Genomic DNA, 72,089 nt, shown 5'->3' on the forward strand with positions numbered 1-72,089 from the left:
TTCTGATTTTCTTAATTTCATCAGGTTGAATTACTTAGATAGCTTTATTGAAATTGATTATCTTCCTTAAATATGAGCTTTACTGTGATACCGCCTAGGTCAAGTTGCCGTGTAGCTGCTATATTATTATTTTCTACATTTTACAACAACGCAAAATGTTACACTAGCAGTACGTTTTTACACGTTACATGTTACATGCTATGGTTTATTAAACTGCATCTTGCACTTATACTTCCGCCATAAGGTCTGTAGTACGCTGCAAGTAGAATGAAATGTGATAACACGGAGTATACCAACTGCACAACCGAGAGCACGTATCTTCAGAAGCCTGCTACATGCGCTGGCCATTTGTTTTTATGGGACACAGCTTCGTGGTGTCTTATACATGTCGCAGCATCCCTCAATCTTTTTGAACAATTTTCCCATTTCAGACCAACCAACGTTATTATAACGGCGGCCGCATTTTGATGTGGGCTAAATGCGAAAACACTCGTGTACTTGGATTTGGGGGCACGTTAAAGAACCCCAGGTGGTCGAAATTTCCGGAGTCCTCCACTACGATGTGCCTCATAATCAGAAAGTCATTTTGGCACGTCAAACCTCATAATTTAATTTTTAAAAGTTATTGTGAAGCTTGGCGAATTTTACTCAATATATAAATTCCTTCTTTAAAGGGCTGACTTTGTTCGAGAGCCTTGTTGCGAGCAACAAAACCGTTTCGTAGAATAGCTAGTACTTTGGGGAGGTAATGCCAACAATTTTCATGCACGTCGATGCTAACTGTGGATCGTTTCATTTTCACTGCACTGAGCCACAGAACGCATTCAGACACGGCCACGAATATTGAAAATAGCGCAAGGTCAACCGTGACAGTGTCTAGCCATCTGACCATCTAGCCATCTAGTCTAACCGTCTGACCATCTCAAGCAAGATCACGATTCGGCAGTACGCTGCGTGCTCTCGTATGCTATATCCATCAATGAGATATGCGTTTTCTATTCGTGTAAATAGAAGATAAGTGCGGATACTCACAGGAATTTCTTCTCGGTGGCTGGTGCTGTCGCACTGAAAGCCAATGTGTCCGGAAAGGCGGTTATATAATGGGAAAGTGCTGTTTTGAGTGCTGTTTACAAGGATCAAGTTTTCGTTGTTTGCTTGTACTCTCGTGACGTATGAATTATGACATATGAAATGATATAACCTTCTATTGTCTTGTCAATCATTGCTAGTGGACACAAGACGACTCAATACAAAGATATTCTGAAGCCCGTGGAGCCTGAGCGAAATATTTTAAGTACGTTTAAGAAGGTTCGAAATCGCAGATGTTTCGTGATATTAAGCACAGCCATCGCGCACAGACTGTTTCATGGCTTCACCAATGGAGTGTTTGGATAGAGCGCTCCGCTTGTCAAGCCAGATACTTAAGAGACATATGGGAGGCGTCGGCGCAGAGGTGGAGAGAAAGTGGACATAAACTATGCAAGAAATAACAAGCCAGTGATTGCAGCGTTCTGACAAACTCTGAATTCTGAAAAGTCCTGTCACACGAGCTTACCAAACGAACCTTTTTGTTAGATAAGGAACGAATTTGACGCGTTTGGGTACGACGGCATTCTTCCAAGTCTTCCGTGGACCTCTTGAACCAATCGTCAAATATATTTATCGGTAAATGGGTTACCAACGGGTGCGATTTACTCTGATTTGAATTCAATAGTGATGCAAGCAGGGATCTCGAGGGGAGGACAACATGGCGGCTTCAATGTAGGGGGGTGGTCTAGTGCACCAAAAAAAAAAAAGTGGCAAGTGCTTCACGCGCGGGGATAGAGCAGGCCCACAAGGCGGCGCTGTCCGCAGCATGAACGCTCACAATGTCGTTGAAGGGAAAGAACCTGACCGTCAGCGTGAATTACACATCACGCGGATCAAAGCAAAAGCATATGGCAGGGAGACGTGGAGGTGCCCGTAAGAATTTATACTTCTATGAACGCACCTTAGTACATCGTAAGTAAACGGTGAGGCACGGTACTGAAGTACCTGCCGCTTGCGCTTCCCATGTGGAGCAAGATGCACTAGTCAAATGCGGATATAGGGATGGTAAGTGCTTGCGAGAAACATTGTTACGCAAAAATGAACGTGACTAACTTCATACCTGGATAAGTCAAGATTACACCGGAACAACGTAAAAATACTTTGTAAGCATGTGTGCGAAATATATCGAGCAATATTTCAGCCAGTGTATCTGCGCTAACATTACGGGAAGATAAAAATGTGTGAACGTTGTCAAGATTAGCATAATAAACATAATCTATGCCTCGAAATGCCCATAATGAAGCAAATCATTGTGGGCCATATTTTAAAGAATCGTCGCAGTCTGTCACAGCACCTCTCGCCAACTCTGTCTTATTGCTTCCAGCCAATCTCCTCATCGCTTTCCCCTTATCGTATATGAGACTGATCAAGCCCTTTAGAACAGCAGCAGCGAATCTTATAGTCGGCCTGTCACGCACAACTTTGTCGCAACTCGTACAAGAGGCTAGACGCACAGATGGTGGCTTGGAAATATAGATCAACACTGTTGTAAAAATTTAGGTGCTTAACGTAGCGTTGCAGTATCATAGAGGCTTGAAACTCAGGCAAGGGTCAGAAAGGGGGCGTATGTATTTTCAAGACGTCGAACGCATGTTCAAATATGGCTACTTTCTGACAGGTTATTGCAAGCTGTGTTTTTCAGTGCTTAGCCTGCTCTCTAATATAGAACTTCTTTTATTCAGAAAGCAAATATAAACTCGAAAGAAGGAGCAAGTAGAAGCTTGAAATATTGAGCGACAGATGTTCTTTTGCTTGCTGTGTCGAACGTTTCGTTTTTCTGGGCTGTAAAAAAAAAAAGACTTAGTTGAGCCATGCTAAGCACATTGATATTGGGCGAAGAAGCAATGTTCTCTACAAGAATGCATAGCAGTTCTGCAAGATTAGATGAGTTATAAAAATATTTGCGGCTTAGAAGATTACATGCGCAATCAGGAATATTCTGCAGCGCGTTCTACAGTAGCCTATTTTCTGATGCGCTCGTTTTGTGCCTTTCCAGCAAATAAGCAAAACATTGTAAGGTCACCTACCTGTCCAAAACGAGCAACCCAGGTCGCCAGTGGGACTCTAAATTACAATGTCTCCAAGACAAACCAAGGGTCAGATTCTTAAAACGATGATTAAGTTATTATGGAAGCTACCATTGCATTTGTACAAGCCGCGTCCTTTCTGAAATCTTTCATTCCGAGAGACACTTAGTGGAGGCTTCCTTGATGCTCCCTTATTGTAAGGCAGCTCTAAATTACCCTCATGGTTCGTTCCCTCGCTTCTATTGGGATAGCAATTATATGGACAATTCAGGTGCATTTACACCATCATTGTCACCGCCGGTGTCACAATGATGTTCCGTGTGAGGGGGAGCCAACATGGTGGCTCGATCTCACGTGCACAAAGGAAGATGGCGGGGAGGAAGTGTGCCGTCTTACTTCACGCGCGTGACAGCGGGGGCGTTGAAGTCTGGCGGCCCGTGCGTATGGCGCGACTGAGTGCGTCCGCTTGAGCCCTATCTTGAAAGCGATCTACGATGGCGATAGGGTGGAACCGCGCCGAGGACCGATAGCTTTGTATGCGCAGTGTTCCCGCTGCTTAGCTGCCTTGACGAGAGAGGCACCACAAGGGTCTATACGCCCGCTGCTGCTGCCGTGCTTCCTTACGCCAGCGCTTTGATAGTGAGTGTACGCGTTCAACGAATGATGTGTGTTCAGGTTTGCTTGTGCAGACATGACACCACGTTTAGGTATTTAGCTAGTAAGCGAATGTTTAGAAGCTTATACTGCTGATAAAACTACTGTCCTTACTTCGTATGGCGGTCCAATTATGTGCTATCGAAATCGATGCTTCCTCTTTCGGTTAAAAGTGCAGCTTATTTTTCTGAGCAAAGCTAGTGCCCGTGATGCTCCGCTGCGAAGGAGTACTTTTGACGGCTTACAGGCAGACGAGAAGAAAACAGCGGTCGGAAATTTAGGCGGGTGGCCGCGCCCCCATATCAAAGTTAGAATTACAAGAAAGCTTCTATGTATATGGCCTTATAGATGATAGTGCAGAGGTCTGTCTCCAGCGCCGTAGAATTTGAAGACCATGTTGATTTAAAACTGTTAGTCCCTTCTAAAGACTAAACCAGCAAGGAAATTGAAAAGCAATCTTAGGAACAGAGTGCCACTGTAACCAATACATTGCTGTGCAAGCAGCGTGATATCACTCTAAAGCAAATGTATCTAGCAGGTCAGAATAAAAGCGCTAAACAGCGAAGTAGTATCATTTCGTATTTTCGAAGCGGCCGGGACACCCTTTGATATCTTTCACTCTGTTGCCATTCTCACATCGTTATTCTTGCATTAGCGCTGGACGTAAAACTGCCAAATCAAGCGCCCGTATCTTTTTATTACTTATTGTTAAAATATTTGGTGAATTATCATAATTTCTCCCAATAGAGATGTCCGGTGAGACTTATGATGAATATCGTCGAACCTAGACGCGTGGAATTCATACCCTACCTAACGGAAGGGTTCCTTTCGTGAAGACGGGTGAAGCATGGTGAAGGAAGCTTTCAGAATACACTTGTTTCCTCAATGCATCCTTGGTGATAACGACCCATGAAAGGCTCTTCCCATAAGTTGAAGAAGTAGAAGCATTATCATGCCCTGTATCACCCTTTCCTTCTGAACTCTTGCATTTCTCTCAAAGTTCCGTATTATATCTCGATTTAGATCTCGTGTATTAGGGAAAGTTGGCCACTGTTTCTATGATTGGTTCTCAATTTTTCCTTCCTGTTCGATTAATGAGAAAAAATGTATAAGCCTAGTATGGCCTTCAGATTTGGCGCCAAGTGCAGAAGCAACCTGCGCTGGTCGCTGATGGTAAGGAACTCGGAGGCCATAGAAATCGCAGTTTGTTTTTACTTTAAACTTTGTACAAAGGGTGCTCGTCATGTGACGAAAGTCGCAGCCATTGCATTCTTCTCATGTACCAGCTGGCCAGTAAAAATAAATTGCGCGTGCGCAGGCGACCATCACGTGGGCAAGTACTACCAAGAAGCCCTCGTCTAGGGAAGAACAGCGAAGACAGGAAGCCTTAAGGTAGCCTCGATGTACTTTTATGATTTGAGACACAGAGAAGCTTTCGCTAGTGAAATAATTGGGCAAGTGTGACGAATTCTGCAAGCGTTTTCTCATTAGATGCACGCTTTAGGCTAATAATTACTTATTTGTTGTATATTTAATTAATCATCTCAATGTCTCCTAGTCAAGGGGTAGTAGATGACATGTGTACATTCGCAACGTGTGTATACATTCAAAACCAAATACAATCGAAACTATTCTTGAAAGTTGCTGGATGGGACTGCAGCAGTACATGGGGAGGCAAGTCGTTCTATTTATTTGCTCTCTGAACAAGAAGAATCGGATACGGGCAGAAGTGGGCATAAACAGCTTTGGAGAGGCTTTTCCAACCGTAATTGCGATTAGTTGCTCTGGTGACAAAAAACCGAAGCCAATGTGAACAAAAAATGTGTAATTGGCAAAGCCGACAAATTTTCATGTGAGACTTATATACTAGGCTAACAAGGTATGCACGTGATTTAAGTTTCCTCACACTATTCTGGCAACCGATAAACCCGCAGAACACTTCTCAAGATTGCTGTCGACAGTAGTATGTTAAGCACTTAATAAATATTACAATACAACGTAATGCAACCGTCGAAAGGAGTTTTGTATGAAGCGTGTACTGCAAGGGGGCGCGTCTTTCGTGCCTCTCTAAGACCGCTCGGTGCGACATAGCAGATGTACCACGAAGCGTGGGTGTGACCCCTGAAATGCATGGCGCACCAGTGTGTGTGAACGCTGAGATTTGTTCCCAAGCTTGTCGTACACCCAGTGGCACATTCCTGGTGACAAAAACTGACAAAATGTTCTTTGAAGAGTGGCACATGCCAATTGCATTCATGGTGTCACTCTCCAAAGCGTTGGCGTGAAAGACGTTCTTCGAAAAGCAGCACATATCCAGTGCATTTGTGGCGCAACCTGCTCAACCATTGGGTTGGGGATCTTGAAGAACCCTGGTGAAGTGGCTTCGAATCCATCTATCATCGGAGAAGTATCAATGACTTTTTTCGTCATTGCTGAACGGCACATTTGCATTGACACACGTTGAACAGGTTGTCATCGAAGACGTTCATTGCAAAGTGGTACACCTGCTGGCACATACTCAGCGACCTATGCAGGCATTAGAGAGGTTCAGCGAAGACCAGCGCAGAGTGAGTGGCCAATAACTATTATTCCAAGTCGGCCTGAAAGAGTTTCATTCACCAGTGGTATTTACCCAGTTTCTCATCTACGTAGACAATGGCGGCCTGGATAAAGTTTGTGAAAGAGTCACACTAATGTACACATTGCTACATGGTCAGTAATGCAAATTAGTCTAAGGAATGGTCTTGAATCATGTTCCCTCGGCATAGCTGCCCGATTAGCCACCCATTCGACCACGAATTATTAAGTACCCAGGTATGTGGGAAAACCGTTAAATATAAACATACAATGATAGCACTGTAGACATACGTGAAGCACCCTAGCCACGCAGCCACTTTGACTTACTCAAATTTTATTGTGATTGCAATAAAATTGGAGTAAATAAAACTGGCTGCGTGGTTCTGAAGAGATTTGAAAATTTTAGACCAGAAATAAAGAGGTGGGCCCCATGCAGCGCAGGTGTATTCCAGTTTGGGAGGCATGATTGTTAAATCAGCTTGTGTTTTAGCAGAGGGCGAGGAATAACGCATGTTTCGAGAGAACGCGATTGACTGAGAACGAGAGAATGGCGAAGAACGCCATTTACCACGTTAGTTGTACAACGTGTAGCGTGCGGCTCACATTACCTGTTAAGATTTTATGCGAAGCATATTACGAGGGCTCAACCCAGCTCCTCAGGCGCGGCGGTGACCATGAAATCACGTGACACCGTGACGTCACGACAGAGGAGAAGTGGCTTTGGCTCAACTCTTGCAAGACGGGCTGGGTGGGAATCGAACCAGGGTCTCCGGAGTGTGGGACGGAGACGCTACCACTGAGCCACGAGTACAACGCTTCAAAGCGGTACAAAAGCGCCTCTAGTGAATGCGGTGTTGCCTTAGAAACGCGCTGTTTCTAAGGCGTGCGTCTCTTGCTCAGGCGCACATTTCGTTGCCGCGCCGAACGCTGCTTTGCTCGACGCTCACCGCGTCCAATGCGGGGCGCGTAGTCGCTGCCCTGTAGCCCATTGTCTTACACCCCTTGGCGGGTCGACGGGAACGCTGTCGCGTTCCACTCTTGAAGGCGAAGAAGTAATGCATGAGTTGTTTCTTCGTCTAGCCGAACCAAATATAGCCAAGCAACAGCAGTTCACCAGGCTAAACAGTGGTTCAACAACTAAAATAAAGGCTAGTATGCTTCGCATCCTGGGCTTAACCTTACCTAAGCCACAGCCATTTTTTTTATGAGGTAGTTGGATATATATGTAGAGAATAATGGCGAACACTTAGTTCTGTTAGAAATATACAGGTAGAAATATGTTATTAATATTTGACTTGCGTTCACACGAGCGTCGCTAGCTGGAACTTCAGTTGGCGATTGGGCGAGGGACAACGGAGGAGAACTAGCCAAACGCGTAGAGTGTGAGCTCATTGCGAACGCATGACGACGCTTCCGTCATCTGCGAAGGCTACCAGAAAAAATTAGGAGGCACTTAAAGGCTGAGCCACGCGGATCAATTTCACAGCAAAACAACAACAACAATAAAAAAAAGCGGCGGCAGACCACCCGGTGGCGTCCGCCCGGAGGCTGGCGGCCAAGACATCGCTGTTCGCCACTGATGAAGCCGGACGTGATTTTGTGAGCCGGCGGTCAGCCGCCTGCCGGAACCAGCGAACGCAGGCGGACAGCACTGACCAGTCGGGGCTTGGTTGCATCCGACTTCCAGCGGTCAAAATTTGGCACGCCTAGCGGCTGCACGCTTCTCCACTGGTTCACACCACAGCCTGCTCCACGTATAAAAATATGGCACAGAAGTTTTTAAACACGAAGGTCGCGTTTGTTCTCAAAGAACAGGACCAGAATTACCACTGCGTGCACAGTGTGAGCAACTCGAGTGATTTCTCCGCCTTCTGCGGTTTGTTGTCTATGTCGAAAATAAATGAAGAATTGTTTGCCTAGAAGCACAGCTGATTCTGTTATTTAACTGTGTAATAAGCCAGGTTGCTTCAAAGAACAATGAAATCATGGTCGCCGTTGCCTGGGGGTGGCCGGCAGTTATTCATCTCATGTGTGTGCAGCACGACGAAAGCGCGCCGTCGAGTTGCCGCACCGGCGCTCACTGCCGCCAGTTCGTCAACAATGTTCACTCTACATGGGTTGGCCTTAAGCTTCGCCATTAGTAGTGCAACGCTTCACGGCAACTGCTGCTTAGGCAATAATAATATTTTCCGGGAAACGCTTGCGATGAACATTTTGCACGAAGGTGAGCTTTGTGGTTCTCTTTCTCCTGCTTTCCCCCACACGGCCGGTGCCACTGCTGCCGCGTAAGCGTGGAAGCATAGAGAAAGGGTTCAACAACAGGGGACACTCCCATAGAGATCAGCCACCAAAGTGACGGCAGCGCACCAAGCCACCGGCATTAGTGCCTGAACCACACTTCCGGTATCGATTTGGGGCGCGCGCGTTTTGAACGCTATTACACGTTACGCCGGCTGCACTGATCGACGCGTTATTTTCTTCTTCTTTTTACTTCTGCAGCTGCTCAACCGCGTGCTGTTTTCGAGCGAAATCGCCTTAATATTATGTAAAATGATTGCGAATCATCTTTACCATCCTCCATCGAATGTGTGCCACATGCAATTTCATAAAGACGCAAGACGCCTTGTGAAATAAGGAAATGTTTATTTTTCGCTATATAAATGCTCGTTCCGGGATTTTTTGTGGATTCATCCAACGTTGTGGCACCACGTAAGCAGTAATAGATCCCGTACGAAGCTCCACCGGACGACGTCAGCTGAAAAAACTAATTACAAGCAACCCTTCTGCAAAGCATGTGTCATTTTTGTATTAACACATACGAATAATGCGTGTAGAGGCGGAACGTGCGAAAGGGGTGAATGGATGGCATTACAAACCAAAGCAGCTCGCTTTTACATACATTGCGTAGAAAATACCCGACTCATCCCAAACAATACCGTGCACCACGAAAACAGCCTATTTCCAAGCAGTCCCCTCTTATTGGGACTTATTTCCTCCCCGTTAAGGGCCCGAATACACGGGCTGCTACACGTTTCCAAAAAAAAGAAACATGGCTACAATCGACGCGATAGTACACTACGAATACACACAGGGGGCCACAACACCGGCCCTCAACCAGACCATGCTGGATGCTCGCAGAATTCCTTCTACTCTCACTACAGACAAATGCTTGGGTTCAAAGCCTGTTTTCCGTCGATCAGAAGACTGAACTCTTGAGTTACAAGATCCTGGTGTTTGAGCTCCTTGGCGTTACTTGTCTTTAACACGTTACTGCCGGCGCAAGCAACACACTCCCGTGTTATCACTCTTGGCAATTGGTCGTCGCGTTTTCGACAAGCGTGAGTACCGAAAGAAGGCTTAAGTCGGTTGCGTGGTAATAAAAAATTGTCCCAAACTTGTTGCAGTAACATTCAGTACAAGCCTAACTAACATTGTCAACATGGCCGAGCTGCTTTTCACCGCGTCACGACAGGTGCGGCGAGTGTGTCCCAACATTATCCGAAAATGTAACGAAATTAATTACACTCATGTTGGGAGTCAGAGAAAGCGGCAGGAACTTGTCCCAGTGAGAAACACTACACGCGAAAAAACTGCGTCATACAGCCAAGCTGCTTTGCGCTAACTGCTTTAGAAGGCACGGCGCGGCAAGCATGCCTCATAAGTAACAAGAAGGTACAGAAATTAATTTTTAACAATGTTGGGCGTTAGAGAAAGCGCTACTAACTTGTCTTGACAGCTCATTAAAGGGCGAAACTGCGTACAAAGGCCGAGCTCGTTTTCGCTAACTGCGTCATAAAGCCATGCCCGGAAATTGCGCTTGAAAAATACCCCAAAAAGTAACGAAATTACTTACAATAATGTTCGGGGTTAGAGAAAGCTTCAAAACTTGGCCGAGTAAGATCCAGTGCACGCTAAAGTACATCACAGAGGCCTGTGCCACCAACGCGCCCAAAAAACTACTGAACTGAGTTGAAATAATGTTGGGCTCATAGAAAGCGTCGCAAACATCTCCCGGTACGAGTCATTTTTCGCTAACTGCACCACAAGTGTAGGTTGCATGCCGTAAGCCTAGTTGCCTCAAATTCGCCGCAGACTGTCGAACAAAATTTCTCACCTTTCCGTCGTCCAATAGTGCAGTGGTACCATGTCAAAGTTCAGAAGGAACGCAAGTATTCGCCGGGAGCTGAACTGATCAAGCTAAATCTAAACACAGCGAAAACAGGCAGATGGCTCGCCGGACAGGCCAACGCTCCTGTCTCCAACCTGTCCTGTCTTGCTTGCTTCGGTGGTGTGTCTGAGGAATGACGTATGCATCTGGCTCGTAATTCACGGATTCTCCTGTCGCTAGGCAACGGAAGTGCGCTGAAAAGTTCAATTTAATTTATACTCAGATATTTTCACTTTCGCCGGGAAAGAATAAAACAAATGAAACAATTCCTGTTAACCTCATTTCGCGTACTCTTTTTTTCCATGCTTGCGGCAGCAAACGGTCGGCGTTAATACCTTAATACTAACGTTACATATTTCCTCTTGCCAGTTTTCACCCGAGTGTGCCATCTTGTTGAATTTCTTTCTCTATGGTGGAAGTGAGAGTAATCTAGTGGTGCTGCAAGGCGCCGAGTGCCAGTCTGTGATTGGTAGAAACGCGGCGCGCCGAGCTATGACTGGCATATAACTATCGCTCAGGATCAGCTGCGGGCCAACTCACGAACAACGCCGATGACACAGTATCTTCTGCGCCTAGTGGCTCTTGAAACAATCGCTTTAAAACGGCAAAGCTTATCTCAGACTTATCTAAAGGCCCACCAGCTGAACGCACATCGGTGGCGCGTCGCCGTGTTGCAGTTTAAAGATCTGGACAATACTTCGAATTAGGACAGCGTCACTGTAAATTTTCATAATTATGAGATGTAGTAATATCAGTGTACAAAATTGTGTAAAAAGATTTTAATTCGGCTGGCTATAGATCGCTGATTTTTTGTGACAGAGATAATGCTGTAATTAGGATTCAGGGCAGAGATGGTGCCACTGAACAGAGGAAAACAGGGTTCCACATTCGCCAAGTTACTTCATAAAAGTCGAAATCGCCTAGCTGGTTTAAGATTCAGTTTCCTCCATTTGCGCATCTGGTTTTGCGTCATGGCATCTCGCATTGACTGTCCTTCGCTAGGATGTGTCATTGATTACTGTTGGGGACTCAGTGCAAGCTAGCATTAGGCCCGCTATGCCCACACTGGATATATTCTGGTCCCTGGGGACCTTAAGGCTATCGCGCTATAGCGTGGGTGGACTTAACGAGGACCTTCCTCACGAAAGGTCTTGAGGCACCCGTGCAGCTTTCCTTCCCAGTCGCCTGAACTGTTCCACGTAGTAGTGAGGGTTAAGCGGCGCCGAAGACAGTGGGGCGCAAAATTTGCGGGGTAGTAGCAGGGTCGTGCCGTGAACAATCTGATTTGCCATGTACCCCAGGTCCTCCTTAAATGCAGGGCGGATGTCGAGGAGGACGAAGGGAAGTTCGTGGGCTGTGGCATCGGAAGGCTGAGAATCTGTGACTTGACCATGCAGCCGCTCCACTATTGGCGGACGGGTGGTAGGCCGTCGTGCGGTTGGGCCAGACACCAAGCAGGCATGCCAGCTGGCCGAATAGTTCGCATTCGACACAACCTTTGCGTCAGTATTTACACAAGAAGCTGAAATATCATTTTCTATTCCTCATGCGAACTTTGAATGTACCATGCCACCTATTAAATTTTTTCCATCTGGCATTACATCCCTCTTAGAAAATATCAAACTTTCATCGGCAGCTGTGTGGACGACATTACGTCTAAACTTCTAAAAAACACTAAATATATTTGCGCAGCATATCTCTGTCTTCTATTTTCACAGTCAGTTTCAACAGGCGTGCTGCCTCCAGATTGGAAGCACGGAAAGGTCGTTCCGGTTCACAAATCGGGCAACAAACACTCCCCATTAAATTATCGCCCCATCTCATTAACCAGTGTACCCTGCAAAATCCTTGAACATATCATCTACACACACATACTTCCTTGATGCCAACCATTTTTTTCATCCTGTGCAGCATGGCTTCAGGAAAGGTTTTTCCTGCGAAACGCAGCTAGCTATGTTCGTTCACGACCTGCATGTAAACCTTGACTCTAACTCCCAGACTGACGCCATCTTCCTAGATTTCGCCAAAGCTTTTGACTAAGTTCCTCATGAGCGTCTACTACTAAAATTTGCCGCATTACATCTGAATACCAATATCTTAGCATGGATTAAAGAATTCTTAAGTAACCGTTCACAATCAGTCTTTGTCAACAATCAAGCATCTAACTCTACCCCTGTAACCTCAGGCGTACCCCAAGGGTCAGTCCTTGGTCCACTACTATTTCTAATTTACATTAATGACCTACCAATGCATGTATCTTCTAACATTCGTATGTTTGCAGACGATTGTGTAATGTATCGTAAAATTAACAGCGTTTCCGATAACACGTCCCTTCAAAACGACCTGCGAAGTGTACAGGGATGGTGTAACCTTTGGCTGATGGAACTAAGCGCTAACAAATATAAGACTGTCTCCTTCCACCGCCGCAGAAATCCACTTGTTTTCTCGTACGAAATTGCTGACGTCAACCTTGAATTAGTTCCTTCCTACAAATATCTCGGAGTAACCCTTTGCAGTGACTTAACCTGGGAAACGCACATTATGAACATCATTTCATCTGCTAACAAAACACTCGGGTTTTTAAAACGCCACTTGCACCACATCCCTACAACATGTAAAATTACTAGCCTATCAGTCTCTCGTCAGGGCGAAATTAGAATATGCATCCTCCATTTGGGACCCTCATCAAGTATATCTCATCAATCAACTGGAATCGCTTCGAAATCAAGCTGCAAGATTTATTCATTCTAAGTACTCCTACAACATCAGTATATCGGCACTAAAAACAGAATCTGGCTTATCACTGCTTGCATCTCGCCATCGCAGTGCTAGTCGTTGTATTTTTCACAGGTTCTTTTACAGCTCACTTGGCAAAGCACCATACATTCTCCCCCCGGCACGCATATCCAGCTGCACCGGTCACCCGCAACAAGTCGCGCGCCCACGTTCACGCACTGTCACTTTTTCGTCTTCATTATTTTTTCGTGCAGCAACAGACTGGAACGGCCTTTCCAACGAAATCACAGTCATAACCTGTCCTAGCACATTTTTAAACACCGTAACAAATTATCCTACCCTGTAAAAAAAATATGGCCTTCCATTTCTTTATGTATGTATGTACCCACCCCTTATGTAATACCCCTTCAATGGGGCCTTTAAGGAAATAAAATGAAATGAAATGAAATGAGATTTACCATAAAGCGCACCTATTGATCCCTTACGTCTTACAACAAATTAATGTGTACTTTCCCCAAATTTTGGCATTCTCTTGCGATTTCCACAATAAAACGAAGCTAGCATGGTGTGGCATTGTTCTACGAACGTTTAGGCTCTATTCAAATCAGTTGATGCAACGCTAAATCTACCGCGCATAATTTGTACAGCTGAAATGACCTTAATGAGCTCCGCCCATGCGGCATTCTGCGAAACTGTTGCTATGTTTTACATTTCATCGGTCAGGTCTTTCAGGTATGCCAGATATGTGCTAGACGATGACACTGACTGGAGTGAACGTGACACAACAGATAAAAATGAGTGGTATGGTGTGAAGACGCGAGTAGCAGGGACAGTGGTGGCTCGTTGTGTATGTGATAGAGGCTCCTTTGCATGACGCATTTCTTTAAGAGATTATGGTCCATTCCACTAAGACCGGCGTATCTCAACCATCTACAGAAAGCCAAGCAGTACAAAGTCTAATGCGGGTGCACTCATTCTTGCAGTTGAATGAAAAATTCTAACGCTTACTAAGCTACAGAGTCAGTTGAGCAGTGTGTTGTGCCGCGTGCACTTGGCTTGTCTGTTAAATGGCCGTAAAATTGACAGCTCCTCGCTCACCTCATCGGAAGGCACATACAATATTAAACATACAGGACAGTAAGTTATGGTTTAGGAAACTGATCTCAATTGTTAACTATTATTTGTATGTTCATGTATATTGAGTCATATAGCTAGAACTGCATGATATTCTATGTGGGCGTAACTGTGTATTGTTTAGGAGCACTTAAAAACGCAGTCGTGGTAATGATGCGTCTAGTTGTTCGCCAACTACATTGTAAATTAGCAAGGAGTGTGATGTCAAAAGAATAAATAAGTTATGCAGTGATAACTCACAGATGACCATGACATATGAATGGTACGATTAACTGCAGATACCATCACCAAAGCTATCCGGAGTTAGTTTTCTGAATTTACGAGTTTATTCTTAGTGCACTAGTGTTTAGCAAATATGAAGGATTCATCTAATATGTACAAGATGCATCGATGAATATTACTGTTTGGGGCTGCTTTTGTAGGGCTCCCTTTAGCGTTGTAATATTTACTCGGATCCTAATGTTCGCCTAACAGCGGTCCCCTAAAACAAGCGCCTTCATCATGCCTAATCAGCTTTAAAGGTTCAAGCACGCTGGCAGGCCGAAAATGCACGTTGTGTCAGTAAAAGAACGAACAATGACGATGCACAAGAGCAATAACTAAATGTTCACTTATCCAAAACACACTTTTGAAATTGGCTGTATCTTAAGTATATTTTAAATTTAAAGACATCCCTTTGTCCTTGTCTTACAGCTCGCTTGCTTCGTGTTGTTTTTTGATGTGCATCTTTTACGCTTCTCATAACCTTCAGCAACAAGTAAATAGCAGAAGGGCCGAGACAATTACGCCTGCGATTCTGTCATCTCTGCGACGGTAGGATTTCCTCGAAGTGAACAAAACTGCTGTGTTTCCACTCTTGCTTCATCCACACTTTCATCCATACACAACGGGTGGATGGCTAAGGAGGCAGCCAAAAATGAACAGCGTGCGCAAGCCATCTGTGACAGTACAACGATGTCAGCAGTGCCTCTGATGGCGCCAAAGTGATTCAAGCGCCTGTGCAATTCCGTTTGCAATAAAGGTACATCTCGCAGCTGTTTCCACCTGTAAAATCGTGTCTTAACCTGTTGTTCGCCTTATGAAGTGGTAGCCGAACGACATTGAGAAAACACGTGCATTTGAACGCGGATACTTTAGAGACACCTCACGTCGCAGAAGACTTGCGATGTCACCGGCAAGGCGGAAACTGTTCCTAACGCTTGTTGGTTTTAATTATTATACGTATATTTTCGAAAAATATACCTTACGGTGCTATGATCAGTGCATGTTTAGTGAAAGTATTGAACACATGAAGCATTGACGAATTAATAGAAAACTATTTTTATTTCTAAAATCCTTAGAAGGCACAAACTTCACATATATTCACGCGGTGTAGGCTCCAATGTGACATGCCTGGTAGCTATCAATGGTTTGCTGGTGTGGACACTGCAGAAAAAAAAATGTGCACCATGATATTAATATAAACAGATCAAACACTTCGCCTGCGGTAATGCATTAATAATTTCTGCGGTCCAAGTTGTGTACGAAGAGAGAGCTACCTTTTCCCAACGAATGCTATTTAGACTCCTCGCTGTAGGAATGGAGTTTCCTCCTTACCTTTCAATGTGTGCTCATTTGACTGGACTTACTATGCTTTGTGCTCTTGCCCGTAAAATATCCGACTGGAGGCTCCCGACTCTGCCAGGTGGCGTATATTATACTAAGTTGAATATTGAAGACGTGCGCAGGAAGACCCTGGGATTTTTCTGCAGAGTATACAGCTTCTTGTTTTGTTTATTATATGCATTCAACGGTGTCTATCACAAGTTTATAACATTTGTGCCAAGTCAGTCTTATACTAAGCACTCGTTTTGCGTGTGTTTAGTGCATCAAATGTGATAATCAGGTGTTTTACGGTCGGGAAGACGGCGTCCTGCAAAGATCCTCATTGAAATTGAGCTCCTTTCTTAAGTAGGCCTGTGAGTTGATCAGCAGTAGACGCAAAGCTGGGGACAAACTTGCGCAAATAAGACGCAATTCCAAGGTATACCTTCAGCTGTTTAGCACAGGTAGGCACGGATAGCTTGTTACGGTTGCAATTGTTTCAGGAAAGGACTGGACACCGTCCTAAGGTATGGTGTAACCGAGGCACGATGTAGCCGTGAATGCAAACTGTCACTTTCGGCGGTTCAATAGGAATAGGGCATCTTGCAACTTCTCGAGTGCTTTGTCGAGGTTCTTCAGATGATCTACGTCTGTTGCACCGACAAGCGGGATGTCGTCGAGGTACACAACGCAGGCGCAATATGTCAGGAGATCCACTACTGTATTCAAGGCGCGTTAGAACTCACCTGGGGCTGTTCGTAGTTCGCAAGGCATTCGGTTGAACTCACACAAGCCAGAAGGTGTACGACAGCCGGTCTTTCACTTATTCCCCTAAACCACGTTGATTTGCCATTACCCCGCCATTAAATTGAAAGTATCTTGAATTTTGTACGGTGCAAATAATGTCATCAATCATGGCAAGGATAGGTATTGGGCATGGGGGCCGTATTTATCTAGCGATAGTTGAAGCGAAATCGCAGACTGCCGTCTTTTTTTGGGACCAGAACGGCGGCTATCGCACTCGGGCTAGAAGAGGGTGAGATACCGTCCCGTTGTCCTCCCTAGAGCTGCGTACGCACGTGCGCACACTTCCATGCATTTTGTGGCCACACACAACACCCAAGGATATCGATGAAATGCGCACGCATGCGACACCTTTGTGCACACTGTGACTTATTGCGATGAGTCTGTCGTTCAATGAGTGAAAACAAGGGCCTGCGGGTCCTTCTAAACGCTGTTCACTCTTTAATGTGTGTTTGTGCACAATTTGGTTGCTTCACATATAGCGTCTTTATAAATGATTGAAAGATTGGACAAGATGTGATATTTTGTGATTAGGGCTTGTCGCGGTCTCGGAGTCTGGCGTCACACTGAAGGTCACTCTCTAGAACAGGCCCCCGGTGTGTGTGTCTCAAAACGGACACTTGGCCTACGCTACAGGACGTCACAAGGAGGCTGGGAAGAGCCACGCCGTCATACAAACTATTGGCGAATTTTCACGACGGAAGTTTCTAACTTGGATATGAGTACGAGGTCAGTACGTTGGAGCATTTATAAACGGGGTTTGTCCACAAGGGTAGGGGGGAGGCAAACCTATTTGCGGGAAAAAACGCATACCTTAACAGGCCGTAGCACGGATCACAGTACATCGTTTTCATAGTGTGCCGTTGTGAGATGAGAAGAGGACTTGGCACCCGGAGGTGCCGCGTCCCAGAGCTTACACGTACTCATCAACCCAACGTCATCCGATACATTGACCCCGGCACTCCCCCTCTACCTGGGCTGACTGGGCGGGGGGCTGGTTCGGGCCAACGCTCCTTCCCGGACAAGGGGGCTGTTGTGGTGCAGCACAACTGAGTTACAGCACACAACACACAAACAGCCATGCCGGTCTTACAGGACACAAGCCTGAGTGACCCTCGGACTGCCTTGACGCAAAAGAGGTCAAGGCATACAACCCTTGAGACCACGAAAGCCATCCGTGGAGCAGCGTGGATGGCTTTCGTAGGAATGGCACTGGTAGGAATTCCAAATATGTTGAGTATCTCAATATCCACGTTGACTAGGTGGAACGTTGTTTCACGTCGGTAATATATTGACCCCAGCCTCCACTCTTAAGTGAATACACCAAAACGTAACAATGTGCGCCATATCTAAAGATATGCCACTATGATGAATATTCGCTTATTTAAACTAAATGAGGGCACGGTTCAATCTGGCTACATTCCATGCGATACTGATCGATTAGCCTCGTTTTTGGATAACTCGTGCGAACTTTTCGCTTTGTAATACTAACTTTCTTCACAGAGTAACTGTGCTTTCATTCGAGGCCGCCTAAACTGTCGCACAAGAAATAACCCTTCTTTATAACGAATCAGTTCTTGCATGGCCAGCGAGTGGCGCGGCTAGCTGCGTGAAACGTACCGACGCATCCCATCCTAACTTCTGCAAATTAATAGTACAACTTAGTGTTTCGTACGAACAGTTTCATGTTATGTTATAGTCTGCAGGAGCCAACGTTTAGGTATAAGCAATTTTAGCATTCTAGACCAGTGTTAGTGCTTTAAACAAGAAAATTGGTGCGCATGATAATGTGGCTGTCCTAACGCAAAAACAAGCCGCATTTGAGTGCAAGTTCAAACATCGTTCTGTGTGTCAATGAAAAGCATAGACTAATCGCAGTCTTCCTATTAGTCCGCCACATAGATGGCTGTTTCAGTATTTCTTTTGCCTAAATGTCCTGCTCAAGATTTTGGCGTATGTTTCCATGTGTTGCCTGGAATGTAAACACTGTCAAGCGGCATCCTGGCTTAATTGATAAAACCCTCAGAGAGTAGAGCACTACAGCGAGAGGTCACACAGCTGAGCCAAGACAGGCACAAGGCTTCCAACGACTCGTTGTCGTCGTCTTTTTTGGAGCAGTGTCTGCTGCTCGTTCTTCTCTAGTAGAATGATGTCCCTGGAGAAGAGGAGCCGTCCCGGTGACCTACGTGCAGCATAGCACAGGTGGATCAAAGTAAGGCTTTAGGTGCTGAACGTGCACGATTTCGTGCCATCGGCCGCGCTTATCCCAAGGTTGCTCAAGGGGTTCTACAAAATACTTAACTGGAGACGTTTGACTGGCGACATGGTAGGTACCCTGGCACTTGAAAACGAGTTTGGGTGAAAGTGCATGGCTGGTAGCGGGCAGCCAATGCCATGCTAGTGAGTCAGGGGCATAGGGTGCAGGAGAGACGAGAATATCCCGAAGGCGCTTCTGTCACTGCTGATCTTTCGAAGCAAATGTGCTGGCGAGCTTTCGGCACTCTTCCGCGTCTACAGCAACTTCGGACAGGGAAGTAGACTCCGTTGTGTTAGGGCGATACGGAAGGTTGATGTCCATTGGGCAGGAAGACTCGCGTCGGTAAAGAATAAAGAATGGGGAAGATCCTGTAGTGGTCTGTGTAGAGGCATTATAAGCTTACGTCACGAAAAGCAGAGCACAGTCCCAATTGATCTGGTCAGATGCGACGCACATAGCTAACATGAAGCCAAGAGCGAGGTTAAAGCGCTCAGTCATCCCATTAGTTTGCGGGTGGTATGCAATAGTGTAACGGTGAATTACATGGCATTCCTTGAGTGGGGCTTTTATAACGTCTGAGAGAAAAACAGAGCCTCTGTCGCGCAGCAATTCATGGGAGCTCTATGACGAAGTATGCTGTTACGTTCTAGGAATCAGCAACAATACGCGCAGATGCGTTGGGCAGAGGCGAAGTTTCTGCGTGAAGCGTAAGTTGGTCTATCGGCACAATCAACCATCGGTTGTCGTCTGAAGTAATCGGAAGGGGCCCATAAAAATGAACTCAGACTCGGTCAAAGTGCACCCTGGGCAAGAGAAGGGTTATAGTGGAGCAGCTGAGGTACGAGGGCTATCCTCTTGGCTTTGCCAAGTTAGGCAGGAGGGGACATATTGGAAGATGGACCGGTACATCCCACGCTAATAATAAAGGAGTTGGCGAGACGTGTATGTTTTTAGTACTTGTGCATGTGCGCATCGCGGGTCATCGTGATATGCTGCTGATTTGTCCGAACGTAAATGCCGAGGAACCACGAGTAACCATTTTCGGCCGTCTAAGAGGTACTTACGCCAGTATAGGAGCCCTTCACCAACAGCGAAGTGGTGCGGTTGGCAACGCAAATGACGGCCAGGAGAAGGTGCTGATGCGTGCGACATAAAAGCCATCATAGCAACAATTTATTGATCATTCTGCTGCTGCGAAAGCGTGTCACTGCGAAAGTGAGGGGTGACTTGGATATTCGTGCTGTCTGATAACCAGCTGGGGAGCGAGACAAGGCATCCGTGTCCGAATGTTTATGGCTAGAACGGTACAACACACGAATATCGTGCTCTGCGGGGCGGAGTGCCCACCAAACGAGGTGACTTGAAGGATCTTTCGAGAACGACAGCCACCAGAATGCATGGTGGTCAGTTATGACCTCGAACGGGTGGCCGTAGAAGTAAGGAACAAATTTCGTCATGTCCAAAATGATAGCCAATGATTCTTTTTCTGTAACAGAATAGTCTGCTTCTACTTTCTTGAGTGCTAGCGAAAACAACGACGTATTCATCGAAGCCAGTCTTTCCTTGTGCAAGAACTGCGCCATTGCCGACGCCACTGGCATTCATGCGTATTTATGCCGGTGCGCTTGTGTGCAAATGTCGGAGTGGGGGGAGGGTGAAGTTAGAAAACGACACAGTGCCGTGAATGCGGCATCGCAAACTGGCGGCCATGCCAGGACGTCATGGGTACCCGCGAGAAGCTACGTCAAAGACGCTATTATTGTGGTGAAGTTGCGTATTGAACGACGAGAGAGAGAGAGAATAAACATTTTTATTAGGGAAATGCAGCTAGGGAGAGGCGTCCTCATTCCAGAATGCCTTGAGCTCGGGCCGCGTCCTGGGCCCTCGCAATCAGCCGTTGCTGATCCTCGAGGTCGGAGCTGGCCAAGGCTCTCTCCCAAAGCTCGTTAGTGGGGTAAGGGTTCGGATGATTTAATGGTGCCGCTCTGCAACCCCATACTATGTGCCTGAGGGACCCGGGCTCTGCGCAGAAGCGGCATTGCGGAGAGAATTTTGTAGGGTCTATGAGGTGATTTCTGGTTGGGTGGGGGAATGTATTAACCTGTAGAGCTCGGAGGAATCGCTCCTGCTCTCTAGGTAGTGACTTGTGTGGGGGTGCATATGTTCTGCGGGTTAGCTTGTAGTGTTGTGTGTTGTCTTGGTAAGAGGCTAGAGGGTGTATGCGCTCGGGTTCAGATTCCTCGGCGTCGGCTCGGTGGGTCAGATCTCGAGCCACGTGGTTGGCGACCTCGTTGCCAGGAATGCCTTGATGAGCTGGAGCCCAGATGATCATGACTGATCCCGTTGGCGGCTTTTGATTGATGATCCGGAGTGTAGTGGCATGAATTCTGCCGCTAGCAAAGTTGCGGCACGCCTGTTGGGAGTCGGTCACTATGACTTCAACCTCTGTTTGGAAGAGAGCGAGGGCTATGGCCGCTTCCTCGGCTTGGAGGGGATTGTTTCGTGTGACCGAAATGCTGCTTCGATGTTCTGTGTTGACGACTACGGTTATTGAACGACGAAAGTATGACCATAATCCGATTAGGCTGCGCTACGAAAGTATGACCATAATCCGATTAAGCTGCGCAGTTCTTATGTGCTCTTCGGTCGCAGGAATTCGGTGACGGCTTGGAGTTTGGTTGGATCAGGGAGCACACCATCTTTTGAAACAACGGGGCCAAGGATGACTAGCTGCCGGGAATCAAAGCGACACTTCTTTAAGTTGACCTGCAGTCTAGAATCCTCGAGGCAAGTGAGCACGAGTTTGAGTCGGAGGAGGTGAGAAGAAAAGCTCCGGGAAAAGATGACAATGCCATCGTGATAACAAAGACACGTTGCCATTTGAGACCCCGGATGATCTTAGCCGTTTTCGTTTCTAACGTGGAAGCGGATTACACAGGCCAAAGTGCATCACGGTAAATTCATAAGCCGTGAGGCGTAACCAATGCCGTTTTTTGACGGTTTGCCTTAGCCAACTCGACTTCACAATAACCGCATCGTAAGTCTGAGGATGAAAACAATTCAGCGTCTTGGAGGCCGTCCAGTGCGTCGTCGATACGGGGAAGAGGATAGACATCTTTCCGACTTATCTTGTTGAGTTTCAATTTTCCGCACAAAAACGAATTGTCCCATCTTTCTTTTTGACGAGCTCTACCTGAGAGGCCCAGGGACTCTGGTGGCTGTATCACGCCGCGTTGGGGCCTGTATCCAACGTTCTCATCGAGGACATGGCACTCCCTGTGGACACATAGTATGGACGGTGGCATGGTGGTGCTTGGCTGCGGGTGTCGATGTGATGAACGACTTCGGAGGTGCATCCTAAAAATTACCGCTGGAGGTCGAAAGAACTTCGGAATTAGTTAAGGAGGTTGACGATCTGCGCCCACTGACTCGGTGTGAGGCAGGGATCAATAGACGGCGCAAACGTTCTGTCACATACAGGCAGAAAGACAGAAAGAGCCATGGCGTCAACCTGAAGAGTGTCGAATTCGTCAGCAGTACCGATGTACTTGCCATGATGTAAGGTTGGTTCACATGAAAACGGATTACAAACGTAAAGTGCGCTTGAGCCCTGGCGAAAGGGAAAAAGGGCAAAGGGAAGAAAGAAGGGATGACTGCGTGCAACAAATTTAGACGGTGTGAAGAGAACGTTGGAATCGTAGAAGGTCGCGCAGGAAATGGGCACAAGGGCGGAAGAGAAAGGGGGGTTGTCAGTGTCGGTCGCGACGAACACTCGATCGAATGATAGAGGCAAATCTTCAGAAAGACTGCCGCAAAGTGGGATCAGTGCAAATTCTGCACGGGCACAATTAATAACTGCGTGATGGGATGAGAGGAAGTCCCATTCTAGAGGAAGCCTCATCTATAAGAGCAGTGGGGCAGAACAACACACTCAATGTGGTATAAACCCTCTTGTATGACGACATGGACGGTGCTTGTTTCTAAAGCCTCAATTTGCTGAGCGCTTGCTGTGCGTAGGAAAATAGCAGGGAATAAGCGTGGGCTTGAGGACTTCTAAGTTATTGCAGTTCTTGCCTCCGCAACTGTGCCTTTCAGTTTTCCTCCGCAGCTGGAGGGCGGAAGACGATGGGGGACTGCGAACCTCAACGGGGAAGTGGAGACCGATGAGTGTTGCAGCTTTGAGGAACAGGATACGAGGGAGCAAAGTGCGGTACTGGTGAAGCATAGGGTGGGTTGGAGTCAGGAGCGTTCCCTTGCAGTCTCTCAGTATTGGGAGGATACCAATCTCGCGGGCAGCAGAACCGTGCCACATGGCCAGCAAAGTCACACGTGAAGCAGATCGGCCGGTTGTATTTAGTATCCCGCCGATTGCGAAGAGGGGGCCTTGGTAAGGGTGTACAATGCTGAGCCGAGCCTAGGGGCTGCGGAGGCGTGCAAAAGCCGCTTCTGGACAAGCAGCTCGCAGCTGCAGAATGTGAGGCGTAGAAGCTGCTTGTGGGTGTGTATTGCGCAACTTCAGGCGAAGGTCATGGACTGGCGATGACGGCAGCGTATGTGCGCGGAACCAGCGCTCGAGGTGCCTGATATGCGAGAGGTAGTGTGTCGTGGTCTTGTTGATGTATGACATGTTGGAATTACGGTGACCAAGAGGGCTGAGACGACTGAGTAGCAGACAGCAATGACAGTTAGTGCGCGACTTTCTCGCGAATGAATTGTTTGATATGGTTGAGGAAGAGGCAGTGGGCAGGAGTAGCACTAGAACTGTCGGTTGTGGTCAAAACGGCGTCGTCCTGCGCGACAACTCAGGGCGTAGTAAGTCGTTGTTTGCGGAGCTCGTCGTATCTCTGGCACAAGGTAATGACGTCGTCAAACGTTTCAGGAGTTTTCGCCAAAAACATTAGCAAGGCGTCATCATCTATGGAATTCATGACATTATCTTTTAGGTGTCGGGTGCAGTCGGAAATAATGAACCCGCAAAGGTCAACTACGTGTTCTATGTAGGTGGTAAAGTTTTGACGCATTTTCTCAGCGCTACCACGCAAGCGTTATTTCGAGCGAAGCTTGCGCAGTGCAGGGTGGCCGAAGATTTCTCTAAAACAATTATTCAATGCTGTCCAGCTGCAAAGATTGGATTCATGATTTCGGAACCAGAGGTTAGCCACTCCATAAAGACCGGAAATGACGTGAGTCAGTTTAGCTGTGTCTTCCCATTTCGTAAGCGCAATGACGAGGCCGTATGACGAGAGTCGATCCTCCACATCACGGTCGTCGCTGCCGCTGAAATCTCGAGGAGCTCATTGGCGTAGAGCACCGAAACAGTCGACAGGCAATGCCTGGGGCGTATCGGGCTGCCCAGCGTTATGAAGCATGGCAGAAACGGTAAGGAGCGCCCGGTAGCGGAGTTACAGAATTGTAACTGACCGAGAACGTTCACTAAGTGTCAAGATGCGTTCTGGTTTATTTGATGAAACCCTCAGAGAGAAAAGTACTGCAGCGAGAGGTAATACAGCTAAGGCAACACAGGCACAAGGCTTCGAAAAAATTGTTTTCGTCGTCTGTCACCAAGCAGCGCACGGTACTCGTTCTTCTCCAGCACAACAGACACACAAGTGGGACAAAAGCTGCCATCATTGAATATCAACATTCATGTAACATATTAATAAAAATTGCTACTGTAATTTTATATCTTTGAAGGTTAATTTATCAGGGTATGCTAGTATTCAAGTGACTTGTGATGTGTTTAGTAAATGTAATTCCACTCACCGCACTCGCAAATGCACTCCTCGGGGGTATCCGTGCATATAAGTTCTTTGGGTGGCTTACAAGCCCCAATCCACGCTTTGTCGCAGGCCTCTTTTACTCTTGCTATTGCGGCAAAAAAAAGAAAATGATAAAATAAATCAAGGTGTCGTCACGTTGTAGTGGTGCTCATGATCGACGCATGGCCAAAACTGTGAGTAACGACTATAACTGCTTAAAGGGCGAACAAGCACCGAGCAAAACAAGTAACAGTGAAGTGCACTGCTACCAGCGAGTGAGGACATCGATCGTCAAGAATCAGATTTTCCGGGTCAGGCGCATCGGCCATTCGTACTTGACTCATCGAAGGTTCATGCATAATCGCTGGTTTCCACGCGTTTTCCTAAAATAACGCCATTGTTCGCTTCACGGGTCGCAAAGTTTTTAGTTACCACACAACATTTTCCTTTGCTTAAGAGGACGCTTTATCTTGGGGGCTCCTATCTAAATATCTGTAAAAGGAGAATTCGTTGTTTTCCCCACCACTACACCAAATTTGACGAGGCCTGTTGCATTTAAAAGGAAAACTGAAAATCGAGTGACAGTGTGTTTTAAATTCTTGGATTACGTTGTCATTTTTTGATTGAAACTTGGAAAAAATTGCAAAGTTCCCGACAACGAAACTATCAAGTTTACAACTACATAACTCAACAACGAAAAATTACATCTCAATTCTGTGGGTCGCGTCTAATAGTACATTCAGAGCGGACAAAATTGATTTGTCAGCCGTGGTTTTCACAACAGGTAGTTTAATGCAAATGTAGCTTCTGCAGGACCCTTGTACACAATCTATTTACATCATGTAATTTATAAATTGACATAAAAAATTTGTCCACTTTCAATGGTGTAATGAATGTGGTTTACAGAACCGCGATATCAGTTTTCGATGCAAAGCTAATAATGTGTAAACTTCGCGCTTCTCTTTTTTTCCGACTTACAAAATTTTGAAACTTTAAACAACATTCACACCCTAAATCGAAATTTTGGTTTCAACAGTGACTAGAATTTACTTTCTCGCTCAATTTCAATAAACATCATTAAAATCGGTCCAGGGGTTAACTTAAAAGCGTTTTTACGTTTTACATGTATTTAAATAGGCCGCGTCAGAGTGTGGCCCGAGCTAAAGCTTCCTCTTAAAACTAAGGCGTGAGACTGGGAACTGTGCAGAACGTTGGGTCTTGATAAGTAACCTAAAAGTATTGTAAAAATTGAAAGAATGGCGTTAGTTGTCTTTTCTTAGGGCTAATATCATTAGGATGACGCTGGAATAATATTTCGAAGATAACCATTTCTGCGTCCCAAGCAAAGGCTTTTCGTAATTCTAGATTTGTTTATTCTTAAACGTTCTATCCGCGTTTTACCTTATGCTAACCCTCGTGCTAACGGAGGCTTAAAGAGTTTTTTCTAGATGTGGGAGGTCTATATAATTTCCTGCCATATGACACATTGTTATGCAGTAATTAGGAATCTCTAAATAAATTCGGGCTGACAACTTCTCGTGTGGCGTAGGCATCTCCGTTCAATTTTTATGAAATTCTATTGTTTTTACTTCGAAGTTTACTCAAGGGAACTACATTCCTATATTCAAAAGGTTTTCGGTACAAGCTGCTGTCTGGATTCAATTTTAAGCCATTTTTCATAGCAAAGATTGACTGACGTATCTCCCAGCGCCCTGACGAGAATAGTAAGTGCATAGTTCATTTTAGGTATGGTGAGATTTTACTCTGTCCAGGAATTGTACATTTCAGTGTGTGCAACCTGGGTGCGATGACATCGTATAGATTATACAAATGTGTCCTTTTCCAATCGTATTCACAGCTGAGGTGCAAGTGGAGCGAATAAATTGCTCCTTAGATGTTAAATTTGTCTTCACTGATCCCTCCACTTGTTTGTGCTATGCACCTAGAGTAGATAATGCACTTCTTACATTCTGTGCATTCAATTATTTAGCAAACAGCATAATTAACGGGTCCCGTTATAGGCGCTATGTGTTCGTGCCAACAAGCCCGGTGCGCTACTATTCTGTCGGGAATTCAGAGCTAGTTATAAGGCAGATTCCAGAGATGTGCTTGAATAATGCACTTAATAAGTGCGGTCAACGTTTATTCGAGGCAAGTTTCAATAAACAAGCATCACGGTTCCTAAAACTTGGCTTCACCCGACTTCATGCTGTCTGTATAGCAGAAGGGTTACTCTTATGTGTTCGTGCCAGTAATAGGGTGCCTAACGCAGAAGCTTTCCCTACTTTTCAGATGACAAATGTAGCAGCTATTTCCTACATCTACCAGATGTATCAGTACATGAACATGAACATGAATGTGCAGCTCTCGCAGAAACATATGAAAGCCACTTGTAAAGAAAAAAGCAGGAAAAATTCTTGGTATGGGAAGCGTTAATGATGAATCGTAGTAAGCTATAGTGTAACCCATTTTACGTTAGACAAACATAGCGGCCCACAAATTAAAGGCTAAAACAGCATAGTGATGAAGGTAATGTAAGGCCATCTGATGTTCTTCTCCCGCTACATTGCCAGAGGTGCCAAAGGTGTCAACACCTTTTCGATAAAACCATTACAGTAACCACAAAAAATTGACGTCACCCGCGTATTAACTGAAGCCGGAAGGAATTCACTATTTCCGTGACCCATTTCACTAAAATAACGCTTCTTTAAGCTTGACTAAAGAGTTTAATTTTCTCTGCATGCCATGACATTATGTCTTTTCTGAATTCTTTTGGGTGCTACGTACTGTTCCTTTTTGGTTTCAAATGCATAAGCGTTTCTATGCCTACCCAACGAGGAAACTTGTGTGTCCGTCGCCTAAACGAAATGGTTAAGAAAAAAAAATATTTTATAAAAATAGGATCAATTCCAAAAGAAAAACGTCGTCGCTTCATAGTTACGAACCTACGATCCCAGTTCAGAGGGCAAATATCTTAGCTAGAGGGTTAACACCCACTCCTACAGAAGGTGAATATATGTCAACCATATGAATGCTTTCTACTGGCGGTGCAAACGGACGTCAAAGGAAAACAGCTTCTATAGAGACTTTCTTGAAATATTTTAATGGTGCAATAAAAGCTTTCTCTAGGACTACATGTAAACACGACTTGGGCCATTGCAGGCAATAGGAAATTTCGGTTTTGCAAAAATTTAGAGCCAAACACGCCACATCCACGAAGCGTTCCCGTGGTCACGGGATGCGCCTTCCGTTAGGGCATTCCTTCACCGACGTAAATGCAACCGATCTTTTGGGTCACAAGCGCTGCGCGTCGCGCAACACAGATACATAACCAGTCAACGAGTTCATAAGGATCATAAGGAATGATGATGGCTTAATGGGTCTCATCACGGTTGATAATACTTTGATGCGCATGGATCAGCTGTGCAAGAGCCGTAAGGGCTTATACTGGCAGGAACAATTCAGATAACTTGATAAGGAGCGATAAGGGTTGATAAGGGTCGGATCAAGTCCAATAATGTTAATAAAGACTTGTTCGGCATTTACTTCCATATGCTACTATATTGATGTCTAAGAGAGTGCAACTGGCTTGTTACTACTGCAGAACCATTTCCTGAAAATTTGGAGAGTATGTACAGAATACGTCTTGCTCATTTCACTCGCACTTGTCAGCTCACAAATAATGTAGACGATGAAAGCTAGAACTACGCTGTCCACGATAGATGATATATGTGGTGTAAGAGCGCGTTATATACATCATATTTATTGAAAAGTCATCTACGATGACGCAAGAATCGCTTTCAGTTTGTATTATGAAATGCAGAGTAGGCTTACTGCAGGTTTTGTAGGGTTGTTTGCCAATGTAGAGGCAGTTTTTCCTTCTCCCTGGTGGACATCTGAGCCCAGTGCATTGTAGATACCCTGTGGATGCAGGTAAGTGCAATAATAATTGTCATGAGAAGTCATGTTCTTGGAACTAAAATAAATGACAAGTTTATCTCCTGCCGTTTAGAGGCATACATAGCTTATACAGAAGGAAAGGTTTAAAACTGGTATACAATAAATGCAGACGGCCAATAATGTTTTACTACAAGAAATAGTTGGTAAGCACCCAACTATTTCACATGCATCAAACCTAAGTTATCGCAAGACGGCCAAATAATTTTTTACACTTCCTGGGAGACAAATAGTTCCTCTGCATAATTGCCGCACATCAGAGGAAACTGCATTTATTATAGAAGGATTATTCGGGCTGTGATCTTTTTTTGTTCGTCGTCTGTCAGCATATAATTTAGGTGGCTAAAGAGGAAGTCCCATCAAATACGGTTCATTGGGCATTTTCACTTGAAGGCTGCTGGATAAAACAACTGTTCATCTCAGCTTGAGTGCTTCGAAAACGCTTGAGCATGATGCCGCATATCTCTAAACTAGTGCTATTCCTTATATTTATTAGAAGTCGATACGCCTGACAAACTCACCGGCTATAAGTCGTAAAGTGCAATATCTGCCGTAAGGAAATAATTTCACAAGTTAATAATTTGATTATATTATAGCGTATTTCAATTTTTTGTCAAAGTATTGCAGGTCTCTCTGAAAAACTCAGCTCACGAACTAGAATGATGTTTTCGAAAAGGTAGGTTTCTAAAATTGCATAAAACTCCAAAAGGCCCACCTGATAAACATTTCTTGTATGTGTGTGAAAATGTTAAAAGGAGATAGGTTGGATTGAATAAAACCAGCCCTCTATGCTATGACCTATAATGGCAGAAGGTTAGAGAGACATAAATAAATAAATAAACGAGAGAAAATGTCTGGACAGCTTAGGCTGGTGAAATGGTCTTCGAACTAAAGGCAAATAAGTCACGCTGTGGTGATCACCTTTTTGGGCACCACTGCATGGCTGTCATTCAAGAGGCATTTCTAGTATGTCTACCTGTTTAGCCGTAGTAAATCGAGAACGTGACGGCAAAATGAGCCGAACAATATGGGTTTTGAACGATGAGGAATGGCTCTTTAACGAGGTTAAAATTTAATGCAACTGAAGGCAATGAATATAAGTGACGAATGAAGGGCCGTTTCCGCTGAGGTTAGCATTATACTCAATTATATTGAGTATAATGCTAATGCTCTTCGTGAGCTTAAGATCGTAGAAGCTCTGACAATGAAACATTACTAAAGAAAAAAAATACTTCAACTTTACCTGTAGCTTCGACGACAAACCAAAGTAGTGGAACGGCCAGGATCGAGAAAATAAGTATCCGTAGCATTGCTGGTAGAAAGATTGATGTTCATTAATTATTGCACCATTCAAACCTTACAATCCGTATGTTCAAACAAACTCGGAAAATGTTTTCTCCAGTTATTTGGGATATTTATTCGAATGCAACAATTACAAAACTGGCATTCCTTAACGGCCCTCATATTTATATCACTTTATGGTACATTCACCAAGATAGGTTACTGACATAGTTCCTAGGAGTATTCTTGACCACAATCGCTCATACATTTCGGAGTATATTGCGAAAAAGGCAGTTGATGCGATCGGTTTCATAAATGGTGAAAGAACGCTGAATTTATTTCTGTACATAGTGAGCCAGTTACGTATTGAGAATGAACATGAAATCTAAAACTAGTGTTAGGCAACAATATTCACAAAAAAAGCAATTCTGAAAGGCCTGTCAATGGCTATCTTAGAGAAGGCATTGCATCTATAGCAAAAATGGTATCTTTAAGATTAAAAATAGCTATTTTAGGGTTTACAATAAAATGATTCCACTAAGATCAAGCTACTTACGGTGTTCTTTGATTCTTTAGCTGTACTATAAGTTCATAAAATGATATTCTATACAGGCTGCTCATATCTTCATCTTGCTCCTCCTGCAATTTACGCAAAAAATTCCACAAAAGAACGAAAATGGTGCATTCTTTTTTTTTCACACATACCCCACGAATAAGCAGTATAGCAATCCTTAGAGAGCAATCTCACACCGCCTCTCTTCCTACCGGCTAATCGCGTGTTTCCCAGCTTTCACAAAGCAGTAGGTCAATACATCAAATCAGGCTTAGCCACAAATGGTATGCTTGTCCCAGTGCATTACGTGTCCCTTATTAGTAGTTATATACAATTAGAACCGTGTGCAGTGTCCTCGAGATAACAAAAACACGTGTGCCTTGCACTATACAGACCGCCTTCAATGGCCTACCTTCCAGGATCGGTGAAACTGCTCTCGAGCATAGCTTTGGTTTTCTTACATTCAGTGCGGCGCACAGATGGGGATATGACGTCAGCAAGAGAAATTACAGCATTCTCGCGACGAATATAATAGAAAAACCTCAGCATGTAAATGTATATTGGTTAGGAGCCAAAACTTGGTTAGGAGCCAAAACTGCTTGGAACCTTGAGTTTTGTAGTACATCGCGCGAACGGTCGTGGTAGAGAAACGGAAGGTGATATAAGCGCGCGTTGCCATGATAGGCACACGACAAACTGCCTTAAAATATTTAGACTTGAGGGAAAGTTTCGTTAACAAACGATAACACGGCAATCAGCACCCGAATACGACGAGAGAAATTATTGACACGTGGAAAATTTCCTTGAAGTAAGTATGGTTTGCGAGACAAATGCTTGTAAGTACTGAACTTTCTAAAAGGTGAGGGGAATATGCGCTCACCGAGAGGACAGCGTCCGCACGAGACCACCACCAGGCACCTTACTGAGACATGGAGTGCTTAGTGGCGGGAACAAAGCCCCCCTTCTCTGCCGGCCAAGCGCAGGAAACGTGCGTTCCGATCGCTCAATGCTTCGCGGACATTGTATAGTTCTAGAGTCTAGGAAAAGCTCTACCAGGTGCAAGCGCGGCACTCCTAGCGTGGGAAGCTGGCCCGAGTAACTATCTGAAGGACTGCTGCTCACGAGGGCGAAATACCTTCGTGTAATTATAATAACACTAATAAGACTTTTTTCTAGAGAAAAGTGTATAATAGCTGTGTCTTACCAGTACTCACCTACGGGGCAGAAACCTGGAGGCTTACGAAAAGGGTTCTACTCAAATTGAGGACGACGCAACGAGCTATGGAAAGAAGAATGATAGGTGTAACGTTAAGGGATAAGAAAAGAGCAGATTGGGTGAGGGAACAAACGCGAGTTAATGACATCTTAGTTGAAATCAAGAAAAAGAAATGGGCATGGGCAGGACATGTAATGAGGAGGGAAGATAACCGATGGTCATTAAGGGTTACGGACTGGATTCCAAGGGAAGGGAAGCGTAGCAGGGGACGGCAGAAAGTTAGGTGGGCGGATGAGATTAAGAAGTTTGCAGGGACGGCATGGCCACAATTAGTACATGACCGGGGTTGTTGGAGAAATATGGGAGAGGCCTTTGCCCTGCAGTGGGCATAACCAGGCTGATGATGATGATGATGAATAAGACTACTTTCGAAAAAGACAATGTCCCAGAAGGCTGTGCTACGAGTGCTATGGCTGATAATACTCAATATATATATATATATATATATATATATATATATATATATATATATATATATATATATATATATATATATATATATATGTTGGTGCGTGTGAATGTGTGTATTCTGGAACCGCTTCCATGTGGCCTTTTGAGAGGCTAAGTCCTGCTGCTTACGATATTTCTTTATTACTCTGAGTCATCTAAGACTTCTTCTGTGTCGATGGAAGTGCTCGTTGTTAAAGTATCTTTTCTTATCTGATATCTACGTGACCCATATAAAAGAAAAAATGGCAATAGCAGTATCAGTATCAGTAGGGCTGAATAATATTCAGCTTCATTACAAATAATCATAGATATTTGGCCACGTTTTCAAGGAACATGAACGTTTGCTTTCTTTTGTTGCAGTTGGCCATTTCAATCTTCCTAACAGGTTACGCACGCCAGGTGGAATTCCCGCAGATGTTAGCCGAGAAATTGAAACGGCGCTTCCGAGGCTCAACAGTGATGGCCCATTCTGATGCTCAAGCCAAGGAACCACCTGTGGACAATATTTCAATCTTCCGAAGGTCTTATCAGGAGCGCCGTCCCTTGATGACAGCAATAATGAAGCGCTGCGCCCCATAGAGGACTGACACGCGAGCACTGTGGTATTGATGCACAATTTTGTGTTCGAGGCGTTTGTACTTAGCAGCACATCCCTGCTCTCAAGTGCGCTCATCAAGTGAGTTTTCAATGCCGTTGCCAGGTGTACGCTGATGAAAAGAAGGGAAGGTACGTAAGAAAAATATAAAGAGCAATTCTTAGTTAAAGTGACATGGGAAAGACTGAAGAAGGCACTTTGAAAGAGTTATAGCAGTTCACTTAATTTATGGTCATTGTGCAGTTTCTATAAAAGTATGGCTAAAAGTAATGCTAAGCGAATCGATTGGTTTCCCAATAATTGCTGAATTTTCATTGCAAATAATTTGTTCATAGTACTATACAAAATTTTCAGAGAAGTAATGGTTTTTGGTTGCATTTATTTATGTAGCACGTACTAGTATGATTTCAACGCGGATATTTTACAAACACCTGACGTGGCGAACCAAAGAACTTGCAGTGTCGCTGGAAGCATGGAATTTTAGCGCCGATGAAATGACCAACTTGATATCAGCGCTACATGTGGAAAGCAGCTCCCTCTAGCTTGTAGCGATTCGTGAGATTCCGAAGTTTGTTATTGTGTTTTTCCTAACGTTTTTTTGGCTATACCTAATACGCGTAAATGTTGTGAAAGTGAGCCTTATGCTGTGTTCACACTACGGTCGTAACGCGCGTAACAGCTCTTTTGGCGTATCGAAAGTAACGGCTGTAAAAAACGTTACGGCAGTTAAGCCGGCACCTTTGTTCACATTTACTGCTGCATAAATTACGGCTTTTACAACAGGCCAATCAAATTTGGAGCTGCAGAATGGACGTCACCAGCGGTCCAATATGGCTCCTGCCAACATGCGAGCGCTGGCCGAGATCGAAGAAATTCACGCTCAAAACAAACTTATAGTCATGTATTCAATCGCCCAAAGACGACGAAGGCGACGCAGAAGGGTTTGGGTGCGGCAAGTATTTCTCGACAGGGCCGCGGACGGCGATTTTCACAACCTTTTCGCCAAGCTCCGAGTTGGTGACGCTGCGATGTTTCATAACATCATGCGCATGTCGCCCCAGCAGTTCCGCTTCCTTGAAAACTTAATGAGACCACTCATCGAAGTTCGGAGCACGCATCTGCGGCCATCGATTTCCTCGGCGGATAAACCAGATGAACTGAAAACAGTCTCGCAAGGCGCACTGCAAAAATTTTCACGAACACAGCCAATCGTGCGCACGGAATGGCGGAATGGCACTTCCCGCGCCCGGAGCTGTCTGCAGACGGGAGGACGGAAGTGTCGTCACCGGTTGTTGAAAGCCGAAAGCTTATCGGTCATTGGATGTGTCGCAACGGTCGTAACATAACAGTCGTAAATGTTGCTGACCCTTCAACACTCTCACCCACGATTTTTGCGAGAATTGCGCGCCTTGGTACCTTTACGTTCGCAGTCTGAACTAGACGCATACGCTTGTTGCGCTTCCGCTTACGTATGTTACGAAAAATCGGCGCCTTACGAACGTAGTCTGAACATAGCATAATTGCATGTTCTGTAAAACAGCTGTACAATACATAATCACAAATACACAGAACAGAATTTATTCGGCAATACATACACCTACAGCTTGAGGCATTGTTTCTTCCAAATGGTATTTCTGGTCGCTATTGACGTATTCTCCACGTTGAGACTGTAGAACAAAGATGTACCAGAAAAAAGTTATTACCAATTAGGTAGCAAACAAAGTCACAGTTTCGCCCGAAAGACGTAACATCGATTGCCCTAGCAATTAAGTAGAAAACTAAACGAAGTAAGGATGGTAGTTTTAACATGTTCCTATGGTGGGCAGCGCAACCCGGACAAAAGACAAGAGGAAGAACACAATACGAGCACAATACGAGTACTTCTCGTCTTTCGTCCAGGTTGCGCTGCCCACCAATAGGAACATGTTCAATCGCCAAATTGCCCAGATCGCCATGTTAATGGTACTTTTAACAGCTTTATGAACTCGAAAGAATTCGAATACTTACGATATTAGTAAGCACAGCGTCAAGCACGCACAGGAAAACATAAACAGCTCGCACTCTATGAGCACGGAGACTCGCTTCAAAGCGCTGGCATTAGAAAGGGCGACAGCAGCAGCGAGCGAATTGACCTCCATGCTGCCGATCATTTCATCGCGAACTAAGCTCCTGGTAGAAAGCAGCACGTACGAAGCTACCAGCTCTCGGGGCTCCTAGACTTTGCACTCATCGAAGATCACTTTCAGACGGCCGCGCCATAAGTAGCCAGCGCCGGAGCAGAACCCCATCCCCCTCCGATGCCTTGCGCGTGGTGGAAGACCGTACGCTTCCTCGTCGCCTTCCTGCCTTGTACGCGCGAGATGAAGCTGGCATGGTCGGTTCACCCTAACACGCTTTCACTCGCCCCTACAAAATACAGTGCGCGGCCACGGGCTTATCGCACTTGGGCTTTATACGGAACATGTCGCCCACGCCGAATGCGATGGCACAATTGAGCCTGCAGTTTCCAGATATTACAACAATAATTCGCCAGCTCTAATGAATTAATTATTTCAGCTGTCCGAAATGTGCACAATGAGAGGTGCACACTTTTTCAAACCAAATGCTGTGTTGACTCCTGGCTGCGGCAGTCTAGCTACCGCCCTGATTTGCATTACATGCTTATTTCACCGGACGTGCTATATTACGTGGGCCACCATCAGATGTTTCATTGCTGAAACAGTACTGCAGTGAAAGTTCCCAGTTTGCTAAGTGTAAGATGATATGCTGCGCGCAAAATTGGCGGCGGGTGAGAGAAGACAGTTTTTTTTTTCAGTACGTAGCTTGTTGACTTGCACATTGCATGCCTTTCACGCCACATTTCACGACATTTTACAAAAAGTAAGTTTAGACGATAAGTGCCAAGTCAGTCTGTGGGCTTAATACTACGTACTCGATTTTTGTATATTGAATCTATATGTTAGGCAACATATCTTGCCAGTGAAGATATGGAGAGGTAGTTTTCAGTGTTAGCCACTTCACAAGCTGCGCAAGCTATGCCAATAACTGGTTTATGCAACTGGTCGACGCTTTCGCAGGAATTAGTTATAACTGCCGCTTATAGATGTATTCCTATGCGCAATGTCAGCAAGGCCTGTTTACATTCATCTTGAAGCTCAGGAGAACAATTGTTTTAAAGCGTATTGTGCAACTTAGCGTAATCGTAATTCATGGTTTGTAATATATCCGTAATAATGTGTGGATATATGCGGATGATAGAGTTTTGTTTTTGTTGGTGGGTGAGAAAGACGCGTTATTTGCCAGTTCGAAATCCAGCTTTGATATTTCTTACCACAAGATCAAACGTCACCAATGGGCATCGCTGCGACCTTATGTCACCGATGCTCTCGCTGTTGGAAGCCTGTGTTTCGGAGCATTCCGTGTGCGCACAAGCCCTTGCCGGCATTCTAACTGAGCCTCGGTAAAGCCAAATCAAAACGTTCCAAGCGTGCCAATTCGCTCGCTTGGCCGCGAGGAGTTCATAACTCGAAAAACCACTAAGCGGCGTTCATTTGGACACTAATGCTCATAAGGTGTGCTTAGGGGTCCTCAGATGTTTTTCCTGTCTGCGAGGAGACGTTATAAACTGTTCGGTTATTAGCTGCATCGATCATGTGAGTGGTAATATGTTACCAATGGTCCGCGTAGCTTGGATTCTAGGAGAAAACGTTTGGAACAACGGACTGCTTGCGAAACCTGGGTGGTCTAAGACAATGTCTGCAAACTCTAGTTTTCACGAAGCATGGATAGGAACAGATGGCACGCTCTCGCTTGTGTCTCATACGAAAGACAATGGCAGGCATGCGTCCACATAGAATGCGGCATCTGCACACGTGTTTCGTTGCATGCGAAGTGCCGCATCGCAGGTGCCATTCCCCTCAAAAAGCTATGACAAGGGTGGTGTGCGACGCTTGTTAAGGCAATATTTTTTTATTACAGCTTTATGTATAGATAAGTGCGATGAAGTCATGAATACATATATTGCTTCATAGCCCTTACGCCAGAGTGGCACAATCATTCTGCGGAATTGGCGAATAGTGGGCAGATGCCCACTGGCACATAGCCATTTACATACGCTGACGAAGTTGTCGTGTTAAGCAAAGTTAGAATAGAAAATATCAGCAGCTTTTGTTGTTGTGCACGTACCCAGCTATATTGCTACAGACTATTATTTACGATGACGAAGAAGTCATTGCTGTGACGGAAGCGACGACCATTTGACCCTAGCACGGACTTTTGCCTTGTGGCAAAGTGCAGCATATTCAATTAAAAATATACTTGTATCGAGCTTCTCCCCAGCCTATTCGCTTGCAACATATTTGGTGCATGTGGACTTTCGCTGTCCTCATCACGGAGTTTGGCAGTAGACGGTGTGTCGCGCCTTCCACCGTGGCTTGCGGAGACGACAGCTCGGCTCAACCTGCTCCAACACCGTAGGTCACTTCAACGACCTCAATCGCCACTCTCCGCTTCACGTAAACCTGGCCTATTCTTGTGCCAAGGTGGGGAAGGTATTGATTATTGGATCAGCCTGTACGAATGCATCAGCACCGATAACTTGTGGTAGCCTACTGTCGTGCTCGCAAATGTAATATTTTACTGGAACACCTGCGGTATGGTTTCAGACACGCAAAAAGAAGCTCATCAGTTAGGATACGCTTATACCGAAGCTGCGAGACTTGTTCGATAGCTCTTGCGGTCGCCAGATTGCCGCGTAGAAGCCATTATGCAGAAGGACTTGCTCTTGGGATAGTTGGTCTCTATGCTTGCTAAGCATGTTGTTTCTAGCATATAGTATGAAACATGAAAACATGGGTACAGTTAAGAAACAGGAACCAGAACTTCCAACTCTTTATCAACGGTCAAAGGTACAAAACAAGGATGACTTCCAAGCACACGCAGCATAGATGCAACGTGACGTCAAAGATGTCATCACAAAAGATGTTTATAAAAAAATCAGACTACTGAGGTATACAGCTTTACATAAAAGTCATTAAAATAGGCGGACACTCTTTATGTTATATGAACTGCCTCTAGACGTTCCCTTGCCATTTCATCTCTTCTCATCTCCATCCATCCATTGTATCTCAGGAATACGCGCACTATCAAATTTTCCGATGCTATTGTCGTGCTCCCTCAGCTGGTGAATAATACAACGTCGAGGTTGTCCAAGATAAGACTTGTCGCAGCTCACCGGAATTTCTTATACAACAGCCTCGTCACAACAGGTGAAAGGTTCTGCGTCCCTCTTTTGGCGCCCTTGCTGCTTAGGACCAGAGTTATAAGCCCAACCGTGCCAATTAGTTGGAAGCTTAAAACACAACCGATGCATATGGGTTTCTTCCTGTCTATTCAATTTACAACTAAAATTTTCTGCTAAACGCTATTTGCGCAGTCATTAACGTGTTTCCGAGTTTCTTGGTTAACTTCCAAGTTTCTGCCCCATATGTACAATGTAATGTACAATGTACAATGTACAATGCCCCAATGTACAATGTGTACAATGTACAATGTACAATGTACAATGTACAATGTACAATGTAATGAGTACGGATTATCAGTTCAACTACAGTTGTAAGCTTCCAGTCCCGATTTTGTATTTCCTGCCGCGTGCGTAATGCTACAGCATGCTTCTTGAAGTATAAACACGAATATCATGTTTTTGCTTTGATATCAATACGAAGTTATACGCTGCGCGTATATGTTTCGGTATGGTATTTCAGGCCACACGAGATACTTGGATATGTTGACAAACTAGATGACAAAATCCAAAAGGAATCGTGATGAGTAGTGAAAGCGCAGCATAATGCATGGTAGCACATCCAGATTTCACCGACGTGTAGAGCTTTATTATGTACCATGAATGCTAATGAAATATTAGGGCTTAAATATTCTTGTTTCTTGTTTGTAGGGTATATCCTCTTATACGTCTAGCTTATGCTTAACTGTTATTTTCACAGAATGGTTATGGTGCCTTTAGAAAGGTGGTGCTGCAAAGTGTGTGTTCTCGTTTTGATTTTATTTTAATTTCTTGTATGAATCATTTAAAGTTTCTTTTTTCTTATCTGGCTCTCGAGTGACGCACCTTAAATTGAGATGAAATCGTGAACCCAGTATAAAAGCGATTCAGGCCTCTGTGAGCCAGTCGGAAGCTCAAAACAGAGAATTCCGTCCTGGCTCTACCTGTACAAAAACCACAAGCTGTTCTACAACGTACGCTCACGAGCAATTTGAATGTGCATTGATATGTGTAGTCTTATTTGACTCAGTACTTTTATTCCTGCTTGTCTCACCTACTGTAAGTTCAGTGTTGTCTTGCTTTCTTCGCACTCAGCGTAGTGTTAGGCACTACGCTGAGTGCGACAAAGTCCACTACAAAGTCCACTACAAAGCCGAGGGCTTCGGGTTTATACGGTTGCCTCGGCGGCCACATTTTCGTAAAAGCGCGACAGCAATAACGCCCATGGGTCCACGTTAGAGAGCACCAGGAGTAAGACATTATACTGGTATCCTCCACTATGGTGTGCCTCATAATTTTAAGCCAAGAATGTTTCTTGGCTTTCTGCAAAAATTATACCAACGAAAAGTCAACTCTTTCAATATGTACTTTGCGCAAATATTTCAGATTATCATCGTAACTTTTCTAAGGCACCGTGTTCGTATTGAATGCTGAGCATGCGTATCACTTTTCAGTACCTTTTTTCAGTACCATCGTGCATATGGGGCTTATACTCGCAAACGTCTGCGCAAGACATGGACTACCATTTGCACTGGACATGGGACGCAGTATTCCGAACAACTGTTCTGCTGTGAATTCCGTAGATTACCACTGCAATCAAAAATGCCTAGGCTTGCTGCGTTCGCCGATCGGAACAGGTCACAAATATCTAATGTGTAGGGCTGGCTACGCTATTGAGCGAAAATTATAATGGCTTGTTATGCAGCCCAACGCGGTACTATAAGCATCACTTCTCCAAAACTATGCTTAGCTCTTTACGGTCACTTCTCCAAAACTGTGCAATATGCAATGTCGTGTTTCTCGTTCATATGCAATGTTTCGATGAGCTTATTCCAACAAGCTGATTTTGGTCTAGTGCTGTTTGGTTTGCTTTTGTTACGATGGTGATGGGCGTCATTTTGTAAGTATGGATCTTTTTGAAGCTTCAGCACACTGATAATACTCGTTAGGCACGAGGTGAATGCTAAACTGAGTATAGTAGACGCATGCACGATAAGGTATAAGAAGATATGGAGGCAAAGCTTCCGTAGGTGTAGATGCGCTACATACGAACATTGCCTGCCTAGACCCTCAGGCGAACTAAGTTGTGATTGCATACTTCCCGTGTAAGTAAAGCTGACAGTAAAGTGACAGTATTGTGTATGCAATAAAAGTAATGCTTGTGTACTACTTTGTACTAGTAGCATTCTGTTGCATGTAGCCGGTTTAATACTCATACGCATTTCTTCGCCACATCGATCACACATTCAGATATCCATACAACGAGCCCACGGACTACAAACAAACAAATTCTCGCTTTCACTTAAAAGAACAATGCGTCAGATAATGTCCCAGAACAGGCTCTTATTCGTCCTCATATGAACAGCCCATTGTACAATCAACTGGTTTCAACGCGTATTCGTAGTCAGTTAGGTGTCTTATTTCCCACATAATGTTTTTACAAATAGCCAGAAAGTATGTAGAATCGTGAGATGTATAATTACACACGAACTGTGCTAAAATAAATATTGCGACATTATTAGCAATAAATGACCGTAACTGCGTTTCCCAGAGCGAGAAAGTTCAATCAGGGTGACGATAAGTTCCTTCCTTGTGTGTTTCCAGAAACACATCAAAATTACTATTTTGTAATAATTATCCCCTTCTTTCCATTCGCTTCGTAGAGAGCCATTAATGCGGATCCTCTTGTAGGTGGCGTTGGTAATTCTGTTTGACCAACTAATCATCCCAAGCTTCACAAGCCATTTGCCTCAGGCACTATGAAACCGCAAATGCGCTGCGCATTCGGCTTTCTCAATGTACAAGCTGATCCAGAGTTTTATACTACGCATTGCTAGAGCTGGCACTCACTCTTTTTTGGACGATGGCTACAACTTTCTCAGTTTTGAAGTTCTACCTTACTTCACAGCATGACTGTGCCGAAACTGCCATACTTCACATAATCTGATTTTTGTGAACGATTACTTTCATTGAGTTAACAAACGCACGGCGCTTGTAGCTAAGTGAAAAATGTACCTACGCATGCAATAGCCACTTAGAGAAAAACCAGAAGGACAACAAAATGTCGTGTAGGTGCACTTTCATTTCCGGAATTTCGGGAAGATGCCGGATGATAAAGATCAAGTTATAATGGAATTATAGACTGGGAGTGTTCATTATTTATAAGTTACTAGATACTGTGTTATTGCTGCAGCTGTCATAAATAAAATGAATAAATAAAGGTCGTTGTGGAAGACAGTGAAACAATGACCAATTCTTTTCTCTGGTGTGGCCTATTGCAAGAAGAATGATTCAGTTATGTATTTGTTTACCTTAATGTATCACCAAAAATAGTGAGATTTCTAATAATAATAATAATAATATATGGGGTTTTACGTGCCAAAACCACTTTCTGATTATGAGGCACGCCGTAGTGGAGGACTCCGGAAATATAGACCACCTGGGGTTCTTTAACGTGCACCTAAATCTAAGTACACGGGTGTTTTCGCATTTCGCCCCCATCGAGATGCGGCCGCCGTGGCCGGGATTCGATCCCGCGACCTCGTGCTCAGCAGCGCAACACCATAGCCACTGAGCAACCACGGTGGGTAGTGAGATTTCTACACGTAACATTTCTTTCATCAAAAAAATAACAAATAAAGGTTAGCCAAAGGCTTCAATGAGCTAGTTCATTGCTAGTTCTTGCAGATTTGCACTTAGTTCAATGAACTCACGTTCATGTGTCACATCCATGAAAACATGAAGAGAGTAATGGACACTTTAGAAGACATCACTAATAGGAAGTGCTCATGCAAAGATTTCACTCGCAAATATATAGTCAATATAATTAAACTCACCACAATCACAAATGCACTCTTCAGGCATTTCAGTGCAATCTAGGATATTGCGCGGTTCGCACTCCCCCTTCCACACTTTGTAACAGGTTTCGGTTTCATTTGCTGTAGTGATATCAAAAAGATGTTCCATTGAGAGAAAGGGAAATTGGTAAGACGAGCTGCCAGTTTGAGCTGTTGCACCGTCATTTAACCAATTCTTTGGTGAATTTCCCCAACTAAATTTATCTGGTGTGTCATCAGGCAATATTTAACTTCGCATCAAAATATTCCGCATTGCATAACGTTTCTTTAAATTGGCAGTTACTGCTACACCACAAGAAGCGCTACAAGCAAGAGTTAAGAGCAATGACTTGTTGAAATTGACCATACTGGCACGAATTGTTGGGGAGAATTACAAACACTTGGCCCGTTCCACGGGCTTGTAACACACATTGAAGGACACTCTCCAGCATTCTACCAAGACTCCGCTAGTTTAATATCGGTCCAAACCTAAGCAAGAACAAACTAAAAGACATGCAGAGCAAACGCGTCCCGCCGGAGGATATGTGTTTTAATGTTTTTTATTGTGTTTAGGATAGGTGGTAATGAGCACTCTATAACCGATCGCGTGGCGTTTAACGGTGATATCATTTGTTGTCTGAAATGCGTTGTATAATGCAACGCTGATTTATGCACTGCGCACCTGTACGTTGTATGCTCATTTATTAGCTTTTGTTTCTTTTTCAATTTCCAACTCACAAGCATAAGTCATCGTACATGGCCCAACTATTCAACACAATTGCACGGTAGATTGAATACGCACTCGCAGAGTGCACTTGGTATTCAATATTTCGTTTTCAAAAGTCATTGGTTTCTAGAGAAAAGAGTCTCTGTCGGTCAGTATGTCGAAATGCGAAAATTGCTCACTGCAGGTTTTGTAGTTTTTGTTCCCAATAACTAGGCAGTTTTTTCTTGATCCATTTGCGCATTGGAGCCCAGTGCATGGGAAATACCCTGTGTATAAAAAGGCAGGTGTAATAGTGTTGATCAAAGAAGTTCATGATGAAAAAAGTGCATGCAAAATGAACAGCAATTTTTGATTCTCGCATGAATTGTTTTACTCAACTTGTACACCTGGAGAGGTTTGAAACAGGTTCTCAATAAACACATAAGGCAAAGTTAAAGGCAGTATTGTTTTATGAAGCACACGCAATATTTTGAAATTTAACCCTAGTAGGGAACATAAATATAAAGTTCGGCACGGGACGAACATTCTCTTTCTTCCTTTGTTGAGAAGAAAAAAAGAATCATATTCGATATTAACTTCACATTACACTGAAGCACCGGTAGACCGGTAGGGTTAATCCAGCTATGTATGAGTGCGTCCAAAGAAATGTGTAATGATAAGGTAGATGATTAACTACTTGTCCTTCGGCATGCTCTCGCAAAACGGATATTTATCTAGCTTTTAAAATAAAAAAAATCATTTACATCATTCCCAATTCCTTGCGCTTCACTGAGCTAAAATGCAATGGAATATATCTAAATAAATTATTTACTTTGTGCTACTTTAGGCTCGAACATTTTTGGCCCTCAATAGAAAATGCTAGAAAGTGAACAGTACACTGCGTCGTAAGAAGGAATGACTTTGTAGGGAACTCGCCTTGGTTCCTCAGTGACTATGGTGTTGGGCTGCTGAGCGCGAGACAGAAGGATCGAATCCCGGCCACGGCGGCCGCATTTCGATGGGGGCGAAATGCGAAAACACCCGTATACTTAGATTTATGTGCTCGTTAAAGAACCCCAGGTGGTCAAAATTTCCAGAGTCCTCAACTAAGGCGTGCCTCATAATCAGAAAGTGGTTTGGCATGCACAAACCCCATAATTATTATTATTATACTTCATAGGGGCTCAGATGAAACTAGCAAATCCAGCCTTTATTGCCCCTCTATTCACAATGTTGTGCCAATCGGTGCGGTGTCCTCATGCACCTTAGGAGTGTCAGATTTACATTCTCACACCCCTAGAGCAGAGTGGCGCGGCCTCAGCTTGTGCGCCGCGACAACAGTACATAGAGGCATATCAAGGCAAGCATTTTACGAAAACCAAAAATTTATATGTTTTCACCCGTTGGCCTATTTCCAGGGAAGTAACGTTCATTGCACGTTTACACTTCAGAACAGTAGCAATAGCCATAATAAAACAACAATTAAGAGGAAATTTTAGCTCGGGCCCAACTCCGACGCGGCCTATTAAAATACATGTAAAAACGCAAAAACGTTTTTCTGAGATAACCACTGGACCAATTTCAATGAAATTTGTTGCATTTGAGAGAGAAAGGTAAATTCTAGTGACTGTTGGAAACGGAATTTCCATTTCGGGTTTGAACTTTGTTAAAAAGATTTTCATAAATTCAGAAGTTTGAACAAAATAGAAGCACGAAGTTTACAAATTTTTGCTCTGCATCAAGAACAGATATCGCAGTTCTGTAAACGGCATCTATTAGATCATTCAGAGTGGAAAAATTTCATGTCATTTTACATCTTACGTGAATTTGTTACGTTGTTTACGAAGCTTCTGCAAAAGTTGTAACTACGTGTTCATAATTTTTTCAGATTCATATGTAAGATGTCAAATGTGTCAGCTTTAGATGTGCTATCAGGTACAATTCACATAATTGCATATCATGATTTCTTGCTGAGTAACGGAGTTGTAAACTTAATAGTTTCGTTTCCTGAAAATTTGCGATTTCTGCATATTTTTAATAAACAAGTGACGACATAAATCGAAAATTCGAAAAAAGCAGTCACAAAATTTTAAGTGTTTCTTTTAAATGCAACAAACGCCGTCAAATTTGGTGCAGTGGTTGCCGAGAAAAACGAATTCTCCTTTTACATGTATTGAGACAGCAGCATCCAAGCTAAAGCTTCCTCTTAATTTCTGGTTCCGTTTTTCAAAGTTTTCGCAGGATAAGGTGCTCAAGTAGCTTCTCTCGCCATGCATTGTGCTAATTGAAGCCACAGGGCACCAATAATTATTGCTGTCTGAGGTTGATCAAATTTCTAAACAGCGCACGCCGTGATAGATTATGCGGACACTGAGTGAAACAACATAATGAATTCCGTGCCCTGTCCATGGTCGCGGTGAAGGAAACACAAAACAAAGTTTTTCCACTCACAGCCTGCATGAGGCCGTGCAACTATCAAGCAACCAGACAAAAATTATTGAATCAATATGAATTATTGTCCTTTTGCTGGCGTAAAAAAACTAATGCGAAAGGTGCCAAAATCAGTGACGCAAATCTATCCGCAAATTACTTTAATATAATCGAGATTTTCTCGGAAAGCATCACCATTGGGAAATAGATTTACAATTATCATAACATTTATCTTTACTGTCAATATTATGTAGATAGTTTGCTAATATTTCTGTTGCTGGTCCTTTATTATTTAATGGCAAGTAATGCTATTCACTGCGTGCTTGGCAGAAGTACTTAAGTATTCAAGCTATAACTGCGAGGGCTTAGGAGTAAGGATATATATATATATATATATATATATATATATATATATATATATATATTGTTTGGTGATAAGGGGGAAATATTGAGTAAAAGAAAACTAGGATGCTGCGTTATACCAACGGCAGAAGGTCAGTCCAGACTGGAAGAAAAAAGTTGGACAGGAGAAAGAAACCTTGGGTGTTGAACTCGTTTAAACAGGTACTTTGAAAGTAGGCAAACCTGTCATGCGGTGATGGCCACCATTTTTCTGACGACAGTGGAGTAGTAATTCAGCAACGTCTAAAATTGTATGTCAGCATGCCTAACAAAAGTGACTTGAGAATGCGCCTTTACGAGACTTAAGGTGTCGTGAAGGGGAACTAAATAATTTCACGTTAGAAATGTAAGCAGGAGAGTGAGGAGAACATGACGTTTTAGAGAAATTGCATGAGAGCTGTTGGTATTCTCACAATATCATAATACTGAACACGCGAACACGTATACTTGCCTTGAGTTAAACTTTCCGCAGCAAACCAAAGTGCAAAAACGCCCAAGACCATGAAAAGGAATACTTGCGACATGGTTGCTGAAGAAAGATGCCCGCGGTTCATTATTTACTGCCCTATGGAAGCGTTAGTACAATTATGTTTAAACAAAATTTGAAAAGCTTTTGATTTGGTATGAAGAAGGTTTCTGAAGATGAAACAACTGAAGTATATGTACGCATGCAACCTTCGCAATCAACCTTCGCAAGTGAAGGTTGTATATGTACAACCTTCACTTTTATTAATTTTTGACACACTGGCTCACATAGCTGGCTCACGTAGGTGTCAAGTAATTCCTAAAAGGCGACTGCAAGAAATATATTATACATAACTGTTTGTATAAATAGCGACATAACGACGAATGTGTCTCGCTAAAGTAAGCCCGTAATAGATTTATAATAAACGGCATGCGCACTGCCGTAAGTTTACGATGTTCAACAAATGTAAAGTAATACTTCTGGCCCTATATTCAGTGACTGAGCAATGATATTGCAGCAATCGTAAAACACAAACCTATTTAAAACCCGGAATACTTATTTTCATCTAAATTAGAATTTTTTGACGGAGGTGTACCAACTTACCACAGCTTGTGCTCTTCATGCTTATTTCTAAGTCCAGCAAAGTATATACTATACAGAGACCTAATATACGCGGGGCATGCTTCTCTTGAAATTTATGCAGAATGTTTCACACGAGGAAAAATAAAATATGCATTTTATCCGGGGATACTCACATTCTAATTATTCTACATTTAGAGGTCATATAAATGTCTGTTTTGTGTTGCTGCTTGGAATAACGGTGTGTGGGCGGCTCCGTTTACGCATGCGCATGTCACAATGCAGATCACGTTTGTTTTTGCGGATAGCTATGTTCCTAAAGTGAGATAGGGAGACGCACATGACGGCTTGATTATAGTAGCCCGTATTTATTTATTTATTCTTTCATTCATCTAGCGACACTGAGGGCTCATTGCTCGGCAGGAGTGCATGTTTACAACACGTTAACATTCAACGCACTTCCTGTGTCAATGTTCATGACATGTTCCCGTATTGGTTTAGTAATCGTTATAAACCATGACGCAACCTATGAGTGCGAGTTGTCGCACTGTTGTGGAGTCGACACAAATTGACCAAACGTAGTACTCTTACACACGCATTCTATAACGTACCACAGGAAGCCTGTCACTGATTGACATTACCGCATTGATGACAAACATCAGGCAATTTGCGCGCGTCCACTTTACTAATGTACGAAAAATTATTTCTAAAAAGGTTCTGAGGCTCACAGCACAAGTTTAATCACTCGAAAGATACACGCGCCGAGATCTTTCCCTTCCACCACTGCTTACGCCTAGAGTACCCGCCAGTCCCGTCTACACGCTAGCCACCCGTCAGGGCTCAGCAATAAACAAATATAACGATTAAACATTCCTCTACACTGTAACTCAAGCAGCAGTGTTGTTATATAAAGATGTTCTTCATGTGCATGGAAATGCGCTATGTTGCTTCCTTCATTTAAAAAATATCTGCGGTAGCCAGGCATCACGTTTTTGTCGTCCTGGAGCTGCTTTTAGTGGCCCTGCCCAGCGCACTAAAATACACAATAAACATTTTAACACCCTTAAGGGTGGTAAACGGAGTGTTTCCTGCATTTGCACTCACGCATACACCATTTTAGCACCTATTTCCCTCAATACACCCCATCAAGAGGGCGTGAATTTTCTCAAAGAAGTGTGTTAAATGGACGACTGAAGGGTGCTGAGGGCAGTGATACATAAATCTCGTTATCGCATGCACGCCCATGCATTGAGCAATGTCTTTATGTATTGAATTTTTATTCCGAAAGCATTGTATGTCCTTTCAGGCAGAAAATCCGGCGTTCTCCGCAGTAACAATCACAGTGATATCTTCAGCGTCTTGTATGGTGTCAGTAGTAACACAGAAGATTGTAAATAGGACAATTTTAACAATGGGCAACAATGGTAATTAGTGTCAACAAAAATGAATGAAGGTTAAATAAACTGGGGTAAGGTTTATACAGATTAGAGCAAGGCGGATTAACGTAAAATTATGTTGATAGAAATGAGAGCAAGGTGGAGTACGGCAGAATAAGGTAGAAACGTGAAGGACACATGACAATATATGACCTCACATATAACGTTTACGTGGTAACTGGAAGAGTACATCTGTGAAGTTATTAGGCTTCCGCATTCTTAAGGGACTATTAATTTTTTTCTAGGATTCTGACGTTACTGGCATGATGGTCATTCCATTAGGTATTATTCAGAAAACCTACACGCTTTCACTTACAGCTTAATTGATTATGATTACACTTTGTACTCACAGTAATATTATAATGCAATTCGACAGTTCTAAAACAAACTGTACTAGCAGAACGAGAACACACGAACAAATTGCGCTAATCTGCAAAAATAGTGGGGTGTCCTTGATAGCCCAACGAATAATGGTCAAATTAAGAAAGTTGTCTGGATATATTGTTTAACAGGGACATGCTCTTACACGAGCCTCAACTGTACCATGGCATCAACATACACTTCGCCTCGCGAAGCCATAAAGAATATATTTATAGTGGTAAGGGCACACTGAAAGTTCTGAAACTCCTCCAAGTTATTCACTGCTTTAATAAGCTACTGATGTGCTTTCTAAGCGCTTCCTCAGACACAGTTTGTAAGGCTCAGCCTATATATTAGGAGAGAGCGTCGTCGAAGCTGTAATTGATGATCCCCTGCATATGCTCTTACAAAGGCAGTCTTCGGTCTCCTCATGAATGCTTACACTTCGCCGTCGCACGACCAAGATGTGAGCGTCTTCATCGTGACACGATCTCGCCGATGCTACGCTGACCCCTCGCAAGGTTGCTTCGTTACGATGCTGCGAGTATTCTAATCGCGCCAGCAAAAGAGCGCTGATAACCTCGCTCACGGTCACGATTTGCGTGCTGTACTTACAATGATGTGGCACAGACTGCGTCCCTCCAAAACAATGCTTGGCACGAAACGTAGTAGTAAATACAAGCTCACCGCTCTAGTTAGAGACCACAACCAAGCAGCAGCAAAGAGGCAGCCACGCGAGCGAGCAACCTTAGTCAAATAGAACACAGTCAAATATAATTTGACTGAGTTCGGCCCAGCGCAATGCACGCGGCCGCCCCCTGCCCAATGAAAGCGACCGGAAGGGACTCGACGACTCTGTACTGCCACGAAAAACTAGGCGTGCGGCTGGGCGGGAAGGCGCAAGCTGTTCTGTTATTGTGTTAACTGTTGTTGCCACAAGTGATGCATTGTCTCTTTTTCACCTGCGTTCGCGTCTCGCACAATGCAAAACAGTTTTAAACGTGTGGTTGGTTTTGCGCGCGGTGTAGATAAAGATGTGGCCAGTGATTTGTGTATTACCCGTGCCCCACTTCAAAGCTAAGCGTTCGTACACATTGAAGATGGATATGTAGTGCGGAACGCGAGCGCGGCTGGAAATCAACGGAAAGAAATGAGTGATGCATCCCTGAAGAACAAGAAACAACTGCTTTTATTTTTGTGTTCGTTCAGCCTCCACGGCTCGGTTCCAGACCCTCGCACCACTTCCCTTTCCCGCAATCCGCGATAATAGTTTATCGAGTCAAAAGGGGAAAGGGTATCTGGCTGCTGCTGTGCGACGGCGAGGCCGCCACATCACTTCCTCTCCTACTGAGTTAGCGAACGTTCATAGGACAATTTGAATTGTTCGCAAGCCCATACTACGGGGCGCTCTAGAGGCTCGTCCTCTGCACGTTTTTGTGACTTGGCGCGATTGGACGAGTAGAGCCTTGGAGGGTGGTGTCAGAGATGACGGCGCAAGTGAAACGGTGTCTGCCTCTTCAATGTGTGCTGGCTTCAGCCGATCGAGTGATAGCACTTCGTGACTACCGCGCACGTCGATAGTGAACTGCGTCTCACCTCGACGCAGCATTCGGAATGGCCCGTTATACGGTGGTTGGAGTGGCGGATGGACTGCGTCGTGGTGCACAAACACGTGTGTGCACGAAGCGAGTTCTGATGACACGTACAGACGAGCGCGATTTGATGGTTATCGTGCGAGCGTCGACCAGGAACATGAACAGCGCCATGGCCGAGAATTTTCTGCCAAGGTGAGGAAGGTATCAGGCCAGCTTTCCTCGCTCTTTTTGCTGTTCCTTCAGCAGCCGCCACTGCCTGCTGGGCTATCAGTTTCTCTTTTTTTTTTGGTTCTGCGAACAGGCAGTGATCGTTGTGCGCACGACGTATTCTTCGGTATTATTTAAAATTGGATGCTGCGAAGCTGAATCTAGCCTATTGCTAGATTATTGCTGCTTAGCCAGGAAGCATGGGTGACCAAGAGCATCAGCATGAGCCCGCGATGCATCCGTTATGTGCGGCCTCCCTCCACTTTTTTTTCTTTTCTTTTCGAAGGCTCCAACAAAGGAAAACGGCGAAGGACGCGGAAAGTAAACACGCCAGTTTGGATAAAATGCTCGATATCTTTATTATTTTTCCTAGCTTTCGCGCCGCCAATTGTACTATGACGAAATATGGTAGTCAGGTATGTCCTAAACATTTTAAGAATCAATATGTTTTATGTGCGGTCGTCGAGAACTCCCTGATTGTCCCGGCGCATCACGATTTTTTTGTCTTTCTGACTACAGCACGATCGATCTTATTATCACTGTTGCAAGGAGCGACCAGAGGATGAGAGCTCCCGTTGGTTAAAAACGACAAACGGCAATGGTGGGAATGAACCTTGCGGTTAATATTCTCAGTTTCAACTGTTCCTGCAGTTGCTGTAACCCATGTCTGCGGAAGTTCGGAATCAACGACAGCGCAACAATTTTGCTTTTTGCGAATTCTTCCTAATAGATTGAAGAGTTCTATAAAGTTCTGAAAGTCTTCATATATATACATATATGTGTGTGTGTGTGTGTGATAGATGTGGCGTTGATGCACTAGTTAAGGCCCAAGGGATGACTATGTGAGGGCGTTCACTGTAATTACTGAAGAAGTCTTTCCGTTAGGTAAAATAAACAGTTGAGGACGCAGTATACTAATTTGAATAACTGCACTAATTATGGATAGGGTTTATGCATAAAAAATAAAAATAGATCTAATTTTGATGTTCCCTTCAAAGCGCTGTAGTGTTGCGCACGCGCGAGGCAGAGTGAAATCATCACCGATGAAAGGACCCACATGTGCAAGCTGGTCCCTGAGGCCGAGATCAGACAGTGTGGTCGGGATCAGAATGCGTGCTGCTGCCAAGCCGGAGCCGCGGGTCACAAATAAGAGACAAACGAGGAACGACAGAGTAACTAAGGCATTTGAATTTCGATAAACGCTAAATGTTTCGATATCTGTTCAGGCTGCTATGATCTCTAAATGTTGCTGCGAATTTCAGTGATGGTTCTGTAAAGAATTATTACATTTTCGACGTCAGTGGCATTGTATAGGGAGAGGGCTAAGCAACGAACTACCTCTGAAAATTGCCGTGTCATGGATGCTTACCCATTAATGTTCATTAGGCACAAATTCATTTCAGTCCCTCTTAATTGGGTTCCAAAAGACAGTAATGCTTCTTATGCATTATCCCAGGCTTAACCCTTGGACCTCAGTCCTAATACTTCAACGTGGCGCCCATTCTTTCTTTCACGTCCTTTATCCTTTTCGGGATAGAAGAGAACAGAGATCCTGCCAGTTCTGGGTCATGTCGGAGGACATTCCACTCCCTCTCAATGGCTGCCCACAAAGTGTCTGCGTCAGTGTTCGTCAAGGTGGAGCGAGCCAACCGTGCCTTCATTAAACCCCAAACATTTTATATTATGTTCAGGTCGGGGCTCTATGGCGGCCAGAGGAGCTGCGCAAAAACAGACTTGTTCAGATTTTCCTGCACTGCGGATGCAGTGTGAACAGGGAAGCCGTCGTGTTGGAAATAAAAACACCCGTCAGGGAACGGTCCATTCACGGCTAAAGGAAGGAGAACAGTGTCAACCATCTCGTTGTAGACTTCGGCTGTGAGCCTCCCTGGGATGCGGGCGAGCGGACCCAGACAGGTGTAGGTTATTGCACCCCAGACGTTCACCGCGACACGCCCACTTGCTGCGACCTCGCGGACGTTTTCATCGTCATAGCTGCAATAAAATTGATGCATCAAATTTATTAACCAAAACACTCACAGGGCAGTTACCGCTATATAATGAGAAACTCAGCGAAAGCTGCTAAGGTATTTGCAGCTCGTAATATACTGAGGTGAAGAATTTCAGGGCCACGTGCTTATTTTCTTGCTACAGACCACAGATTTTAGGTTTGCACACATACTCGCACTTCGACTGAAACTCTGCTACGGTATCCCGGTCCTAAAGCCACGCTTGGTGCATGCTTGTGCGGTTATTGCAATAAACTTCATGTCCCTGTTTTTCACTCTGGTAAATTCAAAATTGACACCATACCAACTTTCCAAAATCTCTCTTATTCTGCAACAAAGATGAGTTAAGGACATTTCAGTCGAAATCAAGAAGAAATGGGCATGAGCGAGGCAGGTAATGAGAAGGAAAGACAACCAATGGTCATTAAGGGATGGGTAACGGGCTGGATCTTAAGAGAAGGAAAGCATGGCAGGGGGCCGCATAATGTTAGGTCGAAAGTTAGGTGTGAAATAATATGCAAATAAAGTAAATCTCACCGGCAGCCATTGACTCTCCAAACACGGAGTCGCTGGTTCGAGCAGGTAGTGAACGTCGATTCGTCACTAAACATGACGTGTTGCCAGTCCTCAGCGCTCCATGTTTCGTGCCGATGCGCAAATTCCATACGCTTCCGGCGATGTACGCTGGTCTAAAGTAGCTTTCTCGCAGCCACGCGGCTTTTAAGACCCGCGGCGTTCAGTCTCTTTCGGATGGACGAAAGGCTTAGGCGAAGGCCAAGTTCTTTGATTTTCTTCCCTGTCATCAAAGGATCGTTGACGGCGGCAGCTATTATCAGAGTGTCTTCCTCCTCAGTCGTTCCTCTAGGCCTCCCTTGATGCGGGCATCTTCCAAGCGGTTCTCCCGGTGAAACCCTCGAAGAATGCGGTGTACTGTCGTCTGAGGACGTTTTACCTGCCAGGATATCTCTCGCTGGGACATAAACTTTCCCAGTGAAACACTTTCTTGGCGCTCCTCTGCCGCAAGTCGTCGCGGCATTTTTCTTGCGACAAGTGGTCTGGGATCGCATCGATCATTGCAGCAGTTACATACCCTTAAGAAAAAAATGTTTTGCGGAAACTTAATGGTGAACGAAGGCGATATGACGAGGCGATGCTGCGTTGACATATTTTCTTTTTCAACTTCAAAGGCGTTAAAATCAAGAAGTGCCAAGCACTGGCTTTACCAGATCTTTCCCACCGATTTTGTTATCGCCCGCGAAGATATGAGGTAACCAAGTCCACACTTTATCGCAACAAATGGAAAGCTTAGAATAGAGAGAAAGGGCGGTGAGTTTGTTGCGTGGGTGATGGTTTTCGTATGAAACAGCGAACGAGGGAGAGAAGAGTGGAAAATCATGATTTTTCCTGTTCCAAAACCGGCCGCCAGCTGCATGAAGTGCTAGACTGGTCTACGCTCGCGCGATAACCTTCAAATTGCGCTCGACTGTACACCGTGTGTGGCGCTGCCCCTCGCGGTGGCTTAGTGCGAAGGTTTCCTATTATGTCTCATAGCCTAAGTGCGTAGGCTGAGGTGGCTGTAGAACCGTCTTCAGGGAGCCCGTGAAGAATTCTCCTGGAAGGTGCAATGTCGCTCCGCAGACCAATTCGCCCGCGCTGTAGCCAATGTCTGTCTTGACAGCTGTGCGGATTCTTAAGAGGATGAGTGGTAGTGCCTCCATCCAGTTGCGCTCTTCTGTTGCGGCAAGCGCAGACTTGAGTTGGTGGTGGAAAAGCTCCACCATGCGGTTGGTTGCTAATCGGGTGGTAGGTGGTTGTTCTGATGCGAGAAGCACCAATGAAACGCGTAATGCTGGCGAAAAGTAATAATTTGAACTGCCTTCTACGGTCCGTTGTCATTATAGATGGTGCACGGAAACGAGCAACCCAGTGGTGCAAGAAGGCGCGGGCAACCGTGTCAGCTGTGATTTCCGCTAAAGGTATCGCCTTCGCCCAGTGCGTGAATCTGTCTGAATCCGCATATATATATATATATATATATATATATATATATATATATATATATATATATATTTAATATACTCGCAACATCCCCGGAACACATATTTGTAAATAGTCTCCAGCTGCTAATCCTTCGTTCGCGTAACAATATGAGCATACAGACATGCAGCTGGCTCGTTTCTTTTTCAGTAAGTAGCACAAAGATTTTTCGTTTTCTCGTGCAAACCAAAGCGAGGCTCATTGCCAGTGATCGTGTTTTTTTGCTAATAGCTTTTCTTTATTTGGAATTTAAAGCGTCGTTTCTCGCAGGTCATCCAGATGACAGCAGCATTTTCACAATACCCAGCCTTGGTGCCCTCCATCAAGAGGAAGCCACTTTCGTTCGCCTTCAGACAGATGGTTGATCTCTTCTTCCACGTAGCTGTGACGATAATATTGTAAGTAGATATAAGCGTGTAGTTTAATATAATGAGTCAAGTTTTAATTGAAGCCGGTCAAGCTCCTTGGCGGCCTAAGGTTGATATCATGTGCAGTTGTGTGTGGTTTTATTTATTCAGATGGTACAGTGCACACTGCAGGTATCCCTGCGGATCCAGAGCATACACTTGCGATTTCTTGATGGCCTTTCATAATGAGGATTTTCTTTGTGCAAGAATAGTCACAGAATGGGGCATTGCAGCATCATATTCCTTATTGTGCATTCAGTGGTAATTTGGAATGACCTTCCTGCCGTTCGCTGCAACATTCGCTGCCATTCGGTCCAATAATTGGTCAACATGCTAAGGGAATGCAGTCCCAGAACCTCGTGTTTAGGCGTGAACAGATTTTTTCTTCTTCTTGAAGGCTGAACGGAATTGGCTGCATCAATTGCATTTTTTTAGCTCAAGTTCGCACCATATGTTCTCTAATTTTGAATCTTTAATGTACATTGTTCAATATATTTGAATTGAGATGTTTAACTTGAGCCTATGCATGATTGCCTGTGTTTAAAAAAATTGGGACTTATATGTTAGAAGCTTCCTTTATCCTTTATTAGGCAGAGTGTGGCTGATTTATTAAATCATATTTGGTAATTTACATACTCACATGCTAGCCCTAATCTTGTATTGACGCACGTAAGTGCAAATAATTTAAACATTTACGATGTATCTTAAGACACATCATGCACTTTTTGTGCTCAGAAAATATTCTAATGAGGAGGAGGAGGAATTAACTTTTATTTTGGAAACAATTTTGCGGAGTAAGCCCTGGTTCAACTCTCGGTGGGAGGTCTCCTCATTCCAGGAACCCTCTGGCCTTCGCTGCTTCCTTGGCCCTGGCAACGAGAAGTCGTTGTTGTTCCAGGTCCTCGGAGACTAGCTTGGCCTCCCACGTTTCCATGAGGTCTTCGCTTTGTCTGGCGTTGCAACAGTCTCTCGGTGAAGGCAATGCGTCTTTGTCTATATGCCATGGTCATTCGATGATCAGGTGCTCTAAGGTGTCCGGTACGCCGCACATTGGGCAGTGGTATCCTTGTAGCGTTGGGTACAGTCTATGCATGCTGATTCCGTGGATATAGGTATTACTTTGCAGTCTTCTGAGTGTAGTGCTTTCTTCTTTGTTGAGCTTTGGGTGAGGTGGTGGGTACACCCTGCGTTCCAGCCTGTGATGTTGAAGCATCCCTGAGTACGTGATGGGTACGGTCTCTGCCTCCGCTGGCGCAGACCGGGCGTCTCGAGAGTAGGAAGGGTTGGCCCTGCAGGTGTGGCCTCGGGCCGCGGCGTGTGCCGCTTCGTTCCCCTCCAGCCCCTCGTGCCCAGGAACCCATGTCACGCAGGTGTAGGGGATCGGAGTACTGCGGTGCTTCAATAGCTTCAGTGCTTGTGTTGACACGCGACCCTTAGCGTAGTTTCTGACGGCTGCTTGAGAATCGGAGAAGATGACAGCTGCGTCCATGCACGTGGTAGTCGCTAGGGCGATCGCTGTCTCTTCTGCAGTCTCGGGGTTTTGTGCACGGACTGTGGCAGACGCTACCTCTCTGCCCTGAGAATCTACGACGCTCAGGGCGTAAGCGTTTCTTTGCCGGTATTTGGCTGCGTCGGTGTATCTGGCGTCCGGATCTTGCCTGTGTCTTCGCCGTAGAGCATCCACTCGGGCTTGTCTTCTTTCCTTGTGGTACGTGGGGTGAGAAATGTTTTGTTTTTAGAAGGCCTACATTGACCCTGCACTTTGCACTCAAATAGTAGTACATGGCGAATATTTCAGTCTTTAGTTTTACACTAAGATAAGAAAAGAATCCATTTTCATACGACATATCGTATAAAAGGCCAGTGCCTTCGGGTTACAATAGAAAAATTTCATAAAACCGTAATTTTAATCAGAAAGTCTGCTACACGGAACTTTAATCCCAGAGAACTCTCCTTTCATATAGGAAAAAAAAAGACTTAGGCACTAAAAAATTTTACATATTTTTCGTGCTCAAGTAACGCTGCTGGAAAGCGAAAGTCTGGAAAAAATTGATTATGTGTTAAATCTTATTTAAAGCAAGTTTATTCCTGGAAATCATTGTTTGTCTATCGAAAATGTTGGGCAGGTATGCCTTACATCGACTTTCCAAATGAACTTTGTATGTACTTTGAAGGTAACTTTGTAAGACTTCCAAATGTACTTCCGTAATTGACCTTTGCAATATCCCTCTTTCTTCAAGGCATCAAAACGTGAATTTTCGTATATTGCATCCTAATACTGAAACTTTATTGCTTTAAGTGGCCCACAACAATTCGAGGCCAACTGAGGCTCTTTAAGTGCGGATTCCATATTTGATCAATACATACATTTTTAAATACTCTTGTGGGAAATGTAAATGCTCTTGTACTTACTAGTATGATTGGCGATTGCGTATGCGTATGTTTCATGTGATTTATGTATATCTTGTACTCTGTGTTGTAGCATGCAATAAATATTAAATTTTTTTTTGAAAATTCAACATACGTCTTGCCAATATTTGTGCATGTTTTACGGATCTGGAAATCGTGATAACCGTTGCTGTTGATATACATGCTGAAAAGTGTCAAATTTGCTAGGTGTATTTGTGCAGCGAAGGCAGGTGTTGCAGTATACACTATGAATTGCTTATATTTGTTGTGATCCACACACATTGATGTTGTGTGTATCTATCGAAGCTACAAGGCCGGCTGTTGGACTGCGGGTTTGGTAACCGAACTTCAACCTTCTGGCCCACACGAGTGTCACACGTGGTTCGCTGCACGTGTGGAATGAAGGCGTGTACTGCCGAACATTCCTTCCATGCACATCAGAAATAAAAGCATGTGCACCCTTTCAACACTCAATCAGATGGGTGTTGATGTGGACTAGCACCCTTAGACCTTAAGGTTATTTTACTTGGCACCCTTCCTCTAATATGCTTTAATTACACTGCAAATGTATGGTGTAGGCCACACCACCCTTAAGGTGTCCAACTGGCGACAGATTCATTTACACCCTTAAGGCTGTTAAAATGTTTAGTGTGTATCCCCCGCAAGCATACATTGTACGACACTGGGTTCATAATCAGGCTCAGAACTGGGCACTGGGTATTGCGTATTGCAATAAGGAGGTAGCACAAACTAACATGAGCAGCTAGCCCAGAAAATGAAAAAGGGGCGTTTGGGAAAAAGGTGACCTGATGCAATTCTTATGAAGAAAACGAAACAAAACACATTTACTAAAATTTAATTACAGCAATCGGTAACATAGTTGAATGTTATGCTTCTTTCCGTATGTTGGATGTTACAAGGAACTGAAAGGCGCTACATATATTCTACAGAGTAACAATGAGACCCACCATGAGCGTGACAATTTTTTTGCTTCCCTCACCTTAGTTGCCTTGGACGCACATGATGTCTCACGACCAAACTCATTGGAGTGTCCTAAATATATCTCAACATGGCGAACTCGAGGGATTTGTAAAAGTGGCCGCTTAGGAGATTAGATGAACTGTTGGCACTACGTGTGCAATGCTTGGTTGCCTCGCTTCCTGGAGAAGCGTTTCCGCCTGCACAGTAAACTTATGACAATATTTACAGTGACTTGGAAGTCGGTGCTTCCAGTTCGTGCCGTTATACACGGCTGATGCTTACGAAGCAGGATCTTCTTACTCAAGAACTGCTTCTTTAAGTGCTTCAATTCGTATGTCTTCCACTGGTGAGATAAAGTATAAGTTATTTGTTGTTTCGTTCTGCTTTCTTGAGGTGCGCTGTGGAATACAGTTGTGGGAACCATCGTCCATTTCTTTTCATATGAGCATAGTTTGGAGCATGTTTGTTTTGTTACCGTACTTTGCATCTTTTATTATGGAATCGTGCTCCCACGCGAACTCCTCTTGTTAGGCCTGTTTACATGAAGGAGCAGGAACACTGTACTGCAGTGAATTCAAACTATGAACAGCTGGGAACTGTCACAGCAATATTGCCACATGTTAGAATAAGAACGATCAGTTTTTGATACCAAATGTTCATTTTTGTACAGTTATTCAAGAACATATTTGACTGCTCTGTTTGACGCCGCATTTGAATTATTATTGTTGAAATACTTGTTGAGCATATATCTGCATATGATTGTAGCAGCATACTGGTTGTATATTGTGTCGTTGTACTTGAATTCTGCTTGTGTATTATGTTACTCCTGTTTGTCACTGTCTACTGCAGCAGGTAAAATCTGAATGTTATTTTCTGCAGTTGTGCCTATATGACCTGTATGTCAATTTTTGTCTTGTACGAGAATATTTTTTGTGGGAATAAATGCTAATTTGGTGCTAGAGGCCTAGTCCGGTGACTATACAATGTCACTTTTTGCCGCAAGCGTTGTGACAATCATGTACGGGCAACTGAAAAAAAATAAGTATATAAACAAATAACCAGGGTAACTAAACGTGGAACAACCAGTGGAACTAAACATTTTTTACCGAAGTTGTTGCTGCGGTTAGCTTGAACAACCTAGAACCTGAGCTCTCACAAATGAGTGACGGAGTGAACTCTGCTCCTAACCGACGTGATTGGAGGGAACTATAGCATTATGACAACTGCAAACTTGTCATTGCCACTTATTCGTTGCTTATTACTTATTGGTTGCTTAATTATTATTTATTATTACTTATTGGTTGCTTGACCTTCTAATTGAATTTGTGCGCTTAGACCAGTCTAATTTATGGCTGATTCATAACCTATAGGGTATATTCCTCTTTCAATCCTAAACCTACATGCTGTTTGCGAGAACTAGCTTGCTTTCCTGTACTTTATCCCTCTTCTTTGCTGGTCGAATTTGACACCTGATGGTGCTTCATTTCGCAGCCGCCGTGATGAGTATCAAACCTGCGACGTCGGGCTCTGCAGCGCAACGTCAAAGGCACTAAACTACAATTGCGATTACACGCAAACAATATGCATGTATTTTTTTGCAGTACCGTGAATATTATCGAAATTGAGCAAGGCATTATATGACATAAAAAAGAACCTTCGATATGCGTGGTAAAGTCGAGTTGCGGGTGGTTTACACAGGCTCAATTTAATGAACAAATATTGTATCCCAGTTAAATTATTTAAGGCATAAGGAAACTTGCCTCTCGCGGAAATTTCAATAACCCACAGTATTAACCAATAATTACGTGGTAATAATTATAAAGCACTTGAATGCCGCAAGCAAATAAGCCGTTCATGTGAGCGCCCTACTGATAAGGGCTTGAGAGGAGATCACTCGGCTGTGCTCATCAGACGAAATATGTGGTAATGTTTCCAACATTGCTATAAATAGCGATTGTTGGAACTTCTTTATTAAACAACCACACTCTAAAAACTAGGAAGGGTATCGCAGGAGTGAAGCGGCCGGTTCACTCTTCAAAGCGTCGTTTTACTCTCGCAAAATGTCGAGGAGAGTGAAATGCATTGTTCACTCTCTCACCAAGGAGAGAGTGAAATGTGCTTTTCACTCTCCCCTTCAGAGAGAGAGAGTAGTTCTACTCTTGCGGCAATAGAGAACAAAACTTAGCGTAATCTTCTGCTTCAACTGTAGGTGGCTGGCCCCGAACATGGCAATGTATCATTCATGCACGCTCGCTGAGCAAAGAACACATCGTTTTACTTCTAAGAGAACAGGCCGCCGCAGTTCAAAGGAATGCGTAGCGAGCGCTCTACTTTTTCACTCGGAGTTCTCCACCGCGCGCGCGCGCGCTCAAGATCGCGGAACAACACAGCACCGGACAGCGAGCAGCGAGTCGACGCAGGCCTGCAGCCAGGGGAGATCGTGTATCAGCCATCTCGCGTTGCCACGAAAACACGACAGTCGTTCGTCATGCCTTGGATATAGCAACAAATCCTCCACGGTAAGTGAATTCTAACTTAGGTGCACATTCTCCGTATATGTCATGCTATCGCCAGGAAGTCGTCGCTGCGCTTAGCCGACGCGATTGACAAAGGACTAGGCATACGCGCTGTGTCTCTCGATGTCAATCGAAAAAGCCAGTCGTGGCGATAACTGCATGTGATTTTATCACTTTGCCGTTGTCCGTAAGAGCTTTAAAGATCGCAAACGCTGCCAGAACTATGGTATGTTCAATAAGACGCCAGGCGAGAGGACGTTTAAAATGGTTCGTTCACCAGCCCGTGATGCCGAGCCTATGCGGAGCGTGATTAGCGTGCGTTTTGTGTGTTTGAATTTATTCAGTTTGGCAGTCTAGTGTGTACGGAACGCTGTTGAACTAAGGAATCACATAACAGAAGGCGTCGTTTTGCTGGCAGCGTGCTTTTTTATAAATAAACCGCGCGCTTGACGGTGTTTCGCGCAGGGGGAATCTGCGACCACTGAAGTTACGTGCAGCACCAGTGCTAGTTAGAAACTTTGCCGCAGGCATTCAGCTGCATGCTGCAAGAGGTCAGTTAGGCGCGTTATCTTGAACTTTCTAAAAACGCATGAGCAATCCATGTTTTATGCTGAAAAAAGTATAAACCCCATATATAAGCGATCTTGCGCGCGGCAGCTACAAGCGACGCGATGGAGATGGCTCTCGCGTTCGCTCGTCGCCTACAAGTCGTACTCCGTGCAAGCGACGATATTGAGCGACGCCTCCCCGGTGTTGCCGGCATGAGGGCTGCAATCACGCGTGACGCGTGCTTTAGTAATTTACGTTGATGTATTTTACTATAAAAAGTAGCATAAAATATTTGCGGAGGTCTTGCCGTAGGTTCTTATCCTTGCACGTATAAAAATTGAATTATTCGCTCGTTCCGCGCGACAATCGGTAGTATTTGAGCGATGTACATACATCCAGTTCCGGCTTCGCGCTATTGGCTAGTCGCTCATAGCACTTTCGGGCGACGAGCGACGGTTTCTAGATTTCCAGAACCGAGCCATCTGTTCAAGCGACGGCCCGTTTTGTCGCTCGAAGCCGTCATCTCGTCACCGCTCGAAGGCAGTCATCTTAACATGGTATATTTATGTAATGTCTCCGATTGGAAAGTTAAATCAAGTATGCTCTCTGGAGACAAACACATAGCAGCAAGTGTCATTGAAAGGTTAGAAATGTGTTTTAAAAAAGCTGATTAGTTCTGAGAAGTGACTGCTTTTTGTCTTGCCTCTCAACAGATACATCCATGTGATAAAAAAATAGTGGTACAATGAAATTGCATATTTGCTTAGTGACATGATACATACTTGCAATGAGCACGGTGCCTGTGTTTACTATAAAAAACAACAGCCCGTGCTTGGTTAGGTTAGGCCCACTACAACATGCAGGCATGGGTGATTGGCACTTTTTTTTTATTCCTGTGTCGTGAGGTTTATTTACGTGCGTATAGGTGCAATGGCACGCAGTATGGCTAGTACAAAAAAAAAGGGGGGGGGGGGCTCAGATATATGTAGCTCACTGTACACGACACAGGGCAAAGGAAATCCGTGTTCAGCAACTATGTTAAATGCCATGTACGTAAATTTTACAACGCTACTCATTTGAAGCGCGCACAGGTGCATATTGAAGAAAAGTTTTCCAGGGTACATAATTTAGTGCGTCATTTACACTAATTTTGCTCTAACCACAAGACATAATGATTTTAATATACTGCACGGAAAAACCTAGAGCGACTTAAATTGTGTGTCAGCTTCGTGTGTATACATAAAGTCATTCCTATGCATTAGGTTTTTCGCGTAATGCATTACCTGTTGACAGCCTATCTTATCATGTGTACTCTGTTTACATTACAGTTGTTTATTAGTTTACTCATTTGTTTTGCAACTTATGAAATGCCGGTGTATATATATTTTCAACATTTGACATAACCCTGTATGTTTTGTAGGGACAACCCAGGACGTGCATTTCTCAGCACCCAGTCAACTGCCAGAAGTGACTCGAACACAGGCCACCAGTAAGTGGACATCAATTGCAATTTCACATTATGAAGTTGGCTGCTGCTTTGTACTGAGGCTTTTTTTTTAATGAGATGGTGGTGTCGTTCTAATGTACATTTTGACCACAAAGGTGCGATCATGTCTCACAGAGGCATATATGGTTGCTATTCTCTGCGAGGGACGTGCTCTCGTGTTCGTGAAGCATTTGTGTTTGGCAGTATTGTCGCCCAATGAGTCAGATATAAGCACTGTAACTCGCCACTGCCGGCAAGTAGTTGCGAGAAACACAATATATTATGACACTGTAAAGTTATTTCGTTAATTCGAAGGAAAATTTTGCAGCGGGAAAAAAGGTTGCTATTCCAGGTAAACATGTCTTTTTCTCACAAGGTATTTAACCAAACTGGATGCGCGAAATTCGTGACTGATGAATAGATTTTAATTCATCCTTTAGTAATGCTTCTAAAAGAGACTAGAAATAGCATGTGACTACCTCTCCAATCAGCAGATCATACACTTACAGTCATTAGTGGTAGTTCCATGCAGTCTCGCACTCTATATAACCTTTCCTTTCAGCACCATTGGAACTGGCGGCTGTGTTTTCAGGAGGAGTGCACTTGGCACTGTATATGTATGTGTGAAGTCGGTTTTCTTTGTATGTGTTGGCTCACTGATACAAACAGTGCAAAAATCAGTTGTACCATGAGGCTGACGACGCCTTCTGCTGCTAGAAATGCGGCACTTCATATTTTATAGTACTGCATGAAATTTAAATCAAAGCTAGCACATAAAATGATCAAAAAAACTAACCGCTGTTATAGCTATTTTCCTCAAAGAAAGCTTGTCCTTTATGGGCTGTGTTAATCCGAGCTCTCCACCGATGTTTCAGTAGTGAATCCCTTAGTGAGTGAGAGATTGGGGGCAATTAATCGTGTTAGTCTTTAAATGGTGTCCTAATTATGTGTATTTGTTCCAACAAAGTTGTCTAGATTACTTTATTGTGTAGTGTAAAGCTTATGAAACCATCAGCAACTAGTGAGTTACTAACATGCATATGCATTTGTCACTATACAGGTGGCACTCGGCTGTACCACTGCAGTGCTGTGGAAATTGCCAGCACCAGCGGCTTTGCAACAGCTGTTTCACAGCATGTCGGTATATGCTAATTTATAGTTATGTTGGGATGGGTTAGTATTATGGACTACTGCTACTCTGTATTGTGACAGATCCATATGATAAGTGATGTAATGGGCACAGTGAAAACCTGTGAATGTTTTGCTATGGTAAATAAAAAGGCTGTCCTTTTCGTCACTGGAGCAGGGGAGAAGAGCATGCAGGCACTCCTGAATGTACATATATTTCAAAACATGAGAGAGACATATATATATATATATATATATATATATATATATATATATATATATATATATATATATATATATGTATATATATATATATATATATTCCATCTTTCATATTGAATTGACTTGTACAGCGCAAAAATACAACACTGACCACAGAGAAGCCCACATGTTAATAGGTTTGATACACACAATAATTCAACAGATTTGATACTTCAGGTGTGCTATTTTATGCCAGGGGGAAGGGAAAGGGGACAAAACCAGAAAAAAGTGGAGTGGAAAAGAAAGGAATCGTGCCAAAAAGCATGAGAAACATCGTGTAGCCAGGATCGCCAGCAGGACATCTGAAAAGCACTCCGATAAAATTACATACAGGGCAACCTTACGTATTGTTTGTTTCAATCAACTCAGATCACATGCAGCCATTACTGCAATCAAGTTGTTTCCTTATGTCATGAGGGAATGATGTGGGCCCAAAAAACTGTTTAGAGCTGAAGGATTATGTTCCATGCTAGCCTCATTACCTGCTTTTTATCATATTGTTATCAGCTGCTTATGTTAGGGACAAAAAGTAAGAGTACGAGGTCTTTCCTGATTCGCCATTCCACACAACATGTCTTTGTGACTATATGTACATGCAGATGATCCATAGATGAAAAATATTCAGTACAGTAGAATCTCATTACAAGATACACTTGGTTGTAAGAGACATATGAAAATGGTTTGGTTGGTTTTTCGATGTTTGCAACGTTAACAACACTGTACGCAAGAGACACCTTTGTTACTAACGACTTTTGAAGTATTCACTACTTCGAAGGGACACAAGCCAGACACATTCACTTCATGCACCTTGTGTGCTCTGAAGGGCGTAAAGATCACGCAATCCTCAAACAAGTCAATTGCGCATGTCTCTTTAGCATGGACTAGAAAAGGAAGGCAACGAGGACAGTGCAGGGCAGAAAGTGTCGACAGTTGAAGCTGACGAGCGTCTAAGAGCACCTCAAAGGCACTGCGAGCAACAAGGCTTGCAAAGTGAAGTGTTTAACTTCCAGAAGTTAGGAAGGAAGCTAGCACAATCTACAGTCACTAAAAAGCTGTGAATGTCTTCTTTAAAGGGCCCCTAAGCCACCGAGGTTGAAATTTATTTGCGGTGTTGCAGTTGTACATGTTAAGGCACGGAACACGTAGCCATGAGAGATTTTCGAAACGGTGCAGTAATAGTGGAGCTACGTGTTTGAGTTTTAAAAAGTAGTCCCCGCTCATTTTACTCTTTCATCTGGTACACGCCATCTGGATAGTATCGTCTTTTCCTCGCCTAGTACACCTCCAAATGTTACGGGACAGGCCATCACCAACGAGCTCTGTTGCTGCCGCGCAGGCCCGTCGTCCTGCGAGGGGTGGCGCTAATGCAATACAATGGAACTGTATGGTGACTCTAGTTGAAGAGCCTCATAAGGAGACCCTTCTGTTGGCGTTTCTGTTCTTTGCCCCCATTGGCTGCCCACAATGGCATCGCGAGCAACGCGACGAGGAAGAAGGAGTGTGTATTTGCTTGCAGGCCTTGCCGGCAGTCGTACACTTTCGTTCGACCAATCGACAGTACCGGAAACTGGTGAATCATCAGAGACAGCCTGGCGATGTCAGGACAAACTGGGGGGTGCAGGATAGGTCCAGAGAGGCGCACGGAGTCGTTTTCTTCATATTGTGGTGCTCCCACAGTGCTACGCACTGTGGCGTTTGGCATCGTCAATTGTGACGGCATTCTGATTTTGATGCGCGTGTTTACTTGAAATGTTCAAAAAATGTCGAGAAGTGGTTTAGGGGCCCTTTAAGCCACCCTGAGCAATTATTCCTTCAGATATATCTAAACATACTTTAGTGATGATGCATAATAAAGTGATCTAGTCTGGCTCCTCAGTGTTTTAAAATTTTTGGTATTGAGAGACATGTTTCCCGTGCCTCTTGAGTATCTCTTCTGAGGCTTAACTGTAATGTACACACACAATTGTATAACTCCTCCTGCAAGTATTATTCATTAAGCCTGGTCACTGATGTGCAAAGCTTGTGGTTAAGTTTTGATGTCCGTACTTTTTAGAGCTATGTTTATTAATTCACGCTGTTATTGGTTCTTCGATGCAGGAGACAATGCCTACGAAATTATTGGCCCTGATGACGAGAGCCCTCAAGGGGCAAACGACATCTCTGTTGCAGAAGTGAGCCCGATACCACCTGAAGTTACCATGACAGGTGGCACGGCAGCAATAGATACAGAGACGGCCATGTCTACTGCAGCTGCAACAGTGTACGAGGCAAGCAGCAGTGTGTCAGCATCAGGAGCAGTGTCAGAAGGAACCGCACCAGGCCTGGTAGAGCAACATGTGTGCTATCACTGTGACTTTTTTTGTAGTGCATACAACTCATTTGCTCAACATACGAAAGCTTTTCACCACGACTGTGAGCCAGTGTTCTTGTGCAGCAAGTGCAAGACTAAGTTAAGTGTTATAACACAGTACAAGCATCACTTTAAGATATGAAAACATATTACAGTTGTTGCCTCCCCAGCCAGCCCACATAGCGACAACAATGTGGAACACATGGTGGGACACACCTCTTCCCCATTAGAAGATAGTAGAGACTGCCAGTGTTGTTGTTAGATTAACTGGTCTTTGTAGGCAACTAGAAGGACAACACAGGTGTCATAAGATTGTTGTTTATGTTGTTGTTGAAGAGGTAAAAAAGAAGTTTGATGCAGCTGAAGTGCCAACTGATATTGAGTAAATCAAGAACAAGCACCTGAAAAAGCAACACTATCGAAATCTGGGTATCTGTGTGCCGCCAACTCTGGTAAGGATGGCATAGGACAGAAGTGTGATGAAAATCACATAGACACTTCTGTTCCATCACTGGTCACAGTGCGCAGTGACTTGTAGGGCAAGAGAGTCAACTGAAACGAACATTATGGCATAGTGTCATGCTCCCATGTGACCATTTTCCATGTTATTTTGCATGATACAGCTCAACCTCCAGAAACGAGACTGCGAATTGTCTGTAAAAAGCTTTCACAAAAAATTATTCATAACACTATTAACACAGCAGTATCTTCTTTTTTTGTGGGTTCGAGGTTCCCGGGTGTCCATTAATGCAAAAATTGCGGAAAAAAAGAACGTGTGTCGTACTTGCACCTTTTTAACACGTACGAGGGGAACAGAACTTTTCTAGTCATGCATCTTCATCATACTATCAGGTTTTTAAATGCCTTTTATAATTATTATTACCGGTTATATCTGAGTGCATTGTATGCATTTATCAGGTCAGTTGGATCAGATGCCTTATCTGCAAGGGAGCCCTATATTCAAGAAATTTGAATTAATATAGGTACGTTAGAGACGCAGTCTTTCAGCACTTTATTGCGTGTGGTTTAAGCATTGCTCAATACTTTTGTGGATGACAGTTTCAACCGGCACAGCACTGCGCTTTGTCACGGTCATGTATCTTCAAAGTGGTGTTTACCATTTGTGTTGATCTGTTTGTGTATTCATAGAGCAAGTTCTTAATTTATTTTTTTCCGCATTCTTGTGCTTGCACTAAGCTTGTATAAGGCAGGTACAAAATGGTCGTCACTATAACGAACTGTTCTGTTGAGCTTAGACTTGCAAATAATAGTGTTCAGATGGCCGCACTTCTATGCAGGTGCACTGATAGCTTTTTGTATGTTCTCATGTTTGTATAAAGCTTATATAAGCTAGTTACTAAATGTATGTCACTAAACATTGTGATATTCTTTAAAGAACTGCTTGGTTGGTTTTACACTTGTGAATTAGTATTGAGGCGGTGGTATTTCCATGTAGGCTCACTGCTAGCTTTCTGTGTGCTCACGTGTTCGTATTAAGCTTTTACAAGGGAGTTACAGCGTGTACGTAACTAAGCGCTGTGATATTTTTAAAGAACTGCTTTGTTGGTTTTACACCTGTGAGTAATAGTGCTCGGGTGGCACTAGTCATGTGTAGGTACACAGGGACCATTTGTATACATTATGCTCATGTAAAGCAGTTACAAAGTGTATGTCACTAATCACTGTGATATTTGTTGAAGAATTGCTGTGATGGTTTTACACTTGTGAATAATAGTGGTCAGGATACAGTACTTGCGATGTATAGTTGAATTTATACAGTGCCAAGACATGGGCTGTATACGTACCAAAAGAAATGTATGTCATTATATTGTTGTGATTATTACTGCTTGGATTTTATTAAACTCTAATAACATTTTTTCTTGTATCTATTGAGGTATGGCAATTTGTCATGCAACCAAACTGAGGACCTGAACTTGTGTATACAAATAAACAGCTAATTTAAGAGTATACTGCTCATATTCTGCAAAACCAGTTTAACAAATCTTGTACTACAATGCTGAAAAAATGACAGAGCTGACAGGGATGTACAGAAAGAGTTCTGCACTGGCTGAAGGACTGCCCCACACTGGAGTTGGTAATGTTGCCTTTATTAAAGTAGAACAGTAAGTGAGCTTCTGTTAAAAATGTGACAGTCAATGCAGAAACATAAGGCAGACGAGCAGATGTGGCACATTTTTTTCAGGGCCCTCCATGCCTAATACTGCATTTCTAGTCTTCCTGTGCTCTTCGTATAAGCCCCTGTTCAGCCAAGGTTTTTACTCCATGACAGTTGTTCTACTGGGTTCGTAGCAATATTGAAGAAAAAAAAGCAATGGTTTTCAAGAACTTTCGAGGCCCCGACAGTAACTTCAAGGATCTCGTGCGATTTTTTTAGTAGTTTGGACAGGCGATAACTTGTTCAACAACATTGTTAATTTTAATGCAAACAAAAGAATACAAAACAAATCGCAATTCACTGATTTCAAAAATTTGAAAGACTGCTAATTTGCCTTTCATGCACACAAGGAAGCATTTCAAGAAAGCGCTCAGTTTTTCTGCAATAGCACAATTAACTACTTGGACCTGCAACATTTGCAGTTTTTGAATACTGTTTGGTTTGACAGTGTATGGGATGTCATCTGTTGCCTCAGCTTTTCACCACCAAATAAGCAATAGTCATTTGTATTTTCCTTTTATTGTGTCTGTAGCTCTCAATTTACTCATCACGGCTTTGAATGCCTCAACTGTTGAGCTTCCTGCTTCTGCTCCTCCAAGTACATTTGTCGCCGGTTCCATGTGCCTAAAACTGGTATCTGCAGCTCCTTTGTAATTTCAACTTTAAGGATGTCGCTTTCCTTCTATTACCTCCACAGACAATTCACTGTGACATGCGAAGAGTGTCACAGAAGGGGAAAAATACCACTTGGCAATGTCTGCTATGTCTAGCCAAGTGTACAAATTTAAGGACTTTCCAGTACTTCTAAAAATTCCAGGGTTTTCAATGCCTTGAAAATGGCATTTTAGAAATAAAGGGTTTTTCAAGGATCGCTACAAACGCTGGTTTCTAGCACCTCAATAATTTGACAAGCTTATTTTGGCATGGAGTTCGGAAATTCATGCTTTTTAGCTAACGCTGCACTATCTCTGTACATTGAAGCCACGAGAGCGCAACCATTTTGGAGTAAAGAAAAATACTGAAAGCTTTTAATACCACTCTTTTTCTATGGAGCTTCGTATTGCCTAGTTAGGTTTACGAACGTGCCTGGTTTTGGTGGGCGTTTCTTCGACATTTTCTGTGAGAAGTAGATGACTAACCCCCGTATTCAGAAATGTATATTAATACAAAGCTCATGCTTGACTTTATATAAACGACGCCTGGTGCGAATGTCCCCCAGACCACCCGCCGTGGTTGCTCAGTGGCTATGGTGTTAGGCTGCTGAGCACGAGGCCGCGGGATCGAATCCCGGCCACGGCGGCCGCATTTCGACGGCGGCGAAATGCGAAAACACCCGTGTACTTAGATTTAGGTGCACGTTAAAGAACCCCAGGTGGTCGAAATTTCCGGAGTCCTCCACTACGGCGTGCCTCATAATCAGAAAGTGGTTTTGGCACGCAAAACCCCATAATTCAATTTTTTCCCCCAGACGCTCACTGCCTTTCTTTTGGTGCGTTCACGCCTTGCGTCATTTAGATCAAGTCAAGCATGGGCTTCAAGTTATGATGCATTTCTAAATATGGGGGTAAGCGTGCGCAATTCCGGGCAGCGCATTGTGCCATTGACACTGAGAGGAAACGGGGAAAACAAAGTTAACGCCCTATACTCCTAAACTTTCGCCTACCTGTGGTGTGCGTGTATCGTGGAAGAAGAAACAGCGCAAACACCAGGACGAAAAAAAGCATCAACCACACCAGCGCTTCGTGGTGTTGTCCATGTTTTTGCGTCGTCCTTGTGTTGCGCTGTTTCTTGTAAAATGCTCAACCAACTAGCCGGCAAGTCTATCCTGTGCATATATATTGAACACACGTATGAATGTAGGTGGTCTTCGAAGCTTTTAGAACGAGCACTGCCACAGGATACGAGCTGTGCACGCGTAACAAGTGGACACATTAGTCATTTAAACATGCGTGCCAATGCATGTGACGCGGCTATCGGCATAAGCAGTCTCCAAATGCTGGAATGCATGCTCTTCAAAACGCTAACGATCCGCTGCTAATGCAGGACAACAGCTCACAGCGGACTGAACCAAACTCTAAACTTATGCACTTGAAAAGAATGCCTACACGGCAGCGTGAGGCACGTCGAAATGCCTGGTACGAATGGAACTGGCGGAAAAAATAAACAGAAATGCTCACCAGTATACGCGCGACTTAAATTCACATACGTGTATGGTTGGCACGATACTTCGTATCCGCGTATTTTCGGAGAACATATAATGCATGAACTGGAAAAGCACTCGATCGTGAGCTGAACGGCACGTTTGTTATTTTCCTGGGGTGACGACAAGCCGTGAATAGTTCTCACGTCGTCGTCTACGTTGTATTCCTCCGTTAGTCGTAGCAAGGAATGGAAATGATGCAAACGCAAACGTATTCCAGTACACAACAGCACAGCACACTGCAGAGAAACTCCACCCACCGCAGCCGATTTCTCAAATACATTTGCTTTGTATATAAGATCTAAAACAACACGACTGAGCGCGGTGGCTCTGTGGTGTAATGGTTAGGATGTGTGCTTTGAATTGTATAGATGCGAGTGTACGCGGGTTCGAATCCACGTGATGTATAGAGCAATGTGGTTCTCCAGATAAGTGTGTGATTCCCTCGACTACTGTGTTCTAATTAGATTATGTGTCTCCCGATTGTGAAATATGCGAAGATATTTGCGGATTGAACGTGAATTAGCTTTTTTTTTTTCTCCGCAGTGGCGTTCGGGAGACGCATAGGCCGATTCCGAGCAGTCACAACTCATGGTAGGCAGCAAATAGCCTGGAAAAATGACTTTAAAATCCTGCATAACATTGCTCACGCCTATTCTGAAGGCCGCTTGGAATTGGGCCACTGAGTCTGAGGAGCCGCCTAGGGAACGGTGTATCAGCGACCCTAATTTGATCTGATTTCCTGCCTGCATGCGTGGCCAGGACTTCGCTAGAGGGTATTGGGAAGAGTACTAGCACTCTGTTTGGGGGAGTACAAGTACTCGGTCTGGTGGAGTGCCATTACCCCTGCGGTGAGAGTATTACCACTCTGCAGAAGAGTACTAGCACTCCCTGTGGGAAGAGTATTATCACTCTGCAGAAGAGTACTAGCAATCCCTTGCGGTAGAGTAACAAAACTCTGTCAACAGGAGTTGACCTACTCTCTCTCAAAGAGGGTCGATCTACTCTCGAAAAGAGAGTGAAATATGGGACAAGCCGCTACTCCCTCAAAGGGAGTGCCCGGCACTCTCTTAGTTTTTAGAGTGCAGTATTGCTCAGTGCACAGAGTCAAAGTGACAGCTAACCGAACGTTGAACTTTGTTTCGGTGTGAAACGCCTCATATCTTACTTGCCAACACAAGAACACTGTCCACAGACACCAATTACCGAAAAGCTATTTTTATTCTTTTCTTGGATGACATCTCTCCTACTTTCATCATGGAAAATGTGCATTCGCCACTCTGTAAAAGAAAAGAATTAAAATGAGCTCACATTCAGTGAACAAGCTTGAATATAAACCAAAGAAAAATTGAGTGTTGTAGGTTTTCTTTGTGGCAGAACGACCTGC

At 44.0% G+C, this 72,089-nt stretch overlaps 1 protein-coding gene and 1 long non-coding RNA gene across 2 annotated transcripts; one reads left to right on the forward strand and one right to left on the reverse strand.

Annotated features, from left to right (window-relative positions):
* Positions 1–15,689: 15,689 nt before the first annotated feature.
* Positions 15,690–34,977, reverse strand: LOC135910132 (uncharacterized). Its single transcript, XM_070521257.1, has 7 exons — positions 34,909–34,977; positions 34,497–34,568; positions 30,584–30,666; positions 29,990–30,058; positions 28,624–28,710; positions 24,794–24,895; positions 15,690–15,810 (listed from the first exon to the last, which is right to left on the reverse strand). Exons 2-6 carry the CDS (start codon positions 34,512–34,514, stop codon positions 24,850–24,852), a joined length of 303 nt encoding a protein of 100 aa, XP_070377358.1. The 5' UTR covers positions 34,515–34,568; positions 34,909–34,977; the 3' UTR covers positions 15,690–15,810; positions 24,794–24,849.
* Positions 34,978–60,202: 25,225 nt separating this feature from the next.
* On the forward strand, positions 60,203–67,644 carry LOC135910175 (uncharacterized). The gene is made up of 4 exons (XR_010566927.2): positions 60,203–60,555; positions 62,522–62,590; positions 63,648–63,728; positions 66,074–67,644. It is a non-coding gene; the product is annotated as an uncharacterized lncRNA (long non-coding RNA).
* Positions 67,645–72,089: the final 4,445 nt, after the last annotated feature.

The sequence above is a fragment of the Dermacentor albipictus genome, chromosome 7, assembly GCF_038994185.2.
Source record: "Dermacentor albipictus isolate Rhodes 1998 colony chromosome 7, USDA_Dalb.pri_finalv2, whole genome shotgun sequence".
Taxonomy (NCBI): domain Eukaryota; kingdom Metazoa; phylum Arthropoda; class Arachnida; order Ixodida; family Ixodidae; genus Dermacentor; species Dermacentor albipictus.

Bases quoted from the DNA above. Each gene is read 5' to 3' on its own strand.
- LOC135910132 (XM_070521257.1), bottom strand. The intron at 30,059-30,583 runs GTAAGTAGCTTG...TCTTTCTACCAG, and splicing joins CTAAAGAATCAAAGAACACC to CAATGCTACGGATACTTATT. The intron at 24,896-28,623 runs GTAAGCCTACTC...TTGCCGCAATAG, and splicing joins ACAACCCTACAAAACCTGCA to CAAGAGTAAAAGAGGCCTGC.